The following is a 72,089-nucleotide window of genomic DNA, read 5'->3' as shown; positions in this document are numbered from 1 at the left end:
AACTATTTACATTTAAATCATTAGAATGAGAACATGCCTCAATATACTGTAGTGTTACATCTGTGAGACATCAGGCCCTGGTACACTGTGCTGTACTGTTGTCCCTTACCTACAGCACTCTACGTTATGTTTCAGTTTTGCATCTCAGATTTCCTCAAAATGTTTCCTCAAAGGCATGATTCCAGCCAGATTCTTTAGGTGGACTCAGACCTTCTTTAAATATAAGGGAAACTGCTGTGTAATGTTAAATTTTCTGCATGTATGTGCTGCATTCAGTTTTAATGAATAAGGGCCCAGGAAATCGTATGTCTGTGTCTGTGGTGATACGGATGTAGATTTTTGGCTCTTCGCACAACTCTGTCTGATTAATCTGAGCAAATTTCCTGATGCCAATGCCTGCCCGGGCTCCACACGAAAACAGGGTGACCACTCACCAATCAAGGAAACGGTTACTGCCGGCATATTGAAAGAAGAGCTTGATGGCACAAACTTCAGGATGAACAAGGAGAAATCAAGAGGAACAAGTGGCCCTTGATGCTATGATTACAAGAGCAGTGAAGAAGGCGCTGGACAGCAAATTCACTCCACAAATTATCGCCCTCAAAGCTGAAGCGAAGACCACAAACTGGGCGGTAAAAAATTGCAAGCAGTGAGATGGAGCCGCAAAGCTGATTCTTAAAAGAAAAAAAAAATCAATTTTACAAACGTCCAATAAAACTCATGGCTTTGGAGGATGAAGTTATAAAGTTGGTGAGTTTTGCAGAGCCTGGAACTGACACTATTACAGCTCTGAAAGCCGTCCCACCAAAGTGGATATGGGGCCTGGCCAAGTGAGACACGATGATAGAGGAGACCATCATGGCTGCAGCAGCAAGAGCAGTGGTAGTCATTGCCTTACTTGGATTCTGAAATTAGAATTAATCATACACACGTAAACAACCTTGACGATAGGAAGGGATGCTCATCCAGTGAAAGATGTACAGTTGACATTGGTTTTCTTTCCTTCTACACTTAGCAGATGATCCTATCTAGAGAGGCTTACAAAGCGGTATAAAAATGCATCTAACAAAACCACAGGGTCAATAATCAACAAAGAACACAGCGTACCACATCTGAACATGTGTCAGTTCAGCACACAGTGCTGAAATAATTAGCAATTATTAGTCATAATGAATGTCATTGTGACAGCTTAAGTGCTACAGTAAATCTTGTAATACAATGTAATCCTGTAAATCTTGTAATACAGTGTAATACAACAATGCCTTTTCCAAGTCATATCACATTGTGGGTCCATAGCAGGACTGAAACTAGCCTTTCATACCATAACCTAATGAAAATAAGGTGGCCGAAAAATCGAATCTTTTAGTTTTTTTATTCATTTTAAATACCTGAAGTGCAAAGGGACAGAAAGTTCCTATATCCACACCTACTATCTCCAAGCCAGCAGATTAATGTATATGAACACCTCTAAACTTCTCTTTCCTGTTGCATCAGTTGATCGTGTTTCCTGTCCCCTTTCCTCCCCTCTTCTCTTCCTGCCTGCAGGTCTCCATCCCAGGCAGTGTTCCAGGGTCTTCCAGCTGGCTTTGACCTTCTCCCTGGTTGTATCCAGGGCGCCGCTGTCCTCATCTTCTAGCCAGAACCAGCCCTTTTGCTGAGGGGAGGTGGGGGGGCTAACCTGCTTTCCTCCCGGGAGGACTGGACTCCAAGTCATACCAAGGATCCCAGCAGACCTGATTCCCATTCATTTTAATGCTGCACTTTTCCCACTAATAACTACCCTTCAACTCAGTTCTGGAATTTCTTGTCCTAGTGAACTACTTGTTTTTCAGTACCACATCCTCAGAACTGACCTGCATGGCCTGTTTTAATGTCAGCTGTGGCACAGGAACCAGTGTGCAATTAAAAGCACCTTTAGATTACACATTTCACCTCTTTTCAATGTCTTCATCACATTTTAAGAAAAAAAATTCATACATAAAAAACCATATGCCTTACAGAATCTATTCAAACAACAGCACACATTGATCACCACTGAAATAAATCACACTCTGATATTACTTTAATTTTCATTGACATTTGATGACCGTTTCAGAACCAGAAATCATAATGCTGGTGAGGGCACTTACTATTGCGTGGCAGCTCCCTGAGAAAACAGCTGTCTTATCGAAATTTATCAAATGTTAATGGCCACAATTCTGTAAATGGCCACAAAAACAGAAGCAGTGTGCAGAAGACATATTTGAGGATGTTAAGCGTTTTTTTGGCTGCAATATTTTTGCAGGGACCGAGCACCTGAGAAAAGCAGGCATTTTTGCCCATCACCGGACAGAACTCAGCAATGGTCAAACAATGAGCAAAGTACATGTACATTGGCTGTATTTGCTGCATGAATCGGGGCCGATAGTTTAACGCAACATGCAAATAAATAGTATCGACACAGCTTATCTGCTGCCTGGCTGTCTGTTCTGGCCCTAGTGGAATGAGCCTCTCACAGTGGTAAGGATGCCATTGTTGACCATCTTAAGTCAGCCTCAACAGAACACTTCTTCAGTGCTTAAATCAAATCTAGAATATCTGTGTATCTGAAAGGAAACTGTCTTTTCGATTGTCCATTTAGCGAACAATGATTGTGAGATCATTTATCTTGATAACAAGTACAGTTTTTGGTTCTTCGCAGTTTAACTGAACTGTAAGTTCTGTGTTTGTTTCAGATGGATCTCCATTAGAAACAACTGTCATGACCAAATTGGTAAAGGTGATAGCAGCAGACCTCCTGCTGTTCTATTCTATTGAGAAATAGCTTGATTATGGTTGTGCTGTTCCAAGGAGGAAATCCCAGACATGAGCAATCCTTGCTAAACTTTTCCAAAATAAAATGTAAGAGAGGTCATCTCTGCAGATGCTGCTAATGACACTGCCCTGATAACTGAATACAACAACACAGCAATTCCTATATGTCCTGAATCATTGACTTCATATTTCATTTGTGTAATGTTGGGAATGAGGCCCTTGGTTTGGAATCCTTACACAAAAGAGTGCAGAGAGTTTTAAAGGCCTTAAATGGCATTGCAGTGAAAATTCAAGCGGCACCAGCTGACGAATGGGCCAAGCAGAGTGGCTGGGTTCCCCAATGCAGGCCATCAGCAGATAGCAGATGCTTCGCCCACACTTTGAACTCGGTGGTCAAACATGCCCTGAAGGCTGATTCATTCAATCTTCAAATCCAGCAGCATTGTGGGATTCCACCAGTACAGCACAAACATGTCAGGCACACTTGTGGAGATTAAAAAAATCAATTTATCCTCTGATCTTTACCTAACCCGGCCTATGGAAGCCCAGAGGATTTTATGTCAGACAAAATTTCCTAACAACAGCAGGCAGCCTCCCCCCGAGCTGCTCTCCAGCCTGGGGAGGCGAAAAATATACTGTGGCATCGTTTCCCCCTTCTATTTATTTTTCCTTTGACCCCCTTTTTGCCATCTGCTAAGACTTTTGCATGAACATGCATTGAAAGCTGATAAACACATTACAATTGTAACAGTAGCTTAGCTCTTAATTTCTCTTTTTTGACACGTACAGCCTGAAATGGAATCTTGTGTTAATAGTTGATATTTGCTCATGTGTGCACATTCCAACCTGTGAGTCATCAAGCAATCATGAAATTCTTGGCAATAGTCCCTTTGTTAAGCCCCACCCCCTAAATAGCATTCATGTTAGCAATAGTTCCTACCCACCATGTTCTAGACACATGATATGAGTATTTACAGGCATAATATTAATTATTGTTTAAATGGTATTCCTGGGGCACCTGTACCGAATGGCTGGAGGGAGGATTTTTTCTTCCATTTCCAAACCCCAAAGCTAACTTGGAGAAATGCATGCTTTGGACTAAGCTTTGCTGCAGACAACATTCGCAGTTTGAGGGTCTTTGCACACCAGGTCTGATGCAATGATGTGTCATCCGAAAATCCAAAAATGTTTGTATCCAGATTTTGATGAAACCTGTTCTAGCTATTAATCACTACAGGATGAAGAATCATTAAATTTATCAAAATATGTGGGAATTTCAGGCCAAATGGGCAACTGTAAAGGATAGTCTTCACCTGCCTGCTTCAAACTGCTGGCTATAAAGATTTTTTGGAAGAATATTTATTGTATTTTGAAGTGCATATTACTTGTTTGTGGAAGTTCTAGGATATTCTGTTCCAACTTTCATTTGCCATCTTTCCAAATAACACAACTGTGTTCCATCAACTTGATTTGAAACAGGATAATTGTGATTGTCTGTGTGATTGTGTCTGATTGTAAGCCTACATGCCTGATTGAAGTTGTATTAAATACAGGAGAGCAGGGCTGAGTGGATGGTTTGGACATGGCTTTGCCCAGGCTGGCTCCTATGTTTGTGCTGAATTTTTTGCTGTTTCATATGCAGTGCATTGACAAGCATTGTAACAGCAACACTGATAATTTTAATCTAATATTTTAACTCCTTTCTCAGATGGATTAAAAATACAAATACATAATATGCAATATATTTAAAGAAGTCATGTAAGTGTCATGCACAGAGATTTTCATTGCATTTCAAATGAATAAATTAATTTAAATGAAATATTGTTCCAAACACAAGACAATCCACTGTTTACTAAAAAAGCAATCCCAAGCCCCCTCACCCAACAAAAAAATAAAGAGCTGCAAACTGTTGCACTGTCACGGAGAACAATACAATTCCATTCCCAAGCCAAAACAAAAAGCTTTCCATGCAGTTTATAAAATTATGTAACAGTCCCCATTCCCTCACCATGTCCTATGAATAATGAAATGGCATTAAAACTGCATCAATGAAAAATGTTCTTTACCAAACATGCACAGACACACCCAGGAAAAAACCTGCAGATCCACATGGAACAAAATGTTTATGACATTTTGCTTCAATAAGGAAAACCCCCTGTGACTCACCTGTGGCCACTGTCTTTGCATCAACAAGAGGGAGGTGGAAGAGCGCAGGTGTGGCACCAAGTCTGAGAGTATCTGCGAGGACCTCTATCCTAAATTTCCCAGGCCTCTCGAATCTCCCAGCATTGTACAGGATCTTCATACCAGCACTTCCTCTGTGAGTCTCCATATCTCCATATGAGTCTCCACATGCATCTTCACCTGAGTATCTGTGACAGGGACAGCACACAGACACACAGACACACACACACACACACACACACACACACACACACACACGAACAAACAATTTGGGTGCATAGACAAAAGGACACCTGTATGGTCATATAGACACAAACACACTCATGCAGTCATGCAAACACTTGCACACACACGTTCACACAGACACAACCGCAGTAATGCATGCACAGTTATGCACAGACATAAACAAACACACAAACACACACACCCATGCACAGTCATGCAAGCAGTTGTCGAACATGGTCACACAAACATAAACATAATCACGCACGCAGGCACACACACACACACACACACACACACACACGCACACACACGCAGCCACACGGACACCCCCAGTGTGTGTCACAGTGACGTCAGTACTCCGGGCCTCCGGTGCTTCTTCGTGCTCCAACACCTGCATTCCCCAGATTAGCTTTGTCTTGGTGGCCCTGGGGCTGCTGCTGTCAGCCAGCCAATATGCCATCTGCCAAGGAGCGGTTGTGCCCACTGTTAAGGAGTGGCCTCCTGCATTTTTGTGGCAAGTGGGCTGGAAGTTCATTACCTGGTTGTGTCAGAGTTCCAGGCTCAGCTACAAGAAATTTTTACCTGTAGAGATACAGACACAAGGAACAGTATTTTCATGTGAAAAATAATGAGAAAAAAGAAAAAAAAAATATGGTTACTGCCTGACAGATTAAAGAGGAATTTCAAAATTTAAAAAGGTGGTATATAAGGCAAATAACTACAGAGCAGCTCCTGAGGAAGTAATTGTGTGTACTTCAACTGTCATTTCGGTTAACAAAAATCTCAATATATGTATACCTTGTCACAATGTGACACAGCAACTAATGCAACAAAGTGATACTACTGTTCAAAAATATTCATCAGATTGCAAAAAGAAGCTCTACACTCTGTGTAAATGATGTTCAAAACTGTGACCATATCATCAAGACAGAAAGTACCCTCTTGACAAAGCCCACCTGTATACAGCCAATTTTAGTGCTGCCTTCATAGTGCAATTGGTCAGCGTTTTAAAAAAGATTCTTGCTTTGGAGATGAGAGAGCCTCACACAGATTATATCCAAATTTGAACTGGCCGGCTCTGAAGCAGGTTTTGCATCATGAGCCTGTTTCTGTGATAATGAGCTGGCAACATTTTCACTTGGTTTCATTTAAAAGCCAGAGCTGGCCAAAATATTTACAAAAGCTAATGTGAAGTACCCCCTAGGACAAATATGCAGCGCAAACACTGGGAAAATTTGTGGAGTTTTTATAAAGAAACCCATCCAGATCAATACCAGTGGTAGTTTTAGTAGCTGTCCTTTGAAGATCAGAACAGGCCAGCCGGAGGGAGGTGTCAAATCTGGGCACACTCACAAGCATCATTCATGGTCCTAGTTAAATGCTGCAAGGTGAGATACCTGTTTTTTGGCAGAGAGCCATATGTTTCTCTGATTAACATAAAGCGCAAGTCTGCTCCAGCAAAATGTATGGGGTTAAAAGAGGTGCAGCTGCCAAGGGACTGAATTCCCCTTACCCCCACCCAAGTGAAAATATGAGTCTGTTTGTAATTTAAATGTATGTGATTTTGCCAACTGGGGTGCAATATTGGAACTATTACTAACAGCATACTCCTCAAGACTGTTTATGGAGCAAATAAAAAGAAAAATAACAATGCTTAGTTAAAAATATAAAATGTTTAGTGCAAGACTGTAGAAGTGAGGTAAAATACAGTATTAAATATTTCTACAGTGACAGAGGGTTGTACCTCTGCTAACAAGCCCCCCTACAGCCCCTTACACTTATAACTTTTAAATCCATTTAATTTAATAACCTTTTTCATCAATTTACCTGCTTAACCACCCCTTCCCCCTTCGAAAGACCTGTTTATAACTTCAAACAAACGCTGTGCACAATCTTAGTCACAATATCATTTGGAAGAACACTACTGTGGGATTTTTGGAAGAACAGTCTGAACCAAGCAAAGTTTGACCTGCTATAAGAATGTATGATTATGCAAGGAAATTACTTGAATATTTTAATTAAGTGTGCTCATTTATTGTGCACAGCTCATAGCTAAAGTTTGGAACCAATTGTCCGACACAACAGTGGTGATGGGTTTCAAAAAACTTGCTACAACTGGGCTTCTAAAATCTCCGAACCTTTCTGATCTAATCAAAACTACTGCACTACTGCAAGTTTTACGGCAAGGTTTAACAAAATACAGCAGATTTCATAACTGTCACTGCCAGCGCTCATGTGTGACGGGTGACATGGCGTTTTTCCCAAAGTTTTGACTTGATGAAAATTAACTTTATTTTGTACTTTGTAGCTGTTGTCACCTTCTAGATGAAAAGGGTTTTGTCATTTAATTTCCACAGTCCCATTAGTTGGGAATATTAATTGCAGTATTGCACACTTTTCCCTTTCTAGAAAGGAAATGAATAGGATTATGTTCATGTGAACACTCTTCTTTTGTCTTTACTGCTTTCTATGGTGGACCACAGGGAAGGGGAGAAAGTGCATGTGGGGAAAGGAAGACTGCAGGCAGGGACGGGGAGACTGGAGAAGGGGAAGGAGAGGCTGGAGATGGGGAAGGGGGGACTGGAGATGGGGAAGGAGAGGCTGGAGATGGGGAAGGGGGGACTGGAGAAAGGGAAGGGGAGATTGGAGACGGGGAAGGAGAGGCTGGAGATGGGGAAGGGGGGACTGGAGATGGGGAAGGGGGAACTGGAGATGGGGAAGGGGGGACTGGAGAAAGGGAAGGGGAGACTGGAGACGGGGAAGGGGAGACTGGCGATGGGGAAGGGCGTATTGCAGATGGGGAACACGAGGCTGCAGATGCCGACAGGGAAGGGGAGGTGTTTTCAATGGCTGAGGTAATCAGGCACGGTGGGTTTATAGAGAGCTGGTGCCCAATTGTTTAATACATTAGGACACACAAGGCACAGGTTATAGCTGAATTTTCCGCTGCCTATGCTTTTGTCTCTTTTTAGCTCCTAAAACAAAGGTTGAAAAGATTATGACATCATATACACATACATGTTGCGTACAAATACACAACAGAGCAGACTGGCTTCTGTTGCCTTTTCCAAAACGCTTTTAACTTTCTGGTACAGAAACAAAGCTGAAGCTAAATTTGCAATGAACACAAGGATGATCGATAGAGTAATTATGGCAGAACAGCTGAGTTAATATATTGCAAAATATTTGTAGATATAATGAAACCCTGACTGTGCAGGGCATATTTTCAGTACCTTACCTTGCGATTCTTCCGTTTTGTTTCTGCCTGGGACTTGCATGCATCTCCCTCTGGTCCCATCTCTTTGAGGATGCCTCTATTCATAGTTTCAATCTCACTAATGTGCTACTGCAGCATTACAGTGGAAACATGAGTGACTGGTTGTATTGTGTGCAGAGTTGTCACCTGTGATCAAAATTTCCTGTGACCGCAAGCACATGTGCCCCACATTATCAAAAGCAGAATACCATAACAGCTGCTGGTTACTGTACATTGTCTTGATTGTAGATTTATTACAAATGTTGCAGACTTCGGTTATGTCCTTGCCTGTTCAATGGTGAAATTTCAGGTGGCCATCGGTTTCCCCTTCGTCAAGGGTATATTTGAAGGCTGCTCTTAGCCACCTCACTTTGATGACTTCGGAGGAGAACTGCCTTTAATTCCTGGGGGTGCGTCTCAGTTGTCTCTAAACAGGGAAGATATATAAGTTTTGTTTTGGAGGCAGCTGTATTGTACTGACTGGACTGTTGTGCTAAACATACCTGTAGCTAATGGAATAATTTTCAGTGTGGATTATATTTTAATAGGAATTCTTAGCAGTTCAATTTCTCCCAAATAGCCTGGGTACTTGGTTGAGTTGTCCTTACAGCCAGGATTAATATGAAATCATTTGCTATTGTATTGTTCAGTTATGTGAATATGTAGTAAGCCGATCATCAAGAGCAAGCAGGACGCATAGACCTTCACCTCTGTGGTTGGGAGCAGCTGGCTATTGAAAATGCCATGCAATAATTAAGACCACTTGGGGAACAGGTACAGGTTAAGTATTACAGCTAGAGAGACAGTGTAAGATCAGCAAGGGCAGCAGCAGTGGCAAAGAGGTAAGCAGCAGGGCTCAAAAACCAAAGGCTGTCTTTGTGGTTCCCAGTAGGTGCAACGTTGTGCTGCTCTGCCTTTAAAAAAGACACCCTATAAAATATGTCAGTAGATCTCTACATGAATGTAAGCTATGTAAAGAACACTGGATCAGGATGTCTGTGGTGTTAGCATGTTGAGTTTGGATGTGATGAGCGTATTAAGTGTTACAGTATGCTTAAGTAGGCTTCCTTTGGTAACACTTTTAATAGTTTTTTATAAAGACAATGCACCACTGCTTTAAACTACAGTAATAAATAAATAAAAACACTGATAACACTGTTGAAAAAATCCCATTGCATTTATTTAATGAGACACAGTCACTATCAGTCCCCACCCATGCGTTCCTCTTAATATTAGTAATTAAAAAGTAATAATTAATATGCAGAGATATTGTGAGCAGGTAATGTGGTGCAGCCTAGAAGGGAGAACTGTCACCTGGGATGCCTGGGATTTGAGGAGGGGTGGCGGGAGGGAGGTGGTGAGCCAATGAAAAGACAGAAAGACAGGCATCCAAAGGCACCCTACAGACAGCACAGAAATGCAAGACATAAATTACAGTATAGCTTCATGATTAACAGATTGCAGTAACAGCAGCTGTGAGTAAGAGAGGAGTGATTCTCGTGTTCATCTCTTCAACCACTCCACTTCAGCACATTTCATTACTTGGCTATGACTGACAGGCCTGCAGATTCCTCCATCTTGCAGGTTTTCATTCAGGATGGATTCAGCAGTGCAGCTCTTTGGGTGTTATATTTAGATCTTATTAATCTATTTTTTGCCTCTTCAGTAAAGAAGTAATAAAAAAAATGCCAGGTTCTATGGATGTTCCTTATTGAAAGCTTTATTAATGTGGACTTTGCTCCCTGGTGTATTGTCGTGACACTGTTTTGTGGGGGATCAAGGTTATATCTGGTCTCAGCGATCTCTGAGGTCCTGCTGGCCACTCATCCCCAGCTGGCCTTTTTCCCTCACTGGCCTCTCAGCGGTCAAATGAAAGACCTTTAACTGTGAGAACAGCAGAACTGCTCGCAGTCTTCTGAGGCCAACTAAAAACACCTGATAAGAATTTACCGTGCTTCCCGAAAATTGGACGTGTCCAATGCATGACTTCTCGCATGTGATCACTCCATCCTTAAACAAATTCCGAGACAGTTTTGCATTGCAGTTCATTGTTCGCACCCACTGTAAGTAAGATGGAAGGTAATGTTGCTTGTAAATCATTGTTCAGCACCGTCTAAACACCATGACTTTGGGTAATTTTGCTTTTATGGATTACTGTTTTGCTCTACTTTCAGTCTAGAATGTTGTAATTACGCAGCTCGTAAGGATAATTGCTAGACTCCGCTTTTATTGTCTGATTTTTACTGAAGCTTCGTTTCTCCTTAATTCCTGTTTTCCCTAATGCTCGCTGCTCTGTACCCATATTATCGCTGCATTCATTTCTGCTGTGATGCATTTAATGCACCACAGCATATTAGCCTTTCTAAATCAGTCTGGACAAGAGCGTATGCCAAATAAATAATACCCATTTCATGTTAGCTATGAATACTGAGCAATCTGCTCTTTTATCCTGTCATTGCAATGCACACAGAGTAAAATCCTGAAACACAAAGCCCTTTACATACGGTAAAACATGCATTTTTTTTAATAATCTCAGCAGCTCTCGGCTCCCCTGTGTGCTGGTCACTGAGTAATACAATGCTTGTTCTGCCCTGAGAGGACCATCAATCTTCCCGCGTAATGGGTGTTTTATACAGTGCCACTCTCCCACAGTATTAATCTGCCTGCTGATTTACACAGAGAGAAACCCAATTGTTTTACTTCCACGTCCTCGCCGGCCAGGCCCCCGTTCGGCACTGTGCTAACCGTCAGGTGTCTGCCTTCATTTCCCATGCTTTTCATCTTTACCTCACTCCTTGTGTACCCTCCCCCCACCCCTACTCCAGATTCACTCTATAACCTGTTTCAGCATTTAGCAGTTCCTTGATCAAATGTGAAGAGGCCTAATAAAAATGTTCTCTTTTTCAGATTGGAGTTAATGTAATATTGCGCATACGCAGTCCTTAGGAAAAAAATCCATCTTAAACAGATTTGTGTTTGTTGAGAAGAGGGCGCAATTTTCATGGTCATAGGTGTTCCTTTCTCTATGTTTTTAAATTCATTTGTGATGTATAAATGAGTAATTTCTATTAAAGGCCCTGTTTTCAAATTGTGTTTTAAACCATGTGATTGCTTTTTTTTTTTTTAAATTTGTTTCACCTTTGTGAAAACCTGTGTCTGCACAGGCATTGGGTAACTGTTTGCGTGGCCATGCTTCCTAATTAAAGACCATAATAAAAGAGATAAACTAATGAAAGAGTGCTATAAAGAGAGGAGGACTGTGAGAATGGAGAGAGTAAGGGCACAGCAGAGCAGAGATTTGGGTGTAAATGTTGTTCCCCTTGAAAATTTTTAGTCCTTGTTTAAACCATGCCTTTATACTGTCCTGTTGGACAGTAATTTCTGTATATTCTCCTTCCATGTATTCAATAAAATATGTGAGACATATTCTCCCACGCTGTATGCTGCCTACACAAACATATTACCACTGCCCTACACCTGATGTTCAAACCCTTATTTGTGTGCATATTAATAGCCTTGCCGACAGCATGCCAGTTTGAGATAACACAGTTATTATCTTCGCTATATTATGCAATTAACCATAAAAACATACTTAAACAATTGATAACATTAATCCCACCTTCTTTCAAAAGCTATACTGGGTTGGTTTTCCCAGTGATCATGGAGATCATTACAAAATTGTTAAGTGTCCAAAGTAAGGTTGGACACTTTAGGCATCTGGAACAGTAACATATCAGAGGATCATTCTTCCCACATGTCTTAAAATGGCTGTCACAATTATGGGACAATTATTTCATTTTGGATCACAATATGAAGGCTATGTGATCCGGCATTCCTCTAAGAAACCTTTTGTGGGAATTCAGATTATTTTATAAGTAAAGGTGATGCATAGGGAGCATGCAGCGTTAACTGTGCTAAAGAGTAGCTATGGAGGACAAAGTGAAGCAACAAAACATTGTGTACATCTTCTGTGCCAACATCCTAGGTTAAACATGTACCCTCCCACAGAGGAATTCTGGGTGAGGACTATGCACCAAATTAAACATTTTTACCATCTGTGGTCAATTAACTTTTCCATTAGTGCACAATTATTAACACAATACAGCTGAGCCAAGAAAACCACACCAGCTTATACTTTGAGTAAACTTACACTAGAGTTTAAAAAAAATGATGATAGATTTTTATCACAGATTTTTCTTGCAGTATATTAATTCTTCCTGTTTGAGTTAATTGATTTTGTTTTGTTGATTTTTCATTGTTTTTAGCATACCTGGTGATACACTTGGATGCACAGTATTGTGTACACAGCACTTCTTCAAACTGTCATGCCTATTTATCAAAATAACATTTCGGTGGATTAATCCATAAGCACAAACAGCATTGACTATTGCTTTAGCTCTAAATATCTTTATGATCCATACACATGTATGCATATTCCCCAGGCCAAGCTAATGCTGCCTTGACCCCAGACTAATGCTGCTGCTTTTCTACCCTACTCTCTCTAGCTTCTCTACTCAATTGAGAAAACTGCATTGTGTTGCAAGATATTAAGCTTTGTTTCCTGTATGAGGTTGTCATGAAGCCAATTGCACATGTCAATATATTGTAAAACAGAGCATGCCACAGAAGAATTATCATTATCCTCAGGCCAATGTACCACATGACTTGCTGAAATAGCTGAAACCCACCTTGAGTTTTCTGAATGTGTGCTCAATGACACAGCACACCTTACCAAAGAACTGATGGCGTCGGTGGGTTCTGGGGCAGGCAGCAGGTGTATCTGAGATTGCCAGGCCGAATGATTCATGAAACAGTTTGCAAACACCTGTGTAATGATATTTTTGGCATCACAAACCAACCTGGGTATTGTCAAAATGAGCCCTGTTATGGTTTACACCGTTTTTAGATGGTGCACATAACTATGTAAGAGCAGCCACTGTCACCAAGGACACCAAGGGCTCACGCTCAGAAACTCCATTTTTGTTTTGCTGTTTTTTGTTGAATGTCAGATGGCAGAGGGAAGCAGACAAATGCTTTTACCTGCCTGACTAATAATGATGCGTCATCACTACAACTGCTACAGGTACTATAGAAAACCCAGTTGCCATCATAATCACTGCAGGTCTATAGAAAACCTGGTCACCAATGTAACCACGACAGGTACTTATTCTGCTGATCAGTGTATGCAAAACCAAGAACAGTTGAACTGAAGGGACAGCAGTAGACAGCAGTATTTGGGCAAGATGTTCTCATATAAATAAGCACTGATATTTAGCAAAGCAAAAAGGAAGACACCAGGTACTAAGTTTTGATTTTACAAGTATAATATTGTATACATGTTATAGCCTAACATGCATAACCTTATTGGAATCGATGACATAACTGGTGTGTTCCTGTGGTGTAGACAGCATATTTAAATCATTGCAGCTTGCTTAACTAGTGGACAGACAAGGCATATCAGAAAATATTATATATATATAAATATATATATATATATATATATATATATATATATATATATATATATATATAAAATATATGTTTGAAAAGTTTTATGGTTACTTCACCATCAACATGTGTGGAATTACAGGAATGGTCCTTAAATTACACCAAAAGGTGTCTTCCTGGCTAGTTGTGAAACTTCCTGGCTATGGTGAAACAGATAACGCAGAACAGTTTTAATGAGATGACAGTTTGAAAGTTCAGTCATCATTGAGATAACTGTACTCAAAATAGATAAAAATTTAAATGGAAAAAAATGAAAGCCACTGTTATACATGAGAATTGCCATATTAATAATCTAAAACAGCATAATCAATATTTCAGCATTGACGCCATCCTAGAAAGTCCCATAAGCTATTTCTGAATGGCGTACCATCTCTGCATTTTGATCTCATCCTTCAAATTCAATGTGAATTTCTAAACTCTGCATGGTTAACATAAATATCTATAATAAATTCACAGAGATTTCTGCCTGTTCTGCCATCACTGTAGAAATAATTACAGGGGCGTGGACACCCCTCAACAGACATCAGTCACAGCAACACAGCAACCCTGTTTGTGACAGTTTGAGGGTTTTTATTCTGCTGCTGTAATTAAGAAACCTTCAGGAAATTAACAATTTTAAAAAGAGAGAAAAACATAAGAACATAAGAACTTTTCTTTAGTTAGGGGTCTATCCTGCAACTGGTAAGTGGTATTTAATTATTGTTATTTATTAACTGATTCCTTGTTTAATTTTCAGAGAAATTTGTGGAAATGAGCAGCACGACCGCATGACAAAGGTTAATATATTGGCCAATTAACTTTTTCAGCCTGTTTACACAAGCCCTAATCTCACCTTTTGACCCTATTAAAAAATTGATATTTGAAAATGTCAAATGTTCACTCATGCAAACAATGATCTGGCTCCCTCTGTTGAATAACCCAGATGCCACCCTGTCTCTGACCAGTGCGAACAGACGCTGTAATTATTTTTGGCCAGTGGCATTTTATTCATAACTCTAGTCCAGTAAAGGTAAAATGGTTCTACAGTGTCTCAGAAACAGTGAGGGAGCGTTGCTGAGTCTGGCGTTTTGGTATTCCTGTCAGTCCCTCTGCGGTTTTCCCTAAACTCCTGAGAGGTTCTCTGCTGGCAAGATCTATTGCACTGCATTACAGTGTAGCTCAGGGTAACTCCAGCTGGAAAAACATGCTTTACCACGACTTAATACTACAGAACACTTATAGACTCATATCTCAGACTCTCCCCCAGCTCTCTCCTGTACCACAAGCAAAACATCTTTCTAGCATAGCATCTTTATCTTATACATATACATACTTCAAAGGGAATTCACACAGCACTATACAATCCAAATGCTTTTGCTTGTTCCAGCACTGAATACTGAAGGGACTAATTACACAAATGTCTTATAAACACCTACTAATTTTAGTAATTAACACATCAATATTTTTTTTTCATATTGCATAAATGTATGTTAACCGTATTTACTGATTTTTCAGAATCAGAATCTATTAAATCTATCTACTAACTTATTAAAATTGAAATTTATTATTAACATTTATTATGCATTGCTCTCTGCTTATAAGAACCACATTTGTCCAGGATGATTTGATTTTTATAAGCAACTGATTCTTCATAGTGCAGTTACAAGTGAATAAATGGAATTCATTCATGCTAATTAAAAAAAAAAAACAGACTCTTAATTAAATTATGTTGGAGGGTCACTGTGCAAAATGCTCAGACATCATGTAGACTACAGTGTCATTGCATAGTGGATGACATGGACTTGATTCTTTCAAGCAAAAATAATACTTTTGAATAATTAATTAATTCATTCATTTTAATTGTCTCTGTGATATTTGCCCTTGTGCAGTGTTATTGTACAGCCAATGTCTTATCACAAGTTTTTCCACCATGTAAAAGTAGGCTTCTAGATTCTAACAAGTAGTGTGTTTGAATAGTGTTAAATATAATTTATTCTGTCTTATTCTGTTTTATCACTGTATGGAGCTGAATCTTATGTCAGTAGTAATCCTTAAACATGGAGGACATTGTTACAGGACAGTTCCTATGATTTCATCAGAAATCAATGGATCATTAAAGCATAATGCAGAACTGTAACAATTGTTAGGTCAACGTGCATGAAAGGTGTATCAACTCCCTACATTCACCACAGCAAAACCCGGTCTACTGAAATACTCAACCTCCCCCTCCAGTTAATGATGTCCTCACTTTATGTGAAAATGTCTACAGTAACTCAGTGTAAAAGAGCTGGCAAGTCTTGCAACAGCATTGTAATTTCCTCAGAAAGATCTCTTATCTTTTACAGATAAAGTTGCGCTTCTGAAAAAGTGCAGCGGAAAGCAACACTCACATGCTGAAAATTCCTAAAATTATCTGCAGCTTCTGGTTTAGGGATCTGGCTGAAAGTGATTCATAACAATATCTCAGATTGAAGTGAACTGTTAATACAAAAAGACTGTGATCCACATGGAAGAACTCTAATATCTTCGAATGTGAGACATAGTACTGCAGAAGATCACTAATGTGAGAGCTCCATAGCAAGGAGTTATGAGGGTACGGATTACATTGAGCAGGTATTTTGTTTGCAACAGATGTTGGATATTTCCATTTATAAGGGATGTTGCATTAGACATCACGTATCACGTTCACTGAAATGTAAAATTGTGTCTTATTTTACAGTTGGAAAGATATGCCTCTTTAATGAGCTGGGATTCAGTGGATACGTTAATTAAACATACAAGAACAGTACAATAAACATTGTGCATGTAAAACATGAGGTATATGAAAATATAGTTATATTTATAAAGTTCTGATAAATAACTGACAGACATTGAAGAACTTCTGCAAAACTGCTCATTAAAAGATAATTTAAAAAGTCAATCTGGACAAAAATGTGAGGACATAAAGTTGAATTTGCTCTGTGAAATATGGACTTTTTTGGCTCTTCTTATAGATGAAGATAGATGCAGTCAAACAAAGGAGTGTGAAATTGTCTGTACTTGGAGTGGATTGAATTACAGTGCTAAGATTCAATAAATTTTAATGTCTACCTCCATCGGATCAAATCAACCATGTCATTAGCCCTTAAGTCAAGACAATTTGCAAAGAAATTTAACAATGGGACACCACCTTCTTTTGTAGCTAGCTAATGCAGCCAGCTCTTTCCATGCATCATACTTCTTGGCTCAAATGTAAAACTATTTATGATTGGATGCCTTCCTGAACTGTCACTCAATTCAAATAGCAAATAGCACTGTATCCTCATTCAAATAGCAAACATCCTTCACAGATTTAAAGGGTTGTCAGAGACAATAGTTTTGATTTTAGGAAATGTGAAATCTTTGTGTTCTTCCACATATTTATATTGTGATTTTTTAACCATGTAGTTATTAACCTGTTAGTATATAATCATTTTAGATGCAGTTAATAATGGATGAAAACATGCTTCAAGAGATAAAATATTAACTGGTTTCTATTTATTTATTTATTTATTTACTCCTCAGATGAATTAAAAAAAAACATTTTCTGGGGTTAGTTTCCAGGCTAAAAATAGCAGCTAATTAGCCACATAGATTTATTACCTCCTTAGTTGGTTTGTCAACCTGTGAAATACATAGATAGCTAGCTAATTCTATTTCTATTCTAATTCTACACAATGACTAACTTGCTACCTATATTGATGAATTGCTACCAAGTGTAACAGTCATCATTCTTACAAACTGGATACAACTAAAAAAAAAAAAAATTAGGTGGAACATTTTCCAGCCACCAACTACATGCCAGGTGATGCCAGTAAAACAAATAGCCAACTATGCAGAATTTTTCCCAGTTCTCCACTCTGTAAGCACGTCCTGCAGGGTTCTGCTTCTTCCCAGGGACCCCCAGATGCCATTTTCTCTTGAATGTCCTCAGAGACTCTGAGACAACCCTGACACCCCCCCTCCCCCAAAGAAAAAAAAAACAAAAACATTTTTTTTTCAAATTCTGCTTGAGGCTAATAAGCCAACCGTATTCAATTCCCAAATTCAATTCCCCAGAGCATCTTTTACACAGGAAAATACAATGAACATTGTTCCTTTGTTTGACAGGGTAGCTCAGAGCAACTCTATAAATTACAACCTTCAGATGCCCAGATGAAGTCAAACTAATTTCTCTCCTTTGGCTCTGTCTCAAGATTTCTTTCAGGTAGACCATGTTAACATATTCGTCAATGCAGCCCATTGAACATGGCTAGTGGAATGAAATGTTCCACCATACCTGTTGCAGGAAAAAGGTCCTTCAGAGAGGGCAAACTAATGTGTATAATGTGAACTCTATTTGTCCCTGTTTACTTCCATGATAAGTAATCAGAATTAGGGGAAAGCAATCGACCGTGTGAAATTATTAATGTGGGAACAATGCAGGTGCCTGCACAGACATTACTCAAATAACATCTGCATGCTGGGGAAAGTTGTGGCAATTAAATATAAATGGCATACTACTAGGCGGTGCTGGGGACAGAAGTTCAACACTCTGACACAGTGTATGAACATATCACTCACCACAGTTTTTGTTTTAACCATGTCTTATTATGAATTCTCATTGTTGGGTAATTGTTCCAGTACTATGTCAGTGCCACACTTTCCAATGGCAAGAAGTCTAGTGGCAACTAATTTAACTCTTTTAATTTAAGTCTTCTGGATTCATATTAGGCAGCATATAGCAAACCCTGAGTTTATTTTTTAAGGCATGCACACCTAAAGGATATGAAAAGGATCTCTTAAATCAGTATACAACATTTTTGTAAGACACTAGGTTTCACATAACTGCCACTCATGTTTATTCAAATTGGCCAAATTTACAATTCTGTTCAAATAATAGTTCAGATTGTTCAGATAATAATCTGTAATCAGACAGCATTTTCCCTTAATTCCCCTTTAAGTTACATAGTAACTGACATACAGTTTTTAAAATATTAAATTCTTTAGATGTTGTCATGTAGAGGCGTTTTATTTAAAGCTGTTGTGTTACTTACAGAAATGTGATATTTTTCAAAACATATACAAATGTGGTAGTTTATTAAAAGTCACACATACAGTAAGTCACACATTTGCACATTCCAAAAGACAGTCCCTTTTTCTTGGAACTGTCTTTTTAAATGTTTTGTCAGGGTGGCATTTTCTGTGCAAGAACAAGTTTAGTTGCAGTTCTATGATCATGTTGATGAATGATGCCCCAACTTTTTAAAAACACTTTTTTAAAACACTGAGATAAAGCTAAAACAGTTTTGCTTATTACAATAGAAAGCAATACTCATTATTATCTTACCTTTATTAATGCCATATAATATTGAATGTTGGCTTTACTGAACCCTTTTGTGGCAGGTTTGCTATAAATTATCTGAGGACAATTATAGTTGAGTGAAGCATGCAGCTTAACAACACTAATTTACATCTACAAACCTGAATTGATTTATATTTAGAAAATTAATCTGTGGATCTCAGAAACTCTGATTAACTTAGATTTTGAAGCCCCAGACAAATGGTTTTGTCTCAGAATGATATTAACTAAAACAGTGTCTCATATATTAAATATCTTTAATGTTACATACAGCCCACTGTGTTCACAGCAATGTGGAAGGATAGCCTAATGGAGAGGTCACAAAAACTTTGTTCAGCCACAAGTCCAAAGTCAGGCATCTGTTTTTTTTTTATCTTTATAGTGTCTTCAGCTGCAATATATTCTAATGGCACACTCTATTGATCCCTGTGGTGAAATTCCTCTTCTGTATTTGACCCATCCGAAGAAACGTATCATTTAAACATTTATATTCCACTACCTCAAAAAGAAGATGAACTTATCCATGGCAAATGAAATACATTATGAAAGAAAGTTTGTGTTATTCATCCAGTAGATTTTTTGTTTAAACAGTTGTGTGCTCTGAAAACCAATTATGCATTGAATATTAAGCATCCTTGGAAACGGCACATTCCTAAGCGCAGAAATCAAGTATTGCTTCACTGGCCGCTGATCTGCATGTGTACTCAATACAACTGCTACCTGCTCTTTGGAATATTTTTCACTTTGTTCATATCTGGTGAAAAAAAAAAAGTCAAATTGTTGCATAAGGATAAATTTACCCATTAAACTGTCAGCCACTTTTAACATGCACATAATGATGTGAACACCAGAGAAAATAGAATTAATGTAACAGAATTGGGCAGGTCAGGGGGTACCACCTGCTTGGAAATAACATATCTGCAACAACACATAATCAAATTGATAAAATACGCTGCCTCAATAATAACTACATGCTAACAAAGACACGAGAGGAGATAGACAGGTGGTAGACTTTATGTTTCTCACTCACTGGATGAATGATCAAAAGCAAACTGATCAGTCTTGTATCTGTTCCAGTCAATAACAGCAGGACTGTAGCATTAGCATTCTTAAATCTCCTGAATATAATGATCTCCTCAGAAGGGAGATCTTCAGAGGGTAAATGTATTTCACAGAGATACAGAGGAAGGCGAAATAATGGGTGTTTACTGGACTTACAGGAAAAAGGTTGTTTGGATTTGGCAAGTCAGTTTACCACAGCTCCTTTCATGGAGGAAGACTGAAGATGACCAGACTCACAACTTGGCACATTTGTTTCTGTTCCTACCATACAAAAATAAAATATATTATAATATGAGATATGTGTTGTTCAGCTGGAGAATATATTGTAAATACATTTAAAAAAAATATTTGGAGCTGAAAAATATTTTCACTGAAATATATTCAGAATATATTATTATTATAATCTCCCCGCAAAGCGCAAGAAACTCCTTCATTATGCCTCCTTGATTATGTGTCTAGAAATACAAAAAAGATGCTGTTGATTCATATAATGGTCGGCAGCCTCCAGTGTCCAGAAAAATCCTCTTTTGCCCAAGGCTATGAGGGATGGAATCACTCAAGTATGGCTCAGATAGGGTATTAAAAGATTTGGTCAATTATAGAATGAAGATATATTGCTATTAGGAATGCTTGTCTCCCAATATTACCTTCTGAACACACATTTCTTTAAATACCTCCAGGTCAGATGCTCTATCAGTTCACTAGGGGGATGCTGCCCTTGACATAAGTCCCGATTGACAACACACTGATAAATAGGAAGTGGGTGAAGGACTCCATCTCCTTTGTATATTCTTGGCTGCAGGGCACTGTGGGAAATTAGATACTTGGGGTCCAAGTGAAATGGAAAAATGATCTAAACCATAACTTTGAAGATAACCTACGGGAAGGCATATGTCAGGACGTTAAATGTTTTGTCTGTTCAAGCCTTCACTCTTACCCCTATTAGATCTGTGGATTCCTGGTTTTTGGATTCCCTCCGGAAAGCGTACTCTGATCAGAACTTCAGAACTGTGGCATCACAACTATAAAATTGTGTGATAACATGTTGATTAATTTCTTTCTCTTATTTAATCAAGAGTATATACACCCAAGAGAAGCTTCAAAGTGTAAGTCCTATTTACCTCCGAGGGGTAAAACAGATATACATACATTTATCCATATGTTTTGATCATGTCCATCACAAGTGAATATATGTCAGGAACGCTGTGTTATATGCAGCTAATCTGCTAATGGGATTTGATGTTCCACCAGAGTCTTACCGTATACATCTTGCAGAAGTGTCTGACCACCCAATAACAAGACTAGTGATCTTTTTGTTTATAAGGACGGCCATGTTAGTAGCCAATGAGAACACTGCTGTAGCTTGAAGGACAGTGGCCCTCCAGATACATCAGCGTGGCTTATCGAGTTAACCTCTTGAAATCAAAGAATTTTTGACTTTGAAGAGGTCAGAAGTGTTATGAGAGATCTGGGAAACTATCATTGATCTTGTGCTGCCCTCAACACCTTCACACAAAACATGATTGCGTACATAGTTTTACATACGTTTATTTAAGTTCTATTAGCTTCATTATACATGTGCATGGCATTTACAGTTTGTAAGATGTAGCACTGCAGACCTCATGTTTCTCCTTATGTTCTCATTATTCTTTTATGTTTTCTCTGTCTCTAATTTTAAGATGAACTGTAACATTCATTTACTTCTGGTAATATTGCTGCTGGTGCTACTGCTATCAGTGGTGGTATAATATAGAGGCTGATTTACGCCACAATGTGAAAGAAAAAGCAGATAAGAAAAGGCAAATATGAATGAGGAGAAAAGAAAATACAAACAAGGAAATGTAAACCAGCATGAGAGAAAGCAAATACAAATAAGGTGCAATGGCAATGATAATGACAAAGAAAATTACAGTACGTGAGGTATGATTCTGCATTCACATTCAAAATAACGGAGGGAACATTTCTTAACAAGAGGCAAATGAAAGCATTTGTCTGCTGCGTGCCAATCTTGTCTTTGACCTTCCCTGCACTCATTGCCTGAGACTGGACTCAGTAGCAGCACATAGGCAAATTGGATAAGGTTTATCCTTGTTAAAGGCGCAGGCCTCATAGATACTCTTATCCAGAGTGGTTGTAGTTCAGGGGGTTGTAATTTTTTTTTAACATGATACTCATTTATGCAGCTAGCTATTTACTGAGACAAAGCTGGGTTAGGTACCTTGCCCAAAGGCACAACAGCAACGCCCCAGCAGGGAATCAATCGAGCAACCTTTGGGCTACAAGTCCTCCTCCTCACTGCTATGGTACACTGCCAACTTGTGTGTTAGGTGATGGCAACATGCAGATACAGTAGTGTGCATCTTTCCTACAGCAGTTAGAACATGAGCAGTCAACAGTGCTAACAGTTAAAATGCCGCAGGCTGAATGATACCGATGCACAACAACAAAAAAGGTTAATGCTTTGCTCCATCATGAATAGGAATGTTTATTTTTCCCAATGAGGGCCTCACAAACAGGGAAGCTCTTGTTTGAAATTAATGGCTTATTACTGTCAGACGCCATCCATTCAGTGCCTTTTAAATGACTCCTATAAGTTTTCTAGAGACAGAAGAAACAGCGTGGCATTTTTAGCCAAGGTAGGTAATTAAGATCACAGGGTGAGGTTTTTAATGAATGCGTGGAACCTTACACAGAATCCTCATAAACTGCACTCGGAGCGGCAAGAATGAAATATAAATGACTGTCTGGGGTTTAAATTACATTGTCAGAACAGAACAGGATCAGTGATTTCAAACTTGAAGAATGCATTTTGTTCAGTGATGTATTTGAAACAAGCTACAAAACAGGGAAAAAAAAACATTTGGAATATGTAAAATTAAGACCGTTGTAGCATCACGCTGTAACTGAGATAGTGTTGCATTTCCATAAATTAGGGAAATAACTCTAAATCAGCACATATCTTTACAGAATACAGGTTTACAAGTATTTGGCTTGCTGTCATTGTTATGCATTGTTTCTATTATAGTAAATTGATTTTTTTTGTAATGGCTTTTGTTCTTCATCTTCGTGTTTATATCACTTTTGCTTCGATATTCTTCCTAAAACCATATTATCTGTAAAATTTGTTTCATTGAACAAGCTTACACTTAAGCTGAACAAAAGCTTGTAACATTCCATTTGCTGCATATAGTGCTACTGTTCATTACATTATGAGAGACTGCGCATAAATCACAATTTTAAATAAGGAACTTTCGTTTTCAGATTAACGTTGTAGATGTCTGTGTGTCTAATGCTTTGATCAACAGCAGATGTGACTGGATTTTTTAAAATAATTGTTTAGAGTGGATTAAGCCTCTGATTTGCCTGTATAAATGAATCGTTCTTCCACCTCTGTAACACTGCTTGCTTAGGACACTTTCTTTCTCTTACTGATACAGAAACCGTCATCCTTGCTTTTATCATGGGTATGGGCACGGGCGTAAAGTGTAGTATTACGATGCTTTATTTTACAGCACAGCTGGTAAGGTTTTATAAAGGCTACATTACGTCCAGAATTCAGCAGCCCAGGCTTCCACACATAGCCTACCCAGAGCACATCACCCCTGTACTTTATAAGCTACGCTGGCACCCTGTCAAGATCAGGATAGATTACAAAATTCTCCACCTGACCTTCAAGGCTCTGAATGGTCTGGCCCCACTGTATTTTTCTGACCTTGTGCAGAGGTGAGCTCCTGCCCGCCTGGCTCAGTCAGCTGTCTTGTGCCTGCTAAATCTGAATTTTGCTCCTATGAAGACGTTTTTTCTATTTCCGTGCCTCACATTTAGAATACCCTCCAAAACACATTACAGAACATTCCTTTCATTTTTAACCAATCACGTGTTTTGTTCATTTTATAGATTTTTTTTCTTGTTCAGAGTTTTTTAATCTAATCTTTCTGTATTGTGTGCTCTGTTTTTGAGTTTATTGCTCATACGCAAAGCACTGCACATCTGTCCACTCTTCAAAAAGAGAGCTGAGTTGTGAAAAGCGCTACATGAATAAAATGCACTATCTCAGGATGGCTGGTATGGGCTATCAGTGAAAAGGCCATTATCACATCCTGAGCACAGCACAGAAGGATCCTCATGCACCCAGCACTGCAGCACAACCACGCTGGCAGCGTGGACCCCAGCTGCATAGTCTCATACCGGAAATAAACACGACTGCATGCCAGTCATGACGTTATTTTTTAGCCACAGTCTGGTCGAGCAGAAACAGTGAGAAGCCAACAGTGTGAGAGTGTGTGAGTCCTTTTTTTTTGCTTGTAAGAAGTCTTTTATGTGGAGCGGAGGCGTAATAAACTGAAAATAACGCTGATCAGGGACCCATTCAGTGGGCGTTTAGTGGGTGTTGATCTCTCCTTTTAGAGGCTCTCTGTCCCTCTCCTCTACTCCTTTAGGGCTTGTTCTGATGCCAAGGCTAATTTTCCCATGTGATCAGCTCATGAAGTTCACTCAGTTTTGTTAGTCAGTCCTTGGGGGGCACTCTGAGTCTCTCCATTCCCTAAGAATATTGAAAAAGTACTGGTAATGTGTATAAGTGTAAACCTCCACAACAAATCTCTGCACAAAAAGGAAAGTGTGGCGGGCGGATGGGTGGGTTTGGGCTCCACGGCCAGCGGAGAGCTCCCACTGCTCCGGGTCGCCTTCACACCAGATCTGCGTCACAGCGCACAGGGCTGCCGACACTCTTCCACTGACACAGGTGTCTCCCCTCAGGTGTTAACAAGAGGAGGCGTGAGAGGGCGAAGTCCCATGTGTCTGAGAAGCGCCACACTGGGCAACATGCACATGGCACACACCTATCCTCTCTCTCTGCCTCTCTCTCTCTCTCTGTCTCTCTCTCTCTCTCTCTATCTGTCTCCCCCGTCCTTCTTAAAGTACAATTATCAAGAATAGATGTGTGCATATTGACTAAGGTAGTGTGCACACATACATTCATATACATACTGTTCGTGTATATAAGGTGAATTGATGAACAACAATCAACACTTAACCAACAATTACGTGTAAAGGTAAATTTAATGAACTTATTTCCAAATATTTACAAAGCCAAGATTCCTGTCGCACAGAGTACTCACTGTGTGACCTTCAGATTGAGATGTGTGGCCACGTATTGACCTGCTGGTGGGGCTGTGCCTTTTGTTTTGTGTGTTAGTGTGTGTTTCCCAATGTTATAGATAAGATTGCTTGTGTGCTAAAGTAGTGTTGCCCAGGGTAAAATAAGATTGATTTACCTAAAATCTGGTCTGAAATATCCTGACTCTGGTGTTACTCTTGTCGGGACCCAAGTCTGGCAGTAATGCTAACACTGAGCCAGGTTTATGTGTGCGACAAAAGGACCAGGTTGTTTGCAAAGAGCAGGGATCTGACTACAGTGTTATATAGAGTGAGTCCAGGTGTTGCAGACTGCTCCAACACCATACCTATTTTGATGTAGATGTTGAACAGTTGTTCAACAGTTGTGTGTCTCACGACACACCCTTGAGTAAAGTAATCTGTTCTTTTATTCCCAAGTTAATTCCCTAAGTTTACAAAGTAAGCAAATATGTTCCTTTATTTCTTTCATAGACATGCTTGTTTATTAGGTTGTGAGGATGTACATTTGTCAGATTCAAGCTGATTTGGAAAAAAGCCAATCTGACTCTCACCTAAGACACTGGGTTCAGTAAAGAAGGCCAGTATCTGGGTATTAATTATACCGCAGAAAACCTTCTCACTAATTACACTGCAGAAAACCTCCTCCAGGTTAGTGTTCACACAGATGGTGGGTGTTGGGGCCGAATTTGTATGTGTAAGAACTTTTATTTGTTGGTATTAACAGCCCTTGATTACAGATCTCAGGAAAATATCCAGTTTTAGCAGGAGGCTAAAGTTTGAGAATGGCCATCTGTGACTCGAAGCTGGTATATTTTAATTGTTAGGTCCACTATTTTAATGACTTTATAGTCTTCATTAAACAATTTTTCTTTAAATGTATCATTTCAGTTACTTTAAGATGTATTCTTTTAAATGGAGATTTTGTGGCTGCTCTTTCAAATATTTTGATAAATCATTTATGGCCAATTATACACCTGCTTTTGTAAGTTAATACTGTTTGTTTAGGAATAATTGCATTAGACTTCTTATTACATTAGTGTCAATTGCACCTTTTAATAATCCTCTCTCTGTCTCTCTCTTATTCTCTCTCTCACCATCCTTTGTGTCTCTGCAGATGACAAGTGGACTAGACCTCAGCCACCCCAGGTTTGGTGGTAACCTGGCACAATCTCTTCAGATGAGCCACTCCCTCCTCATTTGGAACCTGACTGCCGAGGACAACAGAGAGAATTTGTTTATTTGTAAATTGTTGTGAATATTGCCGGCTCGCCCATAGTATGAGGAGACTGATGTTTGTACCCGCAAGGGAAAAAACGGAAAATAAATCACTGGTTGTCTGTGCCAATCTCTGTGTTCTCTGCCAACTTGCCTTAATCTGAGCCCACATCACACGCTTGCACCACTTGCATTGGTGACAGAGGGATACAAAACTACAGATGCAGCGGATTAATTTGTTGCGCTTCTCAAAACAGCTGCACCATCAGGCTGTGGTGCTATTCAGCTTTGTGGTAATATGGCCATGAGTTTTCCCCATGAGTTTCTGTCGTTGTACAAAATGACCACCGGGAGGCATCTGTAAACACATAGGCTACTATAACACAGACCTCATTAATTTGGCTGAAGGAACAAACATATCTAGCTGATATAAATAGACATTTGGTGCATCGCAAAATTAACAGGATACATGTGCAGAGGCTTACATCTTATAGGTAAAGTATTACTGTGTTCGACCGATACATAGCATACCCAGATATGAACAATAATGAAGACAATGAAAGAAAACAACTGAGGCTAATTCCTTCATCTTAAAACTTTGCTCATATCTCCAAATTTTGTTTTTACTCATGTGATATTATGAAACCGTAGTCTTCCAAAACCACACAAGGCTGCTTCGGGAATCACATGCTGTGACTGAGTATCATATCTACACTCAAAGGCAAGACATGAAATGATACTAATAATGGCCGAGTGCCAAAACTTCCCTGAATGAAATAAAAGAAAAAGAAAGAAACATTCTGCCTTTTGAGTGTGAACCCTTCTCACTGTTTAGCAAAGTTATAATTTGGGCCAAGATACCTGTTTTGAGTGCAGTGGCTCCACAAATATAAATATACAGTATAGTTAAATGATATTTCCTGGAAAGCTGAAGACAAGTAAATCAGCTAGCCAAGTAGATAGTTTCCAAGTAGACGGCTAATGAACAAATGGCTGACATTAAATTAGATAGATAATGATGTAGCTTACTAGCAAATTAGTTAACTAGCCAGTGTGAGTTAGCTTGTGAGGTTACAAGCTGTGGTCACTTAGCTAGCTAGCTAATCAGACAGGTGCAAACAGCAGACAGTTGCCAGCTAGTTTCCAACTGATTAAAATGTTAATATCGCTGTTGGTTACAGCCTCTGGGGTGTTAAGGTTCATATGTATGGGTAGATAAAGATTAATTGGTATTTGGTATTTTGGTGACTTGTATTTTGAAAATTTGTATAAAAAGTATGCATTCATATTGCATGTCTTCGATTCAGCATTCCTGAATATCATAACAACACAGCAAAGGAAAAAAAAGGAAAACTGACAAGAGCATTTGTTTTCTTCAATATCATTCCAAATCTGTTACAGCACTGTGATCACGCTCACCTCATTTCCTGCTGAAAACCATTCATTGCAGTCTTTAAATGGTCTCTACATAAATTGCGTGTTTCTTTTGAAATTTTAATAAGCCATTATAAAACATTCATGCACAGAACTGAGTTTTAATTAGAAATGCTTCAGTTCTTATAGTACATTTATGTGAGGTGCAAATTAACCTGTTACTGCAAAGACCCTGAATAAATGGCCTTCAGTTCAAAAGTAATCCCAAAGCAATCCAAACAAAAGAAATGAGCCAGGAACTCTGGAAAGGTCACCCTTAGCCTACCCAATGCAGAACCTTCTACACATTGAGAGAGCAAGAGAAGGAATTTGCTATGAAACTGTTGGTGTAAAGCATGTCAAGCTGTTTGTGTGTAGCTTGAGAAGCATGTGAAGCTGTTGGTGTAAAGCTTGTGGGGCTGTTGATATAAAATCTGCATATGTATGGTGAACCTGATCTTGATTCCACAGGAACAACAGTGCGGCATTAATTCCAGCGGGTCGTAAGATCCTACTCTGAATATGACCAACATATTAATGCCACAAATGATCAACTCCCCATTATATACAAATATGTATGAATATGAGTTTTTGCATATGTACAGTTGGTATGTGCGGATATTATACATGTATATGATCATGCATTGATATGCATTTTCATACTTAAAGGATTGAATTTGTATGTGGATACGTTAATTCAGATCTCCTTCAGGAGATAAAGCAGCAAAAATACAAATACCAGTTACTGTCATTTGTACATGTATAAATGACCAAAAAAGTGCCCATAAAGTGACAAAGGGGATACAGAAAAATTGTGCTGTCCAGCTACAGTAGTTAAAAAGTGCCCTAATGCGAATGCCACAGAACATAAAATACACTGGCCTGTAGACCAAGCCCCCAGTGGCCTGAATAATACCTTTTTCATAACTAGCAGGTATAAAAGTGTAAATGACATTAAGTTAAAACATTTTTTTTTTCAAGAATATTGGACCACATTTTGTTCAGAAATTTGTTCAGACACAGTCACAATTTCTAAACGAATAAAAAACGCAAACTATCTTTATAGTATGTCTTATAGTCAAACTGGGTGGTCAAAGGTAGCTTGTGGTTAGAGAAAATTTATCGTGCAAAGCACTGTCCTTGCTTCATCTCATTATTAGTGAGACTGCCTGTTGTTTTTCGGTAGGTCATGCTCTGAATGAGGCAAGACAATCTCAGATCACCTTCATAGCCATAGGTCGTGGACCTTCTGTTCACCTTTTTATGCTGTCATAACTTGTCTTTGCTGAGGCAACAAAATATCACACCCCATTACACACTATACTTAAATTGCCTGGTCATCTTATCTAACCACTATCCTTTCTGTATTTTTCTCTGCCTTTCATGTCATCCACACAACAAGTACTCCTGTAGCCCTGCCCTCTAGCAATAAACATTTACCCTTGCCTCAATGGGCAAGATGCTGGAACATGATTGGATTGGTAAACCCATGACATCCCTGCCTTGGCCACTGTTGAATGGAGGGCTGATTTCATAGCCAGCCTGAACCCACCATAGTCAATCCTCTGGCCAGCTAACAGTCTGTAGACTCTGGAAGTCCATGACCTGATGGATGTTTCATTCACTAGCTTTCATGTGTTACCATTGCATTGGCTGTTCTTTTCCACAGCTTTCCAAGAGTCTTTCAATTTTGTATTCCCAAGGTCAGGGAATAACAGTTCTTCCCAATTAAAAATAAATAATAAATCATTTCTTTCTCCAGCAGCGCAGGAAGCATGGCCCAGCTTTTGTTGGGTCTCATTAATCAAAGTTGTCATCGAAACAAGTGTCTCTACGAGCAAGATCTTTTTCATTTGCACTTTTCCAAATATTTGGGAAAAGTGCATATGAAAAAGTCATGCCTGATTCCTGAAACAGAAGAAATACCCAATAAATTTTTACCATTGTTTGTACAATGATGAATTCCAGATGTTCCACACATGCATGTTATTCATTATCAGCATAAGGAAACACCCCCACAATCCCATATAAGGGCATTCTGACTGACTCAGGTTACAGGTAAAGCCGTAAGGCTAGAGAGGGAAAACAGTATTTCTCTTGATCAGAAATTGAAACAATTCTTAAAGAGGTGGATGCAAGAGAAAACATCATATTTTGTAGTTTGAACAGTGGAATATCCAGGACCAGTGAACAAAAGGCCTGGCAAGAGATAACTAAGGTGATAAAAGTAGTCACTGCTGAAACCCACACTTTGGCAGAGATAAAAAAGAAATGGTTTGATTTAAAACTGTAAGCTAAAAAGAGGATCAGCATTTATAGTCAAAGTACTGTTGCCTTAGGGGGAGGCAAGGGTATACCTGATCTGACAGTGTGTGATGTGTGGATCACCTCAGTTATAGGTGAGACCTTGCTCGTTGGTATAATGCCTGAGGGTGACAGTGACCTGCCGAGTCACCAACTTGACTCATCTCCTAGAAACACAGATGGTTGCGTCTTTATTATTATTTTTTTTTAGCTAAACTCACAACTACATATTACAAATTATTGGTAGAATGTTGTCAACTTCATGTTAAAAATGCCACACAGAAGGAAGGAACAAAAACGACATTCTGAAGCGTTTAACTTTTATTTAAATTTTCAGTGGAAGAGGGATCCAGTACAACTACTCCCCAGGTCTCAACATCAGTGGACCATCCAAGACTGGCCCAAAACAGTCAGTATTGTGATAAATGCTGTTCTGAAAACCCAGGACCAAATCTGTAAAGTACTGTTGGACATATCAGAAACATTAACATTAAAAGACATTAATAAATCATTGGTTGAAGTAAGCACAAATGTATAAGTGCTCCAATATGTAAATAAATATTTTTGGGAATAAGGAGCTGCTTCTTGTGTTGTTTGGTCTAATCTGAAACAAAGTATAAGGGGATAGACATTACAGATCTAAGCCTGGGGTGAAAAGGTGCATAATGACAAGTCACTTGATTAATTCTAAGCAAATCTGAATTGTAGTTCGATTTTTTCTGGAGTAGTTCTTTGGGCTAAGGGTCTTCTCATTGTCCTTCAGCAGATGGTAAGGGAATTCCATGTTTCATGGCCGTATTGAGCAGGACAAAGCAGGTCAACGTGATCTTACACACCTTCAAAAGTGCGCACTAAAGCATGCCACCTGCTGTGTGCAAACACATCCACCAGCCTTTTAGTACACCAATACTGCGGTCTATGACTGAACAAGTGATCATATGCATGTGGTTGTGAGCAATCTGTTTGCAGGTATTTGCGAGTTGGCCAGCGAGGTCATCAGCCAGGGTTTCAGTATGTAACCCCCTATCACTTATAAGCAGAAGGTATGAGAATTTCTCAACAGTCCTAATCACAATTAATTAAAAATTGCTGCAACAATTAAGCTGCTTAGCAATGAGCCATTCATCTTAAACAGCTCCATTTTCTATGCCATTTCCCACTGAGTTGTTCTGTAACACAAACGTGTACAGAACACCCTGACCAAGGAGTGATAACATTTAGAATGTTATAACTGGCATTGCAGACAAGTTGCACATTGAGGGAGTGATAGTTTTTGCAGTGTATTAATGCAAAAGCATTCTGAGATGGTGCTGTGATGGGCACGTGAGTACAGCCTATCAGTCCAGCTGTGCTGGGCAGTCCAGCAATGCAGTGGAACTTGTTCATTATCTCTGTCTGTTTGGTGACGTTATAAGGAAATTAGATATACAGTATTCAGGCAACAGCTGCATCATGACATCTACCATTCTGGGGATTGTGTGGCTGATTGATGGCTAGGATATCCCAATTCTGTTGCCTTTCAGGGTAAAGAGTACCTGTGCATGGGGTGGGAACAGTTAGTAACTCTTCTCACCTGGGGCTCCAGGATACTCATAAGCACCTCTTTTGGCAGCTGAGCCATTTTTCAGCTTATGAGCCATTCATCACTCTCCGCTAACATGTTGCACAATATCTACAAAGACCTCTACAAACATCTCTTCTCAAAGCGCTGTTTCCACATCCTCTAACAATTCCACATGTACCATTGTCATAACTTGTAATTGTGTGCCATAATATTTCTCATACATCAGCTAATCAAGTTAGTTATGAGTTAGGTAAGTTAATTATATGTTACTTAATGTTACTCGTACGTTTATTGATTGCAAAATGAATTGCGTTTTTTGCAAAAGGTCATTTTGTTCACATATAAATTTAATGCTTCTACAATTTCATCAGAATGATAAAAATGTGTCTTCTTGCTCAAAAACGTACACTTGCACATGGGCTAGCATGGCAGTAGCTCCTATTAAACTGAGTCCTTTTTGAGAACCACGTGTAGGCCCAGTCTTAATGTCTCCGGAAGCCACCTAAGTTTGCACTTTATGTGAGCCCATAAAACAGGAAAAGCAAAACAAAAGAACAAAAAGCTTTAATCAATAGAGAATGCCAACAAATTTAAAAAATATACGTAGTCAAAGGCATTCAAAATGAAAAAAAGAAATCCATAATGTTATGTATGTTAGGTATGTCATGCAAAATGTATAGGGCTGTCCACAATGGTGTAGCAGAACTGTGGCTGTGGTTGAACTCTCCACTGTAACTTCATAAGGACTCCCAAGAGTTTCAAGAGCAGAAAATTAGTGGAGGTAGCAAGTAAACCATTTTTTAATAAATCAGAATTCATTGGCATATGCTGAGCCCAACAGAGAGTCCATTACAGTGCAATGTGTGAAAGGGAGAATTAATATTCATTTGGCTGCTAAAACAGGTTATCCAACAATAATTTTGATGGACTTCTACTCTCTCTCTAAGTTTGTGAAATATCGTCCAATTTGTTGTGAGGACAAGCTGTTCTGCTGTGCGCATTGGAGCAGATGGAGTGAGGAGAACAGCGGGCCAAGACTGGAACAGGAGAGCACTTCAGCACGGGCGCTGCCAGTTTACAGCAAGGGGGATTCTTTATGAGGAAAATCTCACACTGAATTTCTTAATAAGTGTCCTATAGGACAGGACGCTGCCATCCAAACCCCTGTGCTCCATGGCACTGTATACATTCAGAGTTATGTAGATGCGGAATTAACCTAATCATGTCCCTTTGGAACTGGAGAGTCACCAAGTTCCGTTCGGTACTGATGCCAAGGCAACAAAGTTAACTGTCTTTGGTGGGTTTTATCTGAAACGTAAAGGACGCATGCCACAAGTGTTTGCGTATTTGGATGAATCTGCCACTTGCAGCCATTTTAGTATGTTTGAAAGATTCCACTGTTTGCAGCACAAGGTTGCGAGTCTGGAGAATAAGAATTGTGTAGAGCTTTTGTATTATGTGATATTTGTCCAGACTTTAATGATTTTTTTTAGAGGCACAAGGCTTCTATTAACAGGTTTCCCTGTTATCGTACCCAAGCTAAGTTATTTTCTTTCAGAGTTTAAAAACATTAAGACTTTAACGTACTTTTATCACATCAGTTTTTGCCTCTATGTCAATGTAACACCAGCTATATCTGCCAGCTCATCCCTGACCAAAGAATGCCGCAATTGTTAAGTATTGCTAAGGTACTGTTTCACCTCATCTATGCGGTACTGTGTAATAACTTACGGGATACCAAAGAACTGGTGTCTGTTGAGCATCTATTCATTGCAGAGGACCAGTCTTTGGGCCTTTATTAAAATACTGAACAGTAAGAGTGCCGAACATTGTGCCAATGATTCTGATATGGCCGAGCCAGAACCCAGATGGGGAGGTCCTGAACCCTGGACCAGCTGCTGATCCCTCCAATTTCTCAAGCTTCTAAGGCTTCAACTCCTGCTTGAGAAGGATTTTCTCTTTTAATTAAAAAATGAAGATTAAGCAAATTATTTAATTGGCTGCGTAGCCATTGCCATAAAAGTCATCTTTCTATTTGCAACTGAGCAGCATTAACCAATACAATCAGTTAAGATACACACAAGACAGCATAACTTTTTAGTACAAGGGAGGTTTATTTTTCGGTGCTAATGTTATGTTATGAATATGTAAACCCAAGGTCACTTTACACTTTATAAAAAGATACATGTAGCTGGCACATGCCATTACGGTTCTGTTAACCATGGTTGAAGTTAGCAAATGTTTGTACAAGAATTGCAGATTGGTTGACATGTTAATCTATATTACTATTTATATTCCTATTTTTATTTACTCTTTTTATAGTAGTCTTCCAAGAGATAGAGCACTAACATCATTAGATTTAAGTGTTCTCTGAATGCCAGAATATATATGGACTACCCGAATATGTGAACTAAGGGTAGACATATATAAAGGTTTTGCTTTCTTAATCTGGTTCACATTCTACTTTAGGGCACAATAGCTAGTATGTTAAAAACCATGAGGCCATTCCTCACCAATTTTGATCTTCTTAAAAAGCATTCACTCAAAGTTTGGAAAATTAGACTAAAATATGACACTGCCAGTTAAAATAAGCCTGACTATTAGGATTTGTGTTAAACTAATGAGAAGAAATACAAGCTGTTATCTTTTCAATGCAGAATTTCTGATTCCTTTTTAGTTGTAGCTGTTCTGATAGAGTCTCTTGTTCTAACAAGAGATTTGGGTGAACGTATTCTCCATTCTCTGGGAACAGATTCATCGCTGGTGGCGGTTGTTTTCACGCTTCCTATTTTACTGTGTTTGTGTACACCCTCTGGCTCCACATAATCCCTTTTCGCACCTACACCCCTCAGATCTGCAGTTTTAGGGAGCACATAGAAACTTCCTGTCTCTGCCACTACACACACCAGAGGTGATTTCTACAGCACTGATCACCCTCTGGGGAGCAGGTCCAAAGCAATAACCTGCATGTACGGCCTTCATTTGAAGAAACAGTTCTGAATATATCAGAATTCTTTCTATTTCCTATTAGCTTATGAATCAAAATCACAAATTTTGATTAGTAAATGCCTTTTCAGGGTGACAAACAGGTCATAGAATACAGTGAAAAGTTGACTTCTCCAAAGCTAACAATAATGTAAATTAAGAAGTGACACTAAGGATGTAAAATGGCATCACCAACGCACACAGTGAAGAGACGTTGCTCCCAATGCAGACCAGTGTCATCTGTTGCTTAAGTGTGGTGCCAGCTCCCCTGGATATCCTACCTGAACAGCTGGGCTGAATAAGAACAGAATACCAAATGTGGAGAAACTTCTGAAACCAAAGCCAGCAACACAGTAGCACTAAATGTTGTTTCTTCTCTGCTTCCTATCCACAGACCCCCTTTCTCTTCTGCTTCCCCATACCCAAGCATGATCTTCTGTCCCTCTTAGGTGCAATTATATATCTATAAAAGTGTATTTCAGAGTTTTTATGAAACTGGGAGGTTAACTTGCATGTGTGTGGTATTTGTTAAACTTATATCTAGAATGGTACACAACTTAAGTTGTACATATTGCTACACCTTAATCTAGGCACAATTTGTGATCTCAGCCCTATGTGTGGCAGTGATGCTGATCCATTTGTGGTTACTGAATGAGTGGTTAGTTCCTGTTTGTGCAACTTTTCATGCCACTTTACTACATCCACTGTATAAATCACTCCGGATAAGAGGATAAGAGCATCTGCAAAATGGCCATAATGTAATGTAATGATGTTTCCTCTCCTCGAAGTCCATTTCTCCTCTCCTTCCCCGATACAAAAAAAATCCCTCCAACAGTGATTCCCCTTTTTTGCATGTACCCACTGCAGGGCTTGCTCTTCACAGTTCCTGCCAGTTACCCACAAGGCACAGCAGGACAGATGTCTGCCTGCAAGAACAATAATCAATCAATTAAACTGTATTTCTAAAGCATTCATTTCTATGAAGTTCTCCCTATGTGGCCAAAATGGCAATCAAAGATAAAATAAGAGCAAAACCACTCTATTTTTTTGCTATCAGTTTTTTTATATCATAAAACTGAGCTTGAAAATCTTGAATTGAACTTAAAATGAAACACACACAGTTCACATTCTTATCAGCCATTAACAACCGAAGCAGAGGACAGCAGACATAGGAGCAGAAGAGCTTAGAAGCCTAATAACTGACAGGCAATATCCAGAGCTAAGGAGTAGTTTGATTAAGGAAAACAGCTTTGATTCTAGTGATGCACAATATAACATTTTCAAAGGACATTATAGAATATTGTACATAGCTTTCAAGGTCCTGGGTAAATTTACAGAAAGTTATTACTGGTGTATGCACTCAACTTAATGTAAAAGAAAAGCATTGTGCATTACATTACTGCCCTTATGTTGGCTACATCTTGTCAGCAAGTATACCTGAAAAAGACGCTTTGTGCTGTTAAATACAACAGCAATCTCTGCAAAATGCTATGATGGACTATATTATGTCATTCGAATTTTATGGTCACAATCGTACCGCAGCTTGGACCGGTATTGGAATGGTTGTAACAACAAAAATTTCTCTGGACCTTATGTCTCCCACTTCCATCACAATGCATAATCTTGTACCCGATTAGACAGCATTTGTAACTACCTAGCACGTGGACTGATTTAGTGATGATAAGTTCACCAACTCAACAATACCTTTGTTTGTTTGTGCCAATCATTAATGCCTGTGAATGACATGCTAGTTAGCTAGTTAGACCCAACAGAAGCACATAATATTAATAACATCTGTAAAAGTAACCAACATTTTTAATTGATCTTTAATTTAATTAGCAAGTCTACATGCATTCTACATTAATAATTTTGCATGGTCAGAACAAGTACTACCGAATCATATCTGATGGCAGACTGGCCGGAAATATCATTAGCCAGCTAGGTAACTAGGCTTAGTTGGACAGCTAATTAGTGAATTAGCCATACAGTCAATGAGTTAGGCAGCAAAAAGCCAACTGGGAAGCAAGTGATTACAGTGGCCTGTAAATTGAATAGCTTAGATATCTTAAAGAAAAAAATGTAATGAAGCATAACATTACTATACAGTTTGAGATGGAACATACGAACAGCAGCATTCCTATTTCAAACAGAATGTATTCAATTCCCCCATGCACTTAAATCACAGTGCGAAACTACCAGACCACCTGTCATTTCACAGATGTTAATGGTCCCTTTCATCATTCCAATACAGTGCCAAAATCCAATAATTTGATTACCTCTTTTCTGTAGCCTGCTGACAAAGACCAGAATTATCGTGCCCTCACATCAGTCCAGGTATCTTATGTACAATTTATTAAACTGCACATGATAAATATGCAAACTTACTTACTCAGCCGAGAACAATTGGCACTAAATGTGTTTAGGTTATGCTCCTGTGACAAATGTCGTCACTGATCATTAAGGGGCACACATGAACACCATGAACCATTTCAATATGTCCTTTGGAATGGGAACTGGTTCAATGCTTTCATTGCTACATGTGCAGAATATTGAGGCAGAACAAATTGTATACTTAGGAAAAAAGATAACAGAAATTAAAAGTGAACAGCACGCCTCTGGAAGTGAGAAGAAAACAAATATCAAGTGATTGTGTGCACATTTTCTGGCAGGCAAGGCCAGCTGCCCTGACAAGATTCACACCTACCCCTTGTGACTTGTCCTACCAGTAATGAGTTCTTCAAAGTTCTAGACAGACTCAGGGGCCTGTAGGTAAGCTCAATCCAGCAAGCACTGTTGTTCACTTTGTTCCCTGAACTACAACTTACAAGTCTTGCAGTAAATACACAAAACACACCTATACAGGTTTATACTATGTACGGAGATGTTTTCTACAAACATTTAAGAGCCCTCCTTTGTAGGGACTCACCTTTTCTCTCATTCTGTTTATAAGAAAAAAAATTCCTATACTTTTTAGCTGAATAAAACACATTTTTTCGTAGATTCCTGGTTTGACCTCTGGAACATGGGACATTATTAGCCTAAACTTCTACAAGCTTACAGACACATTTTATGAAGAGGGAACTGAAGATACAACGCATAATTATAATCTTATAATATATTTTCAGGATATAATTGCTTTGGTAAGACATAATTCAGAAGAGATTGACCACAGAGTGAAAACGACAGTAATACTGTGCCTCAGTCAATTAAGATGCTTGTTCCGAGTGCAGACTACGCAGTCCTACAGCTCAGATCCACGCTTGAGGCTAAGCGGTGATATTTGCTCACAATGACCGGGAAGGAGGTTCAGCAATCAGATGTTGACCGTTCATTCTCCTGGTGCTCTGTGGCACTTTTAGTGAGAAAAATCGTCACCATTAGCCTGTGACTGTATTGGAGTAGGCCGTGATATTAATGCCAAAAGTCAAGTGAGCAGAAAATTAATTACCACACATGTCCCCCCCCCCCGTTCTCACACAGATTCCTTCAGCTTGTTTATTGCTGGAACCAGCATCCGCCCCGAACAGAGGAAAATCTGAACCCTGAACAGATATGGCAGATGATAGTTATGCAAAATTACACTGATGAGCCTGACAGTCTTGAGATGGTGCATTATATTCATCATTCATTGAATTTTTCATTATTATACTTCTGGTCAGCATTGATCTGATTGGGATTCTATGATAATGTCAATTGCCAATCAGTGTCAGCCAATTTTTCCTACATGACCACAGCCTGAGATCCAAATTTCCATTAAGCAGACAGACATAATTAGTTTGACTCGGGTTCAATGTTTAATTTCACTTGAACTGAGAAAGAGTAAGTGGTATTATATTTTTATAGGGAGTGCTTAACTGAATAATAATGGCTGCTGATAAATTCCTAGGATCTGACAGACTCAGGCATTGACTGCGAGACAATTCACCATGAGGAGTCAGACATTGGAATTAAACTACAATTAAATAATTCATTCTTAGGTCTATTTTAGCTGAAATTCTGTGTGTAATCATCATTTGGGAATTCCTATCTTTGGTTGCAGTTTGCATCAGCAATAACAGAGGATTGCATTATGATTGTTAGCCAAGCTTAATGTGTGGGACCAGAGAAGTCCCAGGCCAAGTGAATCATAAATGTACTTCGTCAGAAAGGACCTTTATCAAACTGTATACATGGACATTACAGTGCCATTAAAACATGAATGAAATATATGGTAAAGCTAGATAAACAAGCATGAGTGTAACAGGGTACTTAATATTCTTCAGGGAGATGAAATGTAAAGAATTTATTATGTCTCTTACATGTCTTACAAAAGTAAGTATTCACCAAAAAATTCTGTTCTTCAGGACCGCTTCTGAATCCAATCTAATTTTCTTGAATCCCCAACTACGCAGAGACACCCGACTCCTTGCAAGTTGTCATATGTTCGGTAGGTAATGTTACAATTTCTTAAACATACACGGTCAAAAGGGTAACAAACAGCTAGTTCCCCAAAACATTTGCTGCATTGGTGACCAAACTCAGTGCAGTGGCTTTTCAAAAATGATGGTTTTCTTGGCAAGCTCCTCCAGGCAATTAAACTCAGGACTACACTCAGGTTTTGGCTTACCCTTGACATCAGCATATGTAAATCTAAAATGTTAGTAGTCATCAATTCATTTATAGGTCTTTCATTGCTTTGGAGTTTCTGTATGTTTTGCACTTTGTATTCTTTTGTCAGAAAGGAATTTGTTCATTTTGATGGAGCTTGACCAGCATAGCACTGTTTGTTGCTCCCAATTACACACGTGCAGGGAAACGCACTATATTTTTGCAACAGTGAATTAGATTAATAATGAATTATATTCATTATACAATTAATTGGGTTCTCATCATTGATGAAAACAATTAAAACCTTTATGTAATGAGTGGCCTAATTTCAATGCAAGGCAGTGTTTTGTAGTGGTTCCTTCCATAGTCAAATTCTGCAATTTCTTTATCAGCCTCAATGACTACAGCTTCCTCTGATGTATTTCATACTGTCTTATGTATGGACAGTAGATTACATTACATTTTTATCATTTACATTGCATTACTGCCATTTAGCAGATGCTCTTATCCAGAGTGACTTATATTGGTTACAGTTTTTTTACACTGTTATCCATCTATACATCTGGTTATTTACCTAGGCAATTGTGGGTTAAGTACCTTGCCCAAGGGTACAGCAGCAGTATCCAAGCTGGGAATTGAAGCAGCAACCTTTCAGTTACAAGTCCTGGCATGAGAAGTTGCACCATTTCCAATCCCACTAACCACATATGAACAAGCATCAGTGCCAAACAAGTGCTGAGGGTGCAAGCGTGTACCTAGGTTGACAGGTAAGTTCAATGCAACAGGCACAGCCTAGGGACTATACCATTCCAATGCAATATCATGTGGATTCATTTGGCTCAGTACTTTTCAAAGATCATCGGAATGCGCAGAACTCTCAACTTTCCGAGTCCATCTCTGTCCAATGCTGGTTTACAGTGTCATCTTCTTGCATGCCTCCAAATCTCTTTACACAGAAACCTTGTGTAATAGACATGTTGTTTATATTTATTAAAATCATCCTCTACCTTTAGTTTGCCTACAGTTTTTAATGACCCAGTTCCTTTATATTGAATGTCAGAATTACATAGGTAATTACCCTTGTTCCTGAGTTTTACCAGCATGTCTTTTTGGTGTCCTTAGGAAGTCTAGGCACTGGAGAAATGTCAAGTTGTTTTTCATGGATTTGCTGTGTCAAGTGCTGTGTTATATTATATTGTGGCTTTCTATGCGCATAAAAGTATTTTATTTTGTTTCTCAGGTAGGTCAAAGACCCTGCGCTAAAACAGATTTTCTACTGTAACCTCTGCTTTGTGCTGTGGCTTTTTTGTTTGTTTCTTTCAAAGAGGAACAAAATATTTCACCTAAGTCCACAGAATCATCTGATTCAATGTACTGGTCAGCTTCTGCCTGCAGGATGTTTAAAGGTTTCTGCACTTTGACCGTGGTGCTGCCCTCTGACATTTTGCAGCTGTGTTCTTCAGAGTCTACACTATGTTCTAAATCAGTATCAGTCTCTGAGTTTGCTATGGACTCTTCCTTAGATGAAAGTTTTTCCACCACATTACTGGAACCAATTGCATTCTAGTTTTGCGACTGACAAGATTCATGGGCCTTCTGTAGACATTTTATTTAAGAGAAGTTACCTCCTCAGCTGTGATAAATTCAATATCAGTGCCCAGTTTATCAGGGACCGCTTTCTCCCAGTTTCCTGGGAAACATAAAAGGCTTCACCCAAGATCAACCTCGATGTCATGGCCAGTGGCAAGTTGTCCTTCTAAATTAAGTTCCACGTGAATATGAAAAACAATAAATTATACTTAGTTATCATAAATCAAAACCGATATTTCTTTTTTCTCCTGCTGAATCAATTGTCACAGGATTTTAAATTAAATTCAAATGGATATGTTCTTCCCTGACGTGTGATTGGCGAGAGAGGTCAAGGCTTAGATTTTAGGGTGAGGGTGAAGTGGATAAAAGTCCAAAAAAACAAGCTTTGAGTCCTAATGTGCTGAAAGAAAATGAGAACCTGTCTCAAAAGGCTCAGCTGTTCCCTTTAGTGTGTTGTTATTTTTATGCCTGTTGTCGACAGAGGCATTCTGGTTGTCTTTTTTGTCACAGAAGTGGTTTCTGGACTCCAGCTCGGCCAATTTTATGTGGATTTTGATGAAACCTGACAAGCCTTGTGGTTCCTTGAATATATATAGCACTTCTGGGGTGGCTAACGGCCTGCCGAATCACCACCCCCAGTACGCTATATATTTTTAGAATGGTGTGGCCTGTCATGGTTTATATCTTAAATATATAGACGGAATGATTTGGGTTTCTCTACATTATCATTCTTGCAAACTATAAAAGGCTGGTTTACAGTTGTTGTAGGTCCTTCAGATAGTCCACTCTTCCTTTACTGCATTAGAACTGTCACAGAGATACATACATGGTGAGATGTTTTTTTCTTTTAATATTTTTAATTTGTTTTCAGATTTGCATATTTCCCTTAGTAAAAATTTAAAAACAGTACTTCTATATTTTGTATGTACAATATTAAATACTCAAAACCCCCAGATGGTGACATAGCAGTTGGGTAAGTAAACTTACATTAGACTCTAATCACTTACTATATGTGACCTGCACAAAACTGTCAGTTATTACCGAGCTCTTTCATTCATGTAATCAACTGTACAGTGTAATATGGCTGTGAGGGGGACTTCACATGTGTAATAAAGCTGATAAATGATCAGTGCGTATTGTTATTATGCTGCATTGTGCTGTAACACTGCAATTTTGGCAAAAGAGGCTATGGTAACTGTTTTTAGATTTTCCTATTTATTTGAAGATGAATCAAAAGGAAATAATACTTTTATTGAAGTACATGGTTTCCAGAATGAGAGCAGCTTGTCATTGCTGAATATGTTATTCCACTTCTAATATGTGTAGGGGTCCAGTCATGCAGACACTCTAAGCCTAACGTGGAAAGAGCCAGGTCACAATGGCAATCCATCATTCCTCAGCAAAAGTAACACATCCCAAGCTCACCCTGTGCTCTGTATGTCCACGCCAGCTCTTCCACCATTAATGCTCCACAGCCCCTTCATCCCTGCCACAGTGGAGCGGAGCCTTTCAGTTTGATGAATTCCTCTGCCCTTTAAGAGAATCCACCAGAGCCTCCAACCTGAACTTTCCACATTCCTCTGATCACCAACTCTGACGGCAAACACACCTTGTTCTTTCTTCCCCGAGGTCGCCGTCAACACAGCGCTCGGCAATGACCTCCTCTGTTTCCCGGCAACAGGGGCAGGGTGCGGGTCACCGTGTCACTGCTCGACGTGTCACTTCTTGGCACCGTCTTCAGGTAACCTTACACCGGGGAGCGCCGGTCCTGGACGCGGGGGCAGCAGAGAGCGCGAGAGAACAATCGAAGCCAAAGCGCCTGTGACGCAAGTGAGCCCTTGCCTGTCAGTCATGTTTACTGCTGCTTCATTAGACAGGCAGGAGGAGTCCAGACCAGTTGGCCGCTCTTAATCTTTAATCACACCCTCACCGTGCAAGAGCCATGGCTCACATTTTAACAAGACGGGCCTGTTTCTTTTCAGAGGTTGTTCAACACAAAAGTAATGCCTTCATGTTGTCTTTGCAACGCCACTCTGAATTTCTAATGCAGCACACTAAGGTAGTTAACAAATGACTATATTACTGATTGTTTACTTCAGATATTTCAATTTAAGAATGAGATGAAAAGAGTTATTTTGCAGTATTGAATAATTGGTATTGGTCTTACCCTCTCAGTCAATGGAATTTAACCATTATTCTAGGAAACTGCTATGGAATGACTAATATCCAGGGGAAAATACACAATGTATCCCTATAAATTATCCATCGAACAGCTGGTTCTTTAGCAGGAGCAGTTCGCTGACGTCAGGGCTAGGAGTGCAAGGATCCATTTTTGATTAGAGGAACGCCACTAAAAGATGAATACATCCTCCACTTTGGAAGACTGCACTTTAGACCCAATTTTTCATTAGATCCTCCTGGTTCTACCCATAATGCATTGTGTCCTTGTCAGATTAATCTTAAATCAGCCACTGCCCCTTCAACCTTCACTGGCATGAAAGGAGAATTTCAAACATCTCCACGATCGGTAAGACACTTGTTTTTCAAGAGACACGTCACCCTCACTGCCACAAATCAGTATTTGCCTGAGACATAAAATGCATTAATTTTAGAGGGATGTTTCCCTTTTATCTCAGTGAATTGAATTATAACCAATTCTGAAATAATGTGTTTATTTGTTGAAAGTTTCCAGACTTCCATCTATCATGTATAGGTCCCAGAGTTTTTCTTTTCTTGTTTTCTTGCATGTACTTCCCTTTCAGCATCAAGAGGTCAATATAGTGTTATTTTCAAGCTACATAATAAACAGTTGTCCCATAGTAATCATCTCAATTAATGATCTCATTACAACAAATTAAGTGCATATACATGAAGATTGACATTGATTGAACATTACCCATTGTCGCTATCACATGTTAGCTTCAATCTTATTCTTTAGCAACTCAGAAAATACATCAAAATGTTCTCCAGGAATGTAAGTACACAGTTGTTATTGTTTGTTTGAAGGCTGCACTATTGCATAAAAAGCTGTGCACTATTATATAAAAAGGACTGTAAAGCAAAAAAAAAAGACAAGTTCTTCACAGCAGGAGTACAAAAAGTAAACAAATAACAGGGACATGCAAATGAAGCCCGTACAGTTTAGTGTTCATTTGTCAACTCATTTGTTTATTGTAGGTTTTTTCATTTGTCATTTGTTTATTGTAGGTTTTTTCATTTGTCATTTGTTTATTGTAGGTTATGTGGACTCTGGCATCACTCTGGAAACAATCCTTGGAAAAATATCATTGTAACAATTGAACATGTGGATCACATTGTCCTGCACAAAAGCAGTCAAGTTTTTAAAATCAACTTCAAATCCATCTACCAATATAAAAGCTCTATAATCAGCAATAATTAAGTGTCCTTGCAAAACAAACAACTTAAACCATGCAGCATGACGATTCATCAGTGACTACAATACATTGTCAGACATTTTGAGCATTTTTTTTTTATTTTGGTGATGCAAGTCAGCAGTCCACTGCAGATACCCCAGTTGACTGGCTGATGGACTTGCCCTACTGGTTATTGCATGCTCGCTTAAAAATGCATATAATTTTGGATCATCCACTTTTTCAAGGGGAATATTTATGCAGGCGAACAACCCTGTCAAATAATGAATGGCATTCCGTCTGTGTTTTTCACACAGCATTCCCCCTTGCCCATGTCGGTCTGTCTTTTTTGTGTGTTTTGGTGAGTTTAAATTCCAGGCTATTGTTACCTTTGCTATTGGGTTTAAGGATATATTCAAAACTGTGCAAAATAAATAACATCCCTCGGCATGCCGTGTACCAGGTGGATATTGTTGCACTTGCTCACTCAAAGAAATATTGCTTTGTTTGTGCGTCCATGTTTAATTTCCTTCTCCCTTAACCATAACTGACTCAATTCTTTGTTTTGCACCAATGAACTCCTAATTGTTACAATTATACAACTGATAACTGATGTGCCTATACTGTTTGCTGACATTGGAGCATCCGTAAGGACACCTGGAGGGTGACGATTGAAATACAGGTTGTGAGTCCCGCAGGTCGCGCGGAGGAGCAAAACTCCAGGCCATAATCGTGTTCGATGTAATCATGTAGACATTATTGGTATGGTAATGTGGTTCTGGGGGGAGGCAGGTGCAATAAAGCACAACGCACAGCTTCTCTGCTGAGCATCTTGGACAGATTCAGCATCACATTGTTATTCTCATGTACTGCTCTGTGCCTGATTGCCTGCCCCTTTTGGGCAAGTGCACTTTATTTCCCCCTAATTAGATGCTGAGCAGATGCCAGTGTCTACCTGGACGATGTATAAAAAGGAGTGAAAGCCTTCTAACAGTTGAGGTTTTGCTTTGTGTTTTGTTGGTTTGCAGCGGTGAACATAAGATTTTAGACTTTGGTTTATGATTTAGCTTTTTCTGGGCAGATGAAGAAACTCTGGGTCTGCCTTTTCATTGCAGGGAGACCCAGAATTCCTTGTTATTTGATTCATTTTTGTGTTGTTCTGCTCTTTCATAGTGAAGTCATACTGTGCCTTTGTAATACGTAAATAATATGCATTAATTTTTCCAGTTAAACCTTGGTGTGGACTCCTGATGATAGTTTTTCCTCATGTTGTTTTTTTGGTCTTATTATAAGCTGCAGCCAAATTCTGTCTGGCTGGGTACTTTAACACAAAGGAATTTGGGCTGCAATACATGGACTGCTATGCTATTATTCAGAACCATGGACAGCTACATTATTTAGCACCATGGACAGCACACTCTCCATGCAGTTTGAACACGCCTCCTCATCACCCAGCTGCAAATCATAAGGCAATGGGCATTGCAGCCTTAAGAAGTTAACTGAGCATACCCTTTGCTGACTCACAGCAGGATAAAATTCTAACCCCTTTGTTCTTCCTGCAGACTTCTCTGCAGCCAGGAGAGTTTCTACTCTCACTGCTGTAGTCCTCCAGGAACCAAATGACTTAGAACCTGCCCACATTAATTTTGACCTTTGTTTCTTGAATCGACCAATCAAAACGTCATAAGGCATTTACTCTTTCCAGAGCACATGCTCCAGAGGGAACCAGAAAAGAGAAAACATTCAAATATGCATAACCCTCAAAAAGTATTTTGTGCAGAGGAATGTGCTCCGTTCACTCAAATAACTAACTCTCTTCGTTCGAAGGTTATGAGTTCCATTTATAGTCCTCTCTGATTTCTTTAGTATTTGTAGTTATTGACTGAATGGTGTGGAGAAAAAAATCAATAAATTTGTCTGTAACAAGGCACAGGCAGAGGACACTTTGAGAAAATCTGAGTTGTGGGTCAGACTTCACTACAAAACTAGGAAACCGACCATTCTCATGAAATAGCAGCTCAAATCATTTACATAGAAGAAACTTGGAAACTTTTTTAGATCGAAAATTTTGAGCTTTTTAATTACTGACAGTTTAATTTTTGTTGCATTTATTCTGTTTAGAGACTGCATTCTCTTCCAAAAAGTAATGTGTCTTTAACAAAATTTTCTCCCATCATCTATGGTCTTACATAAAAAGCACTTCATTCCAGTATTACTCCAGTCCTAGCCTATTTACAGTAGCTTTCTATTGGTTGCTTGCAGGCTTGATTTTAAGCCTTTGTTGATTATTCTGAAGGCTTTGCATGGCCTAGCCCTCCAGTATATATCTGAGCTGCTGATTCCCTATCTCCCAAAACAGGTCCTCAAACCATCAGATAAGGGTTTTCTTTGTGTTGCCATGATTCCTTTAAAGACAAAGGGTGACCTCACTCTTTCTCTGCAGTCCCCTAAACCATGGAACACCCAGCCAGATATTGTGGTTAAACCTCTATTCATTTAAATGTGCGTTTAGGTTCTTCATCATGTTTTTCCCCTTGAAAATTGAATTTACCACGTTTCATTGTCTGTTTTTATTTACCCGCCTGTTTTTAACTTGCATGGGATTTACGGTGCTTTTGTTGTCTGCTTTATATACCTGCTTGTTCTTTTAACTTCTTACATATTTCAACTGTGTTTCTCTTTGCGCTGCCTCCTGTTATTTTATCAGAAGGGGGTTTTAACATGCCAGGAGTGCTGCATAAATTAAAAGGTGTATTTTTTTTGCATCATTTTTATTACTGGAATTTACCGGATTAGATTATTGCTGATACTGAATAGGTAATTTCAATTATGGCTCATATTTGGTTTAAAAAGCTTTACTGCATCAGAGGAATTTTAAAAGGGACTATGTACGTTTTAACTCTGCAGGGAACCTATCTTTTTTATTCTGAGTGAAGTCTTTCTAGGGGATGAACCTTTATAAGTATTAATAGTGTTGATCAAAGGTTTAGATCAATACGTTTTGTTAGCTTAGGCACAATCACCCATCTTCTAAGTTACAGAAGACAGTGATTACAAAGAATTCTGATCAGAGCTCTCAATAAAGAAAAAAAAATACGCTAAGAAAAACATTCAGAATATCAGACGGCTCATGCATTTTAGATATTTTGATTTAATTTGCTTTGATTCTGGGGCTCAGTTTTACAATGTCCACTTTAAAATGTAAATGCATACAGACGCTTCTTGCTTTGACTTTGTATTCATAAATGGTTTAATCTTTCATGTACTTAACAGAGACAATGATTCTGTGAAGCACAAAAATATTAAGAGAACTGGATGTGTAGTCAAACCAGGCTGTATATACAGCAACTTAGGCTATGCATGCAGGCTAACTTATGGCTATGCATGCAGGCTAACTTATGGCTATGCATGCAGGCTAACTTATGGCTATGCATGCGCCATAGGCAGACTGTGATGCAGAATCATAACTAATGCTAAGTTGGCTGGGGGGGCCACAGTGTGGTCATGGGACATACTTTGTGTTTCAATATCCCATTAATCATGCGGTGATATAACTTCACATGGCTCTACATTATATCAGATTATTTGGATTGTTCGATATTCAACAAATATTGACAAGTTCCCTTATGGCCCATGATTTAAATAACTTTTCTTTAAAGTATTGCCCATTCCCTGATGTGACTTAGAGACAACATTGTTCTGTACACACAAACATTAATTTAAGAATATCAGCACAGGACTAGTACAAACCCTGATCTGTGAAAACTTTTACAACTGCATTGTTTGTTACCACAAAATGTAGAAGACAAGGTTCTTGTCCATGCAGAAACTAAATGAGTTATAAAATATGCTCAAGACAAAGGCTGATGCATTGTATTACATTCCAGCTGCTCAGCAGATGCTCCTATCTAAATTGACTTACACACCTTACATTTTCACATGTTGCTCATTTAAACACCTGGATGTTTACTGAGGCAATTCATCTTATGTGCCTTGACCAAGAGTACAACAGTAATGCCTAAGCAGTGTCTGGGAATCAAACCAGAAACCTTTGGGTTACACCAACACCACACAGTTGCCTCTACAGATAATTAATATGAGCGTCACAAACAACCAGGAAGGCAGCTGTCACCCTCTCAACCAGGTCTGGCAGCCTAGGAGGGGAAGGGCATCTTTCTGAATGGAGATGGAGAGCGAAAGCAGGGACTGCACCTGCAAATGGATGTCAGAATCTCAGAATCGTCGCCAAACCGAAAACCCTTAAAGGACAACGCCCTGAAGGTGTACTCTTTAGCTTTTTATAAGCCATACGGAGCAAGATGGAATTTGAGAAGTTGTCCCAGCGAAGCCACTACTTTTTACTTTACATGTCATAGCATTCCTTTTTTGAGAAAGCTCTGAATTGAGCAGAATTGATATGAGTGATCATATTCTTGTCTAAATATCTCCTCAGTGGTTACAGTGCTTTTGACAGATTAACTGGCCCAGTTGAAATGGAGAGACGCAGACGGTGCATGCAGAAATTAAGGACACTCTTCTCCTGTTTTGTGAAAGATACCACATGGTGATTAAGCTTTAATTAACAGGCACTGCAATTCTCTTCATTAACATTTTAATTCAGGATGCTTTATTAGTCCATAAATTAGCATAAAATGGGAATCTGTGGTTTATTTCACTCTCTTACTGATATTCATACATGCCATCCTAACTTATAACAATACAAAACAACAACAATATCTGTTTGACAACAGAGGTCAATCAGCATATCATCACACACATTCAGACTCATATATTCCTTTTTAAGTAGGATGTCCCAGATGGATATACAGTATATGGTCTTTTGTAGCAGATTTATGTGCAAGGAGTGCCTTAAATGGGTGTGCTGATGGTAAAAGTAGCAAAGAATGATTAAGTATATATGTAAGACCATCAGGTATTTATAATTTCCATTTAAATGCTTGGAGGTGGAGGTCTGCTATTTGTGGCTGTCTGATTGCAAGGATCCTGCTTGCTTGATTAACAGCTCTTGACAGTTTTGTCTTTAAGTAAGAGGCTTTTAAATGACAGTGAATTAAAGGTCAGCACACTTTCAAAAAGACTTTTGTGGACATACTCCAAAACCTCTCTCCTGTTACGTCCCAGGCGTGTACAAGGGTGTTATATATTTACAAAGCTATTTACAGTATTTACAATAACAAATATACACGGGAAAAGAGGAGAGGACAGCAGACGGTTCCAACGAAAAGAACTTAAAACAGAAGCGACCCTAAATACCTTCACCCAGAACATACAACTGAATACAAAACAAAAGGGCGGCAGAGCCAAACAAAACCTAACTACACTAACTACCTTAAACAAAATATACAGAAGTGGCACCCGCCTCTAACCTAACCCCATATAGAATGAAACACTACACGGGGATCCCCCACCTTACCTGCCCTCCTCCCACGACAACGGAATACAACCACACCGAGACACAACCCAGAATCGAAGTCAGAAAACGATGCAAAATCAAACACAGTACAGGCAAATTTGTAAGTAGTAAATCACAAAAAGAACACGAAGGATCAAAACAGCGAGATATCCCCTCTAAGAATCTGGCATCTTTAAATTGGGCCTGAACGAGGAGGCGGGACGCAAGGCAGCGGGATACCTGCGTCTGGAAAACAGCGAGAGAGGAGAGAATGAGGAAAACAAGACGCAGGCGGCCCAGACCCCACAAACGCACAGCGTACCGCATGTAACGCTCCTGATATCGAATTTGACAGTGAGCATTATAATTGGCTTGACCCTCGCCAGATTTCATAAAGGCCATGCAAGTGTCCCTTAGCCCCTGCAGGGCATATTGGCACTATGGTTAACTATTCTGCACAATGCTGCTTAAGTTTTAGGTTGCTAACAACTCATGCAGTGATTCTGCCTGCCAGGGTCCAGAACCTAGTTTGCTGAAACAGAAATAATCAGTCATTATTACTGGGGCTGAATAATTTTTATTTCAAATGTACTTTTCCGTAAAACATTTACATTCGGTAAATACATGAATTTTGAGCAAATACTTAAGTGGGTTATGAGCAGGGGTCAGTATTCAAGATTAGCAGACCATTTTAGTTATGAAATACTGTAAATGAGCTCATTTTATGCATTTGCAGTATAAGTGTATATTTGGATGCAATTCAGAGAATATTTTCATTTAAATCTGAGAGAAGCATGTTATTCTGGCATGCTGGCATGACCTCAAATGCACATGCAGTCTGAATAATCACAGGGTTATACAGACATGCAAATCACACACAGCCTAGTTTGTATGAAAAGATCATCTCTGAAAATAGCATCTCTGGGTCACAGCTCAAATGTTGTTATCAAGAAAATAACAGTATCATTTCAACTATTGAATTCCCAATCAGAAAGGTTAAAGTATAATTCTCATAGCTTATAGTTACAACACTTCAAAATATTTTTGGCTACTTTGAAGAATCTAAAATTTGAGATAAATTTGATTTGTTTAACACCTTTTTGGTCAGTGCATAATTCCATTTGTGTCATTTCATAGCTTTGATGTCTTTACTGCTATTCTGAAATGTGGAAAATAGTGAAAATAAAGAAAAAAAGTTCTGTGCGAACATTTCACTGGAACTGTAAGTGCTCATGACTGACAGCTGATTAATCAACAGATTGGTTATATTCCTAGCAGACATCATGATAAACCATTGCAGAAGGACTGAAGCAACCAAAATTTGTTTAGCTGGCACTTCAGTTGGAACACAAATGGAAATGCTTTTTAATTGCTTCCTCAGAGGAGGAAATCCCAAGGGTTGCCACTGTTTTGAAAGACACATACAAGTTTACCAAGCAGAATATCCTTGATTTTACTAGTGAGACCCATCTGTTAATTGTTGGGTTGCGGCCTCAACTTTGAATGTAATATCAGACCACCTTAGACAATTTCATTGTGCAATGTAAAATGCAATTCAGTGTGGAATTTTGCATTAGGTTCACATGCTGCAAACCTCTGCCAAACCTTTGCCAAACCACTAAAAGCAAAGTGGAGGGTGACGCTGCTCTTCAGAGTTTCTGGCGTTTAATGGGCCTTCTCAGCTTGGGTGCAGGAGCAGTTAATTTCATTACATTTCATCTGTTATCAAATCAAGCGCCACACTCATGGACAGCTGTTCCCTTTGATTCCATTAATGAACGCTCAAGCTGCCGCCTCTCCAGATTGTTTCAAGGCAGACAGGAATAACCGGGAAACGAAAACAGCGAACCCAGCCAGCAAATTGCATCCTGAAAGCAATATTCCAAACATCTGCTAGAAAGGCAGGTGGGCAAAGCAATTCTGGGAAGGGTCTGAAAACAGCAAGTGATCTCTGCATGTTATTAGCATTCTCCAGATCAAGGACTGCAGCACTGGGTCCTCAGCTTGCTTGCTGGCTTTTGCACCAAACATTCTCTTAAACAAATAAAATAATCGAAAATGCATATGTATGGTGCACATACCCTTTTACTAATTGGATAATTATTCTGTAAAATAATATTCTCACACAATTTCAGGGAAGAATATCATTTCAATGTAGAAAAAGTCTTATTATTAATCTTATTTCTTACTCTTGACCTTATTTTAATGTAACCATAATATATCCAAGATTTTCATGTGATCAGAAAGGAAAGACGACATGTTTGCAACATGACTGGGCAAACACCCTGATGTTACTTGTAGTGGAGTCCTTGTTATGTGCTGCTAACATTATTGTCAAGGAATAAGGCTGCCAATTGTAGTGCTATGATGTAAGCTTTAGGAGTAACCTGCAGAAGGAATGAAAGTAATGTGATTTTATTATTGTTATACAACTCTCTCTCTATGCTTCCCTTCCAGAATGTCAGTACCCTGATGGTGGTAAAGAGAAAGGATAGCAGAGTGGTATCCGGATCCAACCATTTCTGGAGTGCCCCCCTCCCCCCACACACTTCAGCATGTACACACTTGAGCATAAGAGGACGTGATTGAACTTTAGTGTGAACGTTAGTGTCCAGCTGCCAAGATAGACACACAGCTGGTTCAGTTGTACTTGCTTTGTGGGACAATAAGCCCATCTGCTTCACCGTAATATATCTATCCATAATACCCCACCCATTCTATCATGCCTCACCCCTACTGTGGTGACACTTCCATACTTTTCCAGACTGAACTGGCTCTAAAAGCTATGTTTCCACATTCAAATATTAGTCACATCAATCAGTACCAAAAAAAACCCTTTTCTATTTCTATTTGAGCTGGGACACTATGAGAGAGTATTATATCAGTGTAAGTGTTTGGCTTCAGGTATTCACAGGTTGTATTCTTTTCTTGCATATTGTCAGAGTGTCCACGGGTGGGTGATAATACAGGGAGGGGAAGGTGTTGTGAAGTGAAAAACAAGAGGGTTGGGGCATAGGGAAGTCAACTTGGCTACGTGATACTCATGAAAGTCAGCTTTTCGTTTGATTACACTGTGTAGTGTTTATTTACTATACCACATGTAGCTACCATGTTGAATGAAGTCACCTGAAGAGGTGTGGGGGGGGCTGTATGACAGCCGTTTCATTTTTTTCTGTCAGCTGATTTGGCACTACACTGTTTTGGGAACTCTTACGTTCTCCGCAGGCAGGTGTTTGGTTTCAGAAATCAAAAGGCACTCTCAAGAGTTCACATTCAAGTGCTGTTCAATCGACCTTCACAAAATATGAATGCTTTCAAAGGAATAACCACAGAGGGCACTACAGAAGATTCATTAGCTGTATGTGAACTAATGAAATTCATCAGGAAGTCCTTGAGTAAATATTGGTTATTCACTCTTCTTGGTGCGCATGCTGACTTAATGTGCCTTCGGAGGGCAAATAATTCTAAATGGCTAATTCAGAGGAGTGTTTAATTAAGAGTCCATTTCATTTGGGAAATGCAAATACAGTTGGAATGAAGACTAATATACACAAGGAGGCCTGGGACTGCATTTTGGAAGCCTTCGAAGCAAAACAAGGAAACAGCTTTAGCGCAAGGATAGAACACTTTTGTCTGCAGACTGCGGAGGCTGCTGGCTTTTGTTGCATCTCTGCTCTTCGTGGGTTTCACTTGAAGCCGTCATTTGAGGAGGATGGCTGTTCACCTGTTGCTCCATGGGTAAGTCAGCTGCTTTTTGAAAGGTTTTTATAACACCTGCAGGACGCAACTCCTCAAGACAGGGAATTGCTCGTCTCTGCTCAAGGGGGTCAGATCGGGGGGAGTGAAATGCATTCTTTCGCCTGACAGCACTTGGCAAACACAGATGGGGATTAAAGGTGGTGCATGAGAGTGACATCTATAATCGCTCGTTAGCGTAGGGACAATTAAGTAATTGTATGACGTGGCGGCGCACACATTCAGCGATTTGCGCAATCCTATTATCCTCACCAGCGGCATCAATGCAAATCATCTTTTGCTTTTTTCATTCACTTCTTGAAACAAAACGAATGCAAATATTAATATGCATCCGTGTTGTGGCATAAAGGCACCATTGTGGAATAATGGGAAATTAAAATGTATATAAGTGCAGGGCATTTAATCTGGCTGAGGCCCTCTGTGTGTTTTCTACTACATTAGCTGCTTATAAGGGGGTTGTTTTGGCACATCAGAAGGGCTTTCTAAAGATGCCTGCCTACTTATTGCTTTGTAACATTAAAAGGAGATGGCGCCACTTAAAAAAATACTTTTGATCTTTGCATAACTTAGAGGCGCTAGGAGGTGGGCAGAGAGAGCTGTGATTAAAAGCTATATATAGACGGCAAATAAAATTTACATATAATCTGGGCAAATAACGAGCAGTCAAGTTTCAGGAAACAAACTTTGATTAAATAGCAGTGCTAAAACTTGAAAGAAAAGATGTCCAGGAAGTGTGCCAGCATTATAATTGAAAATTGGAAGTGTTCAGGGGCTATGCTCAAATGCAAGCATGTGTTGTATATTTTTTCCACACACATTTCTGTAAGGTGTTAAAAACACTGCCGTAAATCAGCCAAAAGACACATTCAGCATAGTGAACAGTCTGTAATCACCTTGACCATGCAAAACAATTGATTCTTTTAATTGAATTCTTTCCTTTATAGCAGCACACGTGAATACAAGTTACAACATACTGTATAACACATTAAGGAAAATTACAGTATCACATTTGCAGGTTATAAAACATGGGTAAAGTAACTGGGTTAAAAAAATCTAGCTGAGAAACTAAAAACATTTCCAGTCCTTTGTTGCAGTGTTGAGGATAATACTCAAAATGAGTTCAGGTGTATTATTCAATGCCAAGGTGCCCAGTAGTTAAAATCTGTCTCTCTGAGAGCTGAATGCAGATTTGGAATGTTCAAAAGTAACCTGTTTTGCAAGCAGAGTGAAAAATTCCTAAAACTCAGTGTGAGTAGGCAGCAGAGGTAGGCAGGGGGGTTACCCCAAACTGTCTTATACATAAAAATGTGCCAGTGATGTAATCTGCATGTGGATAATAATATCCATACAACAGTCTGCTTTAAAGTGTGCTGGTGAGTGACTGCCGCGGCATCTGTGATAAAATGGAGAGCTCTGATAAACACTGCCTGAGATGTGCGGCGTAGGAGAGACCAGATGCATGTGGAGAATGTGGCTTGGAATAGTGTCTTCCTGAATTCAAAGGAAAAGCAGGATTTGTTCCTGAAGTAGAAACCGATTCAAACGTCAGGTTCCTCACCATTGTGTCAATATGTATTTGAAAAAAGGAAGCGCATCATTGAGCCATAAATCTAGGTATTTTTACACATGGTCAATGATAATAATTTTACCAGTGATTTTACCATTTTACCATTTCGCATGTTTCAGGTCACAGAGGACATGCTGAATGAAATCTAAAGCCAACTGCAGCTGCAGCATATATAAAAGAATAAACATGAAGCGTGGGTGTTCGCAAAGAAAGATCAATATCATAAATGTTAATAGTAAACAGAACAGGACCCAGAACAGAACCTTGGGGAACTCCTTTGGAGGAAATGAGACTCATTGCCATCTGTATTAACATATCAAATTCTGTTAAACGTGCCTTGAGAACGAGTCAGCTGCATTCCTGCTTAACCCAATATTCAGAGGTTTATCGATTTGCGACCCGGTGCATCAATCGCCTTTGAGAGGTGTATACATATCTATGAGCCATGCTGTGTTTTTATCCTCTATTTTCTGCAAAATTGTTTAACAATTTCCATAATTTCTTTGCTTCACAAAACCAGCCCTGTGCCTCCTATATATGCGATACAGGTCTGCTCTCTCCGGCAGTGTTTATGCTTTACCTCTGCACTTTTATCAGGAAGGTTGTGGGTGTCATTGAAAAAAACATTGTCATTATGAAATAAAGATAGGAGGCCCCATACCAGTATTATAGAGAACATTGGACATTATCTCCAGCAGAATTAAATGCACATGGCCTTGTGCGCTTGAGATAACAGTAGAATCAGTGTTGCTGAAACAAAGCCCATTGAGGCTTAGTTTGTAACACATTGCTTATTTCCTAAAATGAAAAAAATAACTGCAACACAGCCAATTGCTTAATTCATGTATAATATATTTAAATAGTTTCTTAAGCAATGCATTTCACAAACGTCATTTTCTTCTCCTTTAAAAAAATAAAATACACAGAGAAAGGTCATCGACTTCTGCTTAGATTTTGTTTTTGGGTGCTGTTTCCTTCACATGTCATTCCAACAGTTAATCTTGACCTTTTTTTCCTCCAAATTGATTGCCATGATGGCTCCTTAGCACTCCTCTGATCTTTTAACAGACAGGTTAATTAAAAGAGGACACTCTCATTCCAACATTGTTCCATGATGGTAATGGACCTTGAAACAGTGTAGCTAAATTGCCCAGTCTTGTCCACTCACTGGTTGTAGATAAGCAAAGCCACGAGAATGGCAGACAAGGAGAGCAGAGTGAGAGGCCCACACAGATGAGCAATGTGCCCAAAGAGATCCAAACATTTACGTGCATTTTTCTATAAAAATGATCATGTTCCCCTAGTGATGATTTTGGCCTCATATTCATCCAAATGTCTGTAAATGACTTTCTCCTCACCAAACGTGGGATGGATCCAGTGAAAGCTTTTGGCATTTCTGTGCTCAGGCTACCTTTAGTGACTCCCTCCTCAGCTGCTGACAAAAAAGTAAGGCATTTCTGTGAGGGTGATAATTAGGCAATTAGACTCTCAGTGTGAAATGTTTCGTGTAACTGGGAGATGATAATTGTGCTGGTCTCATTCTCTCAGCTCTCCACAGCCCGGCTTTGTGTGGGTCTGCCTCTGAAAGTGTCTGAGGGGGGACCAGCATGCCTTCCCAGCATGCACCACCACGGCATTTCCGCACACCTTCTCTGATGTGTCACTTTCCAAAGAAAGTTTCTCAACTGAATTGAGAAAGTCTGACTCACGAGTTTCGCTTGGCTCAGCGCCGTGTGTGTGGGAAGCTTCTGACGGAGTTAACTTGCTGGTATTCGCACTCTCCGGCATACGCGTGTTAATGACTCATTAGTGACTCATTAATGATGACTCCCCTGCTTTGTACAGCTTACCATCCAACTTCAGTGTCCTCGTTTAAGTGTTCTGTATGCTTCACGTTCCTCATTACAGATGCTTTCCTTTGCCATACACAAAAAAAAAAAAAATAGCATTATAGCTGCTATTAGCGAATTACATTAACATATTGTGAGCAATCAAACAATGACTAGGGCCTGAAGACAAATTGTATTTTGGGGACCTTCACTTGCTAGGGGATAGCTAGGGGATATGGGGGTAGGATTCTGATGGTGAGATGAGCCCTCTCTCTCTTCCCTTCTCTTCTTTCATTTTATGACATATATTAACATTATTTTTGGGAATCATGCAGTTTTTTTTTTTAAATGCTGCAACAGTCATTCTACTGCAAGTACTTGGAAACTCATGCCCCTACTTGGGCACAAACTGTTTGACTCCCAGAGCCTACTACGTATAATGTATGCACTGCATAACATTGAATTGCCTCATGTGAGGAAATTTACCTCATACAAGATCCCTTCGGACATATCTGTCCTCTTTGAGGGACAAGCTTCAGCTACCAGTGACTGCCGGCACCGTAGTAGGGATGCCCCAGTCTATTGGTGTCAGTTAATATCATTATTATGAGGTCACTAACTTCTCTTGTTGAGATCATGCACATCATTATGAGGTCACTAAACTTTTCATGGTGAGCCCACTGCACAGAAAACTGAATGAATTGGAAATAGGATCAGAGAAATGTATTCCACAAAAGCCTCTGTGGTAGAACAATATCGGACCAAGGGAACAGAGGAAAGTGTGGCAAATTCCCCACAATGCAAAGAGCAATGGAAAAAAGATTCCTGGTTAACAGTAGAAAGATACAAAGGAACCACATTTAATTTTGCAAAGGAAATAATTTAACATATTTTAGCACTGCATATATAGAATGCACAAAGGGGGATACATAGAAAGGGAAAAAAAGGCTTCAAAACCTGACTCTTTACCACTTTTTTACAGTCTTCCTTTTTGACAGATCTATAAACTCAGTCCTGTGAAGGAGCACAAATCATCTTCCACCTCTGTAAATCTGAGGCTGCCGTTCTGTACTTTGATGATGATATGCCTTTTGAACACGCTGTATAATATGCGTTTTTTTTGGCTGTAGGAAATGAGTGTTTTGTTTGGGAAAGCAAGGCTCCCCTCCGTGCAATCAGAGGTGGAACAGTGATGTGTCTGAAATGATTTGTTGTTTTTTATTGAGAGCAAATGGAATGCACAGAAGAACGAGCACATATGTCCAATGTGAAAAACATCCGCTATTTTTATAGTTAATGAACAGAAACGTTGTTTGGCAAATAAAACTATTAAACGGAATGCTGGTTTCGGCTGGCGCGTTTTAGTTGTTGAACAATATTTTCAAGAAAACAAACTCATTTTTTTTTTTTCAGGACACGGGCTTTAAAAACTTTAACGCTACATGTGCACAAGAGGAGAAAAACAAAGCATCTGACTAAAAGTCTGACTAAAATTTTCTTTCCGAAGTGAGGCTGTGAAATTACATCAGCGCTTTCCTTCATCTCTCCAGGGTGCCGGTGCTGATACAGGCACCTCTTCATCCTCTTTGTCCTCCAGGTCCCGGTCATGATTTCTCACACCAGTATTGGTGCGAATGCAGCAAAGAGCTGTTATTTGATACCCCCTTACAAGGATGCTAGAGAAGTACAACCACCAGCACAATGCAGCGGTAACACCTTGTTTGTGAAGTTGGATTCAGGGCAGGCTTAAGGATCCAGGGATTTCAGCACGTTGCTGCTGTCACCTCTGGCTCACTGTAGCAAAGTGGAAGGCTGAGCACTATGAAAGAGAGAGATGAGAGAGAGATGCAAGAAAAATAACAAGGATAGCAATTTCGCCACTGCGGGCAGAGAATGAGATCTGTGGGTGCAGACTCCTCCTATGCCTATTATTATTTCTGGAAGTGTGATAATCTTATGATTTGAGTCTGTGTCATTAAAAGTAAAGTAGGCGCGCTACCTGGGAGTTAAATCTCATAAATCTCATACAATAAGATTAAAAACCTTTTTACATTTTACTCCTAGATTTATCTTCGGGCCTCTCTGTAGGATATTCCCACTGGGGTCATGCCAGCGAAGAGTACCACCTTTGAAAAGCCTTGAGATTAGTGGCTAGTACCTCTTTAGTGCAGGAACACTATCACAAAGGGAGGAGCTAAACGAGTGGTTAAGTTTAGACTGGAGCATAATTGGGATGAACTTTGTAGATGCTGTGGTTAGTTGCACCTTAAGAAGACCTTACAACCTGTTACCTGTGTATGTGCATTCAGTACTGTTCTGTACAGTCTTTTGCATGAAACATAACTGTTCAGTTTAGAAAGTTTTAATTAAAAGTTTCAGCTGTATTTCTCGGCAATGTATGAAATTCTGGCACTTCCATTAACCTATGACATCATGTTCTGGTGTTGGTGGTTCTCTCCTTCTATATATAGAAACACGTTTACCGTGTAAGACTGAATCTTGGAAAAGGTCACCTTGACTGAAACGTAGATTAATGCTGTTGCACAATAAATAAAAGATTAGGGAGACAATGAAAGATTAGGGAGAATTCATGCACGTTTGAGGTGGAAGTTACTTAGCTTTATGTAGAATTTTTGGGTAATAATTCTCCCTGCTCCATGGAGTGGATATTACTAGCATCCGTGTCACGTATGGTGTTTGTGTAGAGCCGTGTTTCCCAACCCTGCTCCTGGAGGCACACTGTCCTGCATATCTTCTATGTATCCTTCCTGCTTGACTAAATCAGGTGTGCTCAGCAATCAAAAGTGCCACTGATGAGTTCAGTCAGGTAGGTAGAGCAGGGATAGATAGAAGATATGCAGGACGGTGTGCCTTCAGGAGCAGGGTTGGGAAACGCTGGTGTAGAGAATGCACAAAAGCATAGGTAATTACTGAATGAGCAACAAATAATGTTTTAGGAAAAGATATTGCTGCTTGGTTTCAATGTAATTGCTAGATATAAATATTCAATATTATCTGTCAGTTTCATTTTGTCAGTTGAGGGGATTTTTTTTCTTAGCGACAAAACTCTTACAAAGTTTAGTCAGAGAAAAATAAAACCTCTGGTTGGTTCAGACTTCGAGTCTATCAGAGTCAAATGCAACAAGAGTGGATTTTTTATTTTCATACAGCATTCTATCACCTGATTGACTATTTTCATCTGACTGACAAATATTTAGACCCATTTACACACCAGAAATTATAATACTTCCCACAGCAGATTGTCCTTGCTTTTTTGACGGCAGCTCTGTCCATTTGCTGTTTTTGGAAGTGAATTAAAGCTCCAACACACCACAATAGCCTTTATTGACTGGATAGAAAGATCTTTTGACATGACATGTTGTTATTACTGAAGTTTTCTGCAGTAAAAACATTCCAATAAAAGGACATTTGGTTGTTAGTTTACTTGTGCAGAGAAGAACAGCTGTACTTTAACTTTTCATGTGTAAATTCTAATGAGACAGCTGCCTCATCTAATGTCAGAAAGTGATCAGTAATCAGCAAAGGAATATATTATTTTAAGGATTATTTTCCTAAAGAAAGCTTATTCCTACAGTAAGAAGCAGAAGATTACAGAGCACTGTGTTTCTCTTGTCAGTCTGTCTGATGTCCACATTTCACTGTAAAAGGATTGACCATTACCTCCATTACCTAAAATGGCTTCATACTGATGTGTGAGATGCATTGTGAAGGCTTAAGATATATGAAAGAAAGAGGAAGGAAAAATAACAGATTTTCTTTTTATGTAAAAGTTGGACATTTCAATGAAGTTATTTTTTTAAAAGAAAATGTTTCAATATGGGATTGCAAGGTTCACACCCCCTCGAAAAAGTGGTGCACCATCAAAACAAACAAATGGAGAATGCTGTGGCTGTTTCAAAGGACAATTTCGTTGTCTGAGCCACGGGTTATCATCTTGTCTGAATTTTAATCAACACGCTTTTCAATCCTTAATTCTCTCCAAAGTTTGCCACGTGACCTCCCTGAAGTTAATATGGAAAGAGTTCTTACCAGTTCAAAGCAGCAGATACACATGGTCAAAACTCTTGTAATAAAGGAAATTGTTCTGCCTCATTAAGCAAAGGCATGACTCAAAGATGTCCTTTAGTGCATGCTGTGCAAAGGGCAAATTCCAGAGAATGCTTACTTTGAATATACACAGTAAACAGGATGTCATATCTTTTTTTCTGATGGAGTGAGTTTTCTTTGGCATTTCAGAATCCCAGATGGGAATGTTTCTTTACATTCAGGCATCTTGTTTTTTTTTTTTGGTGGGGGGGGGGGGGGGGGGGGGGGGTTCATGCCTTTCCCTCTTTTTAAGGCTTTTAGAATCACTGTTTGTACCATATTAGACTTGTCACTACTGCCTGATGAACGCAGACCCCCATTTACGCCTGCAAACAATCAATGGCTACTCCCTGACTACAAGTCCCACAGTGCATCACAGAGGAGGAAATTTCCTCTGATGTCATCAAAGCAAGTCACAGGTGTCTTATGACACGCTAGACCCCACTGCAGACTGTGCCCCAGACGGAACCAATGCCTCAGCTGTTACACTCAGCCTGTGCTTGGAACAAATACCTGTGACACAAAAATTCAAAAGGCCGCAATCATTTCATATGCCAAGATCAAAAAGACAAAGGAAGTTATACAAATGAATTTGGGAAACTTTGGGTAGTTTAGCTTGTTCAGTTTATGTGAGGTGGCCCAGGTTGTTTAGTGTAGCTTTTATTTCATTTTAACATAAATAATTTCAGTTACAGTTTATGCATAATTTCAATAGGTACACCTGTTTATGCAAGTGTTAACACTGCCATGTTGGGAATAAATGCAGAGAAATGTTATGTTTTGTATGCTGTTTTGTATGCTGACAGCACTTTTTTATGTTCATGCAATTTACTGAATATTACCCTATGCACATAGTGACACTTTTCAGAGCTGCGGCTCTTTAAGAGCTGGCAGAAATTTTACCATGGCAACTGCAACATGAAGGGAAAAGAACACAGTTTCTGTGGGCAGCAGTGCCTGGGCAGCTTGGCAGAGGGAGCCAGATGGACTTAATCAGTAATTGGCAGCCAGGTGATTGCCATAGACAATCAGTCACTGGAGCCTTTTTAAAAGGTCTGAAAGGCTTGCTTTGTTGCATGGAAAAATAGCTAAAGGAGTCAAGTGTATGTATAAGTAACTAATTGAGGTGTGAATGTCTTGACAAGCTGCCTAAAAAGTAAAAGTTTTGGCTATAGGCTGAGAAGCAAGTTGAATTTCAAGACATTGAAAATAACGGTTTGCTGTGCTTTTGTGGATCATCCTTCTGTAGTACTGCCAAGTTTAATTTCTTTTGTTTGTGTTGGGGGGGTGGGGGTGGGGGGGAGGGGGATGGAGGTTTGGCTCAGAGGATCTATTTTTATTTTCCTTCCCTCAGTGAAGTGATTATTGTGGATGATTTCAGGATTTCTCTTGATTTGATTAAGAGGCCATTGTAAATTTGTCTGCTTTGGTGTCTCTGTCTCCCCGAATCCTGTCTTGTGTTTCACAGAGCAAGCTGCACCTCAGATTTCATGTATGTTTTTTGCACAATGCCAATCACAAACCCATTAAGCTCCTGAATGTCAAATTTTCACAGAAAATGGCTGCATATAGACAACATGATTACAGCATGGACAAAACTGGATTTTTGTACCTTAGAAAGCTGGTGTTTAATCAAACATTCCCTTGTTAAGGGTAGGAAATGGACGGATGCTCAGGTGGAGGGGTACAGCAGGCAAATTATTTAAACAACGTGTTAGAAAATGCTTCCATATGTAGAAACTTGTTTTGTTTCCATTGGAGGTCCGTTTCCATTTTTCTATTGATTATTACTGGTTATTTTGTTCGTTATACTGGGATGCATTCCTGTTTATTTGAATGTTACTGGCATCATTGTTTAGAATGTACTTAACTATATAACATGCACAATCAATTTCAATCAAAGTTAGTTGTCAAATAAGCTTCACATGATTAATCAGACCAATAAATCAGCTAATCACAACAGCCCTAGAATTAACATGGAGAGGCATGCTTAATTTGCATTTATGAATTCAAAAAACAGATAAGACCCTTGGATAGTCATACGAATGAGAATGAAAATGTCTTCTTTACTTCTAGAGTTCAATGCCCGCCTGATTAAGCCAAGGGGTTATGGTATTTGTGGATTATTCTCCTATGGCTCTGTCCCAAAGGTTTCCAGACTCTCACAGGCAGTTATGGGTCTTCATTAAATATTACACCTGTTGTTCCCATTATTCTCCAGAACTCTATTGATTTCCAGATCATCAGGACTGAGGTGACGGTCAGAGCTACTCCTGATCCTTTTGTTTTCCTCTCGCAGTCATTTTCGATCAACCTGGATCTAGTGTTATCCTAACTGGTCCCCCAGAATATGTTTTATCCTCGAGTTAAAAGGTCAAATGTCACAGAGGCTCCAGATACATTTTCCCAGGTGCAAGTTTCACATTACTTCTTATTCCCAGCTCTTTTATTTCTGTTCAGCTCACATCCAGGCCTCCTCATTTTGCATTTTGACGGTTTCTTCATAGACTATATGTCCATGTAAGCAGTCCACCACCAGGTTTTAAAAATAATATACATAAAATGTCTTTGCACTGTGTTGATGCTAGCTCACCATTTCTAGAATTTCACAGGCTGAGTTTCAAACTGGATCCTTACATGACAACGAGAAACTGATCACCTGCTATGAAGTGTACCACTCCTAATATCCAGTCTGTTGAGGGCAGTGTGAGGAGCCCTATTTTTGGAGGAGCTCAAAAGGATTTCACTAACAGTATATTCTTCTGCCATGTCCTCTGAGGGGATGGATATTCAGGTAAATCGGGAAAACATGACAAAAATTGCTAAATGATTCTGCTCTTACTTGTGTTTGGTTTCTGTAGCTGCAGAATACTGCCTTTATTTCCCAAAAACAGTGTTCTTGCCAAGGACAGAGACTGAAACACCTGAAACATTGAGAGAATGTCTGATCTAGATACTCCTGAATGGAACATGTAAATACCATAATTATACATTTGACATTCAGAATCTGTGCTTATTTTCATCAATATCTGATATATTTATATTGTCTTTTATCATAAAAATATGCATAACTTTGTAAATTATAAATGCCAAGTAGTGTTTTTAAATTCCAGGCATGTCAGATTGTCATTACCCCCATATAATTACACAGTTGTTTATTCCATAATGGTGCACGCATGCGAAAGGTCAAAGTGAATTTCTAGCATGCAATTGGAATTATTTTGGATTCTTTTAGGAAGAATTTAGAAGTAAGTTCTTGAATGGAGATCCTGGAAGGTATCCATGGAAACAGAGAAAATGATCAGAAACCATCTCTGGTTTCACAGAAGTATTATTAACACATCCCGAAAAAAGTGTTAGTCTATCAAATGTCCCATTTGATGAATCACTTTTCTTGTGTGTAGAATGGCTGAGGCCTTTGTGAACTGATTGTGCTGCAAACACATTCTGGGGCAAGGTCAGTGCTTACCATTGCTGTTTTCAAGCACAAAAGTGTGGATAGAAAAAATGCACCCGGCACACCCAAATTGATTGTTTTATTTAGTTTGAACAAAACAGACGGAGCAACTCCTTTGGATTCTCAGCACACCATAAATCACAATACCTTGTGCTGGCTGAGGTGGGGGATTCGTACCTCAAGAAGATCCATAAATGCCTTGAGAAATGGAAGCGTGACCGTAAAATACCTTGCATATATATCAGGCTTATTGCCTGTTCCTTTCAAAGTCAAACACGAGTTCTTCAAGGTCTGTCACAACTGGACCCTCTGGAATGATCTTCTCCAATTCTGTGTCTTTGTCCATTTTGTGCATTGGAAATGCAATTCAGATTTTCAGTTTACATTTATTCAAATGCAATTTATAGCTACAGGTTTTAGCCATTTTTTATCAAGGAAAAACAGAATGGCTCTCAATGCTTTGCCAAGAATACGCAGTATTATAAGGGAAATAAATGAACTCTTTCCTTGATTTAGTGACAGAGGGTGCATTATGTAGCAAGGAAAAACAACATAAACTACAGTACCCATAATGCACAGCTATTTTAAACTAATTTCCAGCTCAGGAGGTGAATAAAATGCCTGATAGTTCTAGCAACCTGCACAGTACACATATAAAACAAAAGCATTCATTTGTATTATGTTTTATGTTTGTATTATTAGTTTTGTAAATCTTTTCTTGGCAGCCATTTCAAAAATCCCATCAATGAGAAATAAACCCTTTCTTTAGTATGGCCAGCTCTCCACTCTGACTGTAAATATTTTCTGTGCCATGTTTGACAGGGGAAAGTATCCAAGGAATCAAATGCATCCAGTCCATCATATCCAATGGTCCCCAATTTTTTCCACGTAAATGCTAAAGATGCTAAAAACGGCCCCCCTTGGTTTAGAAATGAAAGAAGATATAGTATAGAAGAAATAATGCAAAGCAGAGGTTAAAGTGAAAGGACATCACCAGGAATGGTGGACATGTGATGGTGTACATTTTGTTTTCAATGAAAAAAAGTCTGTTGGTCATCAAGAACAAAAGCTGTCCTTATAAGTACTGCTTCTGTATGCTTTCCTCTGTTACCGATGGGAATTGTCCTAGTCAAAGCAGATGTCTGGGCCTGATCCTCCTCATTATGTTCCTCTCCTTCACTCTCCTGTCCCTCCTCTAGCTTCAGCTCCCTCACTCTGCACTTGCTTTTTCATCATCATCCAAAAGAAAGGAGCATGGAGAAGAATGACAAGATTTTTTTCATAATGTTACACTGGAGGAGGAAGGTCTTGGTCTAATTCCTTATTGGCAGGTGTTAGGGATTTTTTTTTCCTTTTGTCTTTTTTAGAGGGCTTCAGATGTTAAAAAAAAAAAAAAAAACTTAACTCTCACCCTAACCCTAAACCTCATACAAGGGGTATGGTGGAGCATCATAATTAGCTTGGATTTGATGGAACAACATTATCCTCATAACATTCATGAATAAATTTGGTTCCAGAGACAAAATGTCAAAAACACTCTGCTAATCTTTTTGAAGAGGATTTGGTTTTATGTTAGGAGGAAAAGCGACAAGGAAAACCTATTTCAACCCACAGGTCAGACTTTCATTGTATGATTGTATCGTAAACTATGCAGTTTGCACTGTAAACTATGCAGACCTGACTTCAGATTGTGGCTCATTTGCATCATATTCAATAGTGAGAAATGACATCACTAGTCATCTACATAATTTCCCGCAACATCCATAGGTTCCTGAACCCATTCATGTGTATATTGCTGCGGCAAGCCTAGCTATAAACAAATAGATTTGGAAACAGTGGGGCGGGGGTTGCCAACCTAACTCAGAGTGGGTACCAGTATTCACCAGTTTCATTTTCAAAGAGGCACAGTTAAAGTTTTATCACACCTCAATGAAATGCAAAGTGTTTTTCCTTTCCACACAGTGTATATATGTGAAATCAGGTTTGTTTTACTTTCATTCGCTTTTATTTTACTTGACAATGAGGGAGAAGTGATGGAATAGCTGTTTTGCCAAATGGATATTGTAGTGCTGGTTTTATGCTTCTGATGTGTTATCTGTGTGATGATGGGGATAACCTGAACACTCCTTGCCCTTTGTCTGTGCTGTTATATCAATGTATGTATTTCACTGGACTGAACAATATTTAAGATCATAGCCTTCATCTTATATGTAATGGATGAGTTTCTTTTTCCCTTTAAACTCACTCCAGGGACCCTCATTTAAAGCTCTCAAAGGCCACAGGTTTACCTCTCCTGTATTTCCTTTAAGTAACTCTTTTATTTATTTTTCTGAAAACTCAAGGTTTCCCTATATCAAATAAATGTAAAAAAAGAAAGAAAAAAGAAGCTAGGACCAGCACCACCATCTTGGCAAGCTTTGGTACCATTTGCAGGGGACCAAAAAGTCGTGAGAGCACATTTTAATTGCGTTTATTATACATATCCTAGCAAGCTCAAGACCCAACCATCTGTCACACTTGCTCCTCACAACTCATAATATTTGGATCCGGCTTAATTCACACAAAATCCCTTGCATTAGGTGATACCTTACAGCACTGCTAAACCACAAAACAAATGTTTCTGAAAGTTGTTCTACACAGTTTAGTGGGGATCCAATTTAAGTGCACAAATCCATCTCAGCAGCCATCTCAACTCATTTTATTGGTTTTTTACAAGGCCTGGGGTTATAACATTATATAGTCCCTATTCAGTGAATTAGAAGGGAATGGAAGCTCCATTTCAGATTCTCTGTGACAAGGCAGAATATTTATGTCCTCAGAGCTGTCAGGGCACATTCCAGTGGCCATCCTGGACCAATTAAGCCATTTATATTTGTACAAGAATGATCACTCTTTTATTCAAATTTCAGTTTAAATGGATATTGATCCATTTAACCCTTCTGCCTTCAGTTGCCTAGTTTTTTTTAATGACAGGAGGGCATTAGAAAAGATCACGTCAGCGGCTGAGGCAGAAAGCAGGGTTATAGGGATGTCACAGGGTAGTTGGAGTTCGGGCCATGGCCTGGGAAGGTTTGTGGCTGAAGGTGGAGTGCTAAAGCGCGAGGACGGATCCTCAGAGTCTGTGAGGAGAGCTCTAGAGGGACATTACCCATCATTCAGCTTGCTCATTTACTTTTGTACCCCATTGGAGTGACCCATCCACTAATGTCAGACTGAGTGAGGTAGAGGAGACACAGCTGCGAACTTTTCCAGCAGGCGGACAACTCCTGTGCCCATGGATTCCCCCTTCACTTCTTCTGGCTGCTCATTCCTATGTTCTTTATTTGACTTTGAGGCCGTTGAAATGTATATTAGCACAGCCTTGACCGAAACACTAACTGCAGACAGACACCTGGAAGGTGTGAGAGGATGAAGGATGAACGACTTTTTCACAGTCGCATCTTCAGTTTTTTTGTAAATGTTCAGTAAATGTTCAGTAAAAGTGGGGAAAAATACATATTTATAATTGTGGCTGAATTAACATTTATTTTTGAAGAGTTCCAAGAGCCCAAATGAATGCTTGTAAGAAGTATTAGGTCCCTAAAACATTGCAAAGGTATGGCCTTGGAGTGTTTTTGTTTTTTTAATAGCTTGATATTAAGTCAAGAACATTCTTTCCATCCTCTAATGAATAATACATTTTTAGACTAGACTCTTCTGGATGTTTTGATATTTTAAACACACCTAATACAAATTCCCAAACTTCACAGTAAACTGTTAATTGTAATTACAATGTTGAGAAACATACAAACAAAGGAGACAAAAGACCTTCAGATGCAAATTTACTCTGCATGTGAAATGAAACACTTGGGTCAGACATATTGCTTCTAGGCTATAAAAACAATGACAGCCTGTAATAACTAATTCCTCAACACACAGAGACAGAGGTTACATTTAAACTGGAACACAATTATCAGTTGATATGCATGTCCTTTTAACAGGGCACCAAAACAAAGCAGTGTCTCGGCTACACTAGTACACTGCTGTCTAATAATCTGAACACTAATTGTTATAATGCATGTCCATATTCATGTTAATGTTAATTCAACTTTGTAACAGCAAAAACGCCTATTTACTTTCTCTGTAGCGGGCTTTCCAGGTAGGGTTAAAATTCCTTTTGACTGGTCAGAAATAGCCTCTTCACTCTCAGGCCTTTAATGGGCCAGCGGCAGAGTGGGAAAAGATGTCACCCTCGCAATCAATTACTGTACAGACCACTGGGTTTAACAACTGCATTTAATCGAAGAGGGGAAAGCCAATCCTAAAAGGAAACTTGCTTTCCTTCAGCTTGCGTTGTGACAGAGCGCCGTGTGCACCAATGACGGCGGCCACGCACTGCAAGGTCAGCACTGAAAAATGTTTAGTTCTGTGGACAATCTGCCAGCTCATGTAAATGAGCCCCCCTTCCGCCTCTCCCCTCGAATTAATTTCCAGGTGTTTCGTATTACCTGCCTCCTGAGAGAACACGAGTTTGGACCCATGTGTTCTGACCCGGGCACTGAGTTTAGATGTGCCTACTCAGCACTGGTGTAGTGATTAATTGACATATTAGAGTTTTTTTTTTTTGGGGGGGTGGGGGGAGGGGGGGGGGAGTTGGGGGAGTACAGTTAGGGAAGCATGCAAACCTCCAGATATGCTGTATACTGTGCTATACCTACCCCACTGAGAGCAGCATCGCCTCCTCACATTTTTCACACAATGTTCCTATCGAGTGCATTCTCCACAGGTTCTGCGGCCTGCTTTATTATTGTGTTTAAAGCATGTCCTCGCTGTATCGGCTGTAAAAAGGGGTTAGTGAAGTGCAAGCAGCCTCTTGTTTGGAGTCCTTAGCTGATAGTCTGTTGTTCATGAAGCCAGATCCTTACAAGTCCCCCTGATCTCAGGGGACTCCCTGTTGTAAGGCAGGAGAAAAAAAAAATCAATCAGTTCTGAAGTTAAGGATACAGCCCACCTCATTCAGTATGTACATAATAATATGTGGTGATGTTTGTCACCAATGCCTGATGTGTAGAGTTTAGTCATTTAGAAATGAAAGCATAATAGAAAAATATAATGCACACACATTATAGTGAAAGTTTAAATGGTATGCAAATTAATTTTAAAATGAATAACACATTTAATTACAAAATTACACCTCAAAATACACATTTTCTGAATGATCTGTTTGAGTCGGTTTCTTCATTGGTTTATTATCTCCTCTTTCTTTTTCCTTTAGTGCCTTCATTTCCCTCCCTGACAATGAAACTGATGGGCCTTTTATGACCAGCTATCTGGCCCCTGACCATAACTTAATGGAAAATGTTTTGTATGCCTGTGAGGAGTTTTGGTGAGTTACATAATGGGGGCAATAATGTAGTCCATGCTTGAAAAGTAGATATATTATTTAAAATATTTTCTGGCTTTTGGATAAGTTTTTTAGATAATCTATCCTGTAGAGATTGGACAATAACTGATTTTTTTATGGAGGCTAATCCATTAGTGCTCAAAATTGTGCAATTGGGTATGTTGTACAAATAGGACCACAGAGTTGCATTAACACTAAAGGTTACACAAAATAGTCCTGTTGCTTAAATAGGATCATTTGCATCTCTTTTGGGCCAAATTCAGTCTAACCACTGAGGGTCATTTCTGGATTATCGCCATATGATCATCAAGTTAAGGTCACCACACCATTAAGTGCTTTGAGTGTTCCTGTGTGGTAAAAGCTGACAATGAAGGAATAAGGAATAATTTCTTGTGTCTATGATCCAGCTGCCTGGTGTGCTCATGGGATGGTTATCCCCAAAGCACCGATCTATGAAATGTTGCTTCAGCAATCACAGAGCTGGGTGAACCAGTTAAAAGGGAGAAACAACAGTTGCCCCCAGCATTTGAGCACAGTCTACAGCAGGACAGCTAGAGGCTGCCAGTGTTCTCCAAACTGGATGCAAACTCAGGATTTTGGCAAATCACCCTGACAAAAAAAAAACTGCAACACTGACAAAGTGCAATATACACCAGTTTCTGGAAGCCTTGGCTGAGGATTAGAGGGAGATGCGTGCCTGATGGATCAGTGACACAAGCAGAGCATGAAAAAGACTTCAGCATACGGGAATTGCATTGAATGAGCTGTGGTTTTACAAAGGACAGCATGGAGATTTCAATTGTGCGTGCAGGAGACTTGATTGGTGTCACCACCATGCAAGAGCCGACTAACACCAGCAAGTTCAGATGGCACATGGGAGGGATGAGCCACCCAGCAAAAACTCCTATCTTACCTGGTGGAGAGAAAAAAGCCCATTGAGGGAATTATCGGAGAAAATATATGAGGACTTGGACCAGTACCCAGCAGAAAGTGTTAAAGGTAATCAAAGGAGAAACAAACACACCCCCAGAACTTCCTCTTCACCGTTGATATTGTTTGAGCCAACTGGCCCCATTTACGCAACCTGGACGCTGTTATCAAGCGCAGGCCCTAATCCCTGGCACTATTATCAAAAGGACTGTCTGAAAACATTTTGGTGTTTTAACAGCGCATGTGGGCTTGAATTACTTTTTTTATAAGGAGAGGGTGTGACAAAGGTGTATCTATGCACTATCCAATCAGGACATCAGCCACATTACCACATAAAGAGTCTTTGACCCAGTGCCAGGGCGATGCATTACTTACACAGTGGAAGACGTGTCTGATTATTGAAGGCTCAAGCAAGAGCCCTTCACACCTCTCTTGGGTGAGAATGAAGCTCCTCATAGTGCTCACCCGCAAAGAGTGTGGAGGGTTTTGGAGCAATCCTGACAGGAATTACATTTGAATGGTTCACTGGCTCTCAGCAGAACACTTGAGTATTCTGTCTCAGATTTTTCGAAATATTCACCAGTATAAAATTCTTTTGCTAACATTAAAATAACAAGACTGAGCGTGTGATTGAGATTCATTTAAAGCAACAGAAAAAATGAACTGAATGAACTGCAAAACTGAATTTCATTCATTTTTACCAAGCAGCTGTACATTATTATCCTGCTAACATTCAGGAGATTGGGAGACGTGTCAATGCAAAGCCAAAGGAAAGACATTTAAGTTTGTAAAAGAGGAGGCAGGGAGATAACACTCCGGGCATTCTGCACTCTCCATAGCTACACATGCAGCACAGTCCGTGGCAGTATCAGTGACCAATGTGCACATTACACAAGTCATGCTGCTTCCCAGCTGAAAATGGACATCCCTGCTGACTGAGGAAATTAGAAGATTTGTAAGTAAATGTTGGGATGACATCACAAGGAGGCAATCTGAATGACTGGCAGTGAGTTCAAGGAGGTTTATTCATGGGACTGTACAGAATTAAAATGCATGGGAAGCTGGCCTGCTGGATCTTTGGCTTAACGCAGAGACCAGTCTGTCAGGGAGGCC

The sequence above is a fragment of the Megalops cyprinoides genome, chromosome 20, assembly GCF_013368585.1.
Source record: "Megalops cyprinoides isolate fMegCyp1 chromosome 20, fMegCyp1.pri, whole genome shotgun sequence".
In the NCBI taxonomy this organism is placed as follows: Eukaryota; Metazoa; Chordata; class Actinopteri; order Elopiformes; family Megalopidae; genus Megalops; species Megalops cyprinoides.
The sequence above is the reverse complement of the archived record's forward strand: the minus strand, read 5'-3'. Positions refer to the sequence as shown.